General features: G+C 37.3%; 4 protein-coding genes across 4 annotated transcripts; 2 read left to right on the forward strand and 2 right to left on the reverse strand.

The window, feature by feature from the left end:
- Positions 1–37,928: 37,928 nt before the first annotated feature.
- On the forward strand, positions 37,929–40,735 carry LOC145130203 (uncharacterized). Its single transcript, XM_079065040.1, has 4 exons — positions 37,929–38,132; positions 38,243–39,307; positions 39,365–39,440; positions 39,855–40,735. Exons 1-4 carry the CDS (start codon positions 37,929–37,931, stop codon positions 40,733–40,735), a joined length of 2,226 nt encoding a protein of 741 aa, XP_078921166.1.
- A 753-nt stretch (positions 40,736–41,488) lies between these two features.
- Positions 41,489–41,935, reverse strand: LOC145130204 (S-protein homolog 21-like). Its single transcript, XM_079065041.1, has one exon. The coding sequence runs from the start codon at positions 41,933–41,935 to the stop codon at positions 41,489–41,491; it is 447 nt and encodes a 148-aa protein (XP_078921167.1).
- A 6,960-nt stretch (positions 41,936–48,895) lies between these two features.
- Positions 48,896–49,594, forward strand: LOC145128768 (protein EARLY FLOWERING 4-like). The gene has a single exon (XM_079063571.1). The coding sequence runs from the start codon at positions 48,947–48,949 to the stop codon at positions 49,349–49,351; it is 405 nt and encodes a 134-aa protein (XP_078919697.1). The 5' UTR covers positions 48,896–48,946; the 3' UTR covers positions 49,352–49,594.
- Positions 49,595–49,829: 235 nt separating this feature from the next.
- Positions 49,830–51,792, reverse strand: LOC145129123 (peptidyl-prolyl cis-trans isomerase CYP19-4-like). Its single transcript, XM_079063866.1, has 8 exons — positions 51,586–51,792; positions 51,416–51,481; positions 51,080–51,158; positions 50,845–50,892; positions 50,708–50,731; positions 50,360–50,542; positions 50,218–50,293; positions 49,830–50,113 (listed from the first exon to the last, which is right to left on the reverse strand). The coding sequence occupies exons 1-8, from the start codon at positions 51,661–51,663 to the stop codon at positions 49,975–49,977; spliced, it is 693 nt and encodes a 230-aa protein (XP_078919992.1). The 5' UTR covers positions 51,664–51,792; the 3' UTR covers positions 49,830–49,974.
- Positions 51,793–72,089: the final 20,297 nt, after the last annotated feature.

Genomic DNA, 72,089 nt, shown 5'->3' on the forward strand with positions numbered 1-72,089 from the left:
TTGGTGGACAAAGTTGAGCTACAACACTCATGAGTGCTCATAAGTTCTGAGTATTGGATTCAACCCGCGCTCATTTGAATCACTTCATGGATTTTATCACGAGTGATCATGAGACGATAATATCTTATATTCTTCAAACCTAGAGATATGAGTTGTTACTATGAGTTAGTTATACATTGATTGCATGAAAACGCATTGGTAACTCGATGTTATAAAATGTGCCTTTGTGTATGATTCAACAAATAGTAGAACAAGCCATATGAGACGAAGTTTATCCATTCCTTTTACCTTCGGGATAAAAGCGATATATGTGGGCCCCTCGATGATTTAGTGATGAGACATGTGAGTGCTTGGCCAAGCCAGGACTGATTTGATTTGTTCAATCAGTCAGTCATCATGAATCGAAAATCGGGAAACAACAAATGGACAGAGAGAATGATTATAATCCATGTCTCAGTCCATATGATATCTAGAATGGAGGAATATATGATCCCTTATCTAATGGACAAGTCATTGACAAGGTCAGAGTTCGACAGCGGCTTTAAGAGCTACGATTGCCAGTTAGGTTTTGAAGTCATACTCAATAATAGTTTTAGACTTATCCAAGTGGGAGACTGTTGGATTAATGTCTAAGTCCATAACTATATTTGGTATGTACTTGACCCGACCTGGCATGGTCCATTTGGGTTGCACTTCACCGGCACAATTTATATGGATAGTCTTTTGAGAATAGTATATTTATGATTTATATTAATATATTATAAGTTATAATATATTAATATGAAATCATATTATTTAATTAGTATTGATCAAGAATTAATTTAGAATTAATTAAGTGATCAAAAAGAACCAATTAAATATGGACTCTTATATATATGGAATGGGCCAAGTTCATTTAGGTTGGGCTAAGCTTTCATGGATGGTCCATGGAGCTTTTAACCCATGGATCCTATGTAAATGAAAGGTCATGGGTATTAGGGTTTACATGGATGTAACCCTAATCCTCCATAATATATAAAGGGGTCCTTGGCTCACAAAATTGGCACAAGTGTGTGAAAATAAGAGTGGGCCGATTTTAGTGTGCATACATATTCTCTCAAGTTCTTCCAAGGTGTTTTGGTGATTTGTGATTCCATTTGAGGCTTCCACACTATTGGGGCTAAGCTCTTAAAGCTTGAAGACATCAAGCTACATCAAAAGGTATGTCATCTAACTAGAACTTTGTAGTATAGGTGCTTCATAATATGCTAGTTAGGATGAAACCTTGGAATAGTTAATATTTGCATGTATAATAGAGAAAATATAGATCCAAGGTTTATAGGGTTGCATGTACACCATAGGAGTGTTAGAATGCTCAAAACCCAACAACCTTTTCTTTTGATAATGAAGTTGGTAGAATAAATGCTTTCTTTAATAATGTGTTTTATTTTAAAGCATTACCTTGTGATGGTGTGTATGAAGCTGTGTCTGTTGTAGATAACTTAGGAAATAATGTGTTGTGTATTGATTCTACTAATGATAATAACTTGGATAAAGCATCATTATGGAATTGTCGTCTTGGACATGTAAGCAAGAAACGCATAGGCCAACTCCAAAAGGATGGAGTCTTGGAGTCATTTGATCTAAAGTAAGATGATAGTTGTGAATCATGCTTACTTTGAAAAATGAAAAAGTCACCATTTACTAGTTCTTGTGCAAGGGGTGAAGGTTTGTTGGATCTAGTGCACACAGATGTGTGTGGACCCTTCAAAACTACCACAAGGGATGCTAATCGTTATTATGTGACTTTTACTGATGATTATAGTAGATATGGTTATGTCTACTTAATCAAGCATAAGTCAGAAACTTTTGAAAGGTTTAAAGAGTTTAAATAGGAAGTAGAGAATTAATTGGGCAGGAACATTAAGATGCTTCGATCCGATCGAGGTGGTGAGTATCTTAGTACAGAGTTCCTCGACTATCTTAAGGAATGTGGGGTTGTCTCACAATTGACACCTCCCAGGACACCACAGTTGAATGGTGTAGCTGAGCGGCGTAATCAAACCTTATTGGACATGGTTCGTTCCATGATGAGTCGAGCTTCGCTACCAATCTCATTCTGGGGGTATGCCTTAGAGACTGCCGCCCATATCCTGAATCTGGTCCCTACAAAAAAGGTTGCCAAAACACCTCACGAGATGTGGACTGGAAAAGTTCCTAATCTAGCCCACATCAAGATTTGGGGTTGCGAATCTTTTGTGAGACGCGAGACTCACGATAAGCTTGAACCTCGAAGTGAGAGGTGTATTTTCATCGACTACCCATAGAAATCCTTTGGTTACCTCTTCTACAGACCTAGTGAGAATGTGGTCTTTGTAGCAAGGAGGGGTGTCTTTCATGAGAGAGAGTTCATAAGCCAAGGAAACAGTGGGAGGCAAATTGACCTTGAAGAAATTCAAGAGTCAAGTGGTGAAGGAACCTCAAACCCTAGCAATCAACCTGAGGAGGAAACTCCTGTTGATCCAATTGACAAGTCTGTACCTCTGAGGCGTTCCACAAGGGTTTGGAATGCACCTGAGCACTACAATGGTTTCCATATTACTGCGGAAGGTGAGACACTTATCAGTGATGAAACACTGGTAAGTTTGGATGAACCTAACAGCTATGCGGAAGCCATGGCAGGCCCCGAGTCTGCTAAATGGAAAGTGGCAATGGACAGCGAGATACAGTCCATGTATGACAATCAAGTTTGGAACTTGGTTGACAATGTACCAGGTCGTAAGACAGTTAGGTGAAAATGGATCTTCAAGAAGAAGACCGACATGGATGGTAATGTACACACTTATAAGGCGCAACTGGTTGCAAATGGCTTTTCTCAAACTCCGGGAGTTGATTATGATGAGACCTTTTCACCAGTAGCCAAGATTAAGTCTATTAGGGTATTGTTAGCCATAGCTGCATTTCATGACTATGAAATATGGCAAATGGATGTCAAAACCGCTTTCCTAAATGGAAAATTGGCTGAGGATGTTTACATGAGTCAGCCAGAGAGTTTTTTTCAGTACAGAGTACCCTAATAGAGTGTGTAAGCTTGAGAAATCCATCTATGGATTGAAACAAGCACCTCGCAGATGGAATCTTTGCTTCGATGAGAAAGTCAAAGAGTTTGGCTTTTCGAGGAGTGAAGATGAATCTTGTGTATATATCAAGGCTAGTGGGAGTATAGTTAGCTTTTTGGTATTGTATGTGGATGACATATTACTCATAGGAAATGATATCCCAACCTTGCAGGAAGTGAAGTCATGGCTTGGGAAGTGTTTCGCTATGAAGGACCTAGGAGAAGTTGCCTACATTCTAGGGATAAGGATTCTGAGAGACCGGAGTAAAAGACTAATTGGACTTAGTCAGAGTACCTACTTGGATAAGGTGTTGAAGAGGTTCAGCATGCAAGATTCCAAGAAAGGAGAGTTACCCATCCAGAGTAACGCTAGATTGAGTAAGACTCAGAGCCCGAGTACCGAGGTTGAGATAGCAGAAATGAGTCGAGTACCTTATGCTTCTGATGTAGGCTCGATCATGTATGCTATGGCGTGTACTCGTCCTGATGTAGCCTTTGCTTTGAGCATGGTTAGCAGGTATCAAGGGAATTCTGGTAAGGCTCACTGGACAGTGGTAAAGAATATCCTCAAGTACCTGCGGAGGACTAAGGACTGGGTCCTTACCCTCGATAGGAGTGATGACTTGAGAGTTGTAGGGTATAGTGATACTAGCTTCGATACTGATAGGGATAATTTCCGCTCTCAGTCATGCTGGGTCTTTACCTTAAACGGAGGAGCAATTTCTTGGAAAAGTTCCAAGCAGGAGACAGTGGCTGATTCAACTGGCGAATCAGAGTATATAGCGGCAAGTGAGGCAGCAAAGGAGGCGATATGGCTAAAGAACTTCATTGGAGACCTTGGAGTTGTACCAGCTATAAAGGAGCCCATAGAAATTTTATGTGATAGTGAAAGTGCAGTTGCCTTAGCAAAGGAACTAAGGGATCACGGGAGATCCAGACACATTGACAGAAAATACCATTTCATCAGACATCGAATAGAAGAAGGACTCCTCGTGGCAAAGAGGGTATCATCGTATGAGAACCCGGCAGATCCCCTCACGAAGGGACTGAGCAGGGTTAAGCATCTCCAGCATGCAAGGAGCATAGGGCTGAAGGATGATATTAGTTTTAGTAGTTAGGTAAAATTTGAAATTTGTAAAGTGTAATTGACATTTGATGATGAATAAAAGCTATGTTTATTTATGAGTAAAGTGTTGCTATCTTTTGTCAATCGTTTACTATTATTTCTTTTGCATGTTTTGACTTCCAGAATATTTATGTTGTGTTTTACATATTATTCAAATTATCCACAGTCGGTCATATGTTGGAAGTAGATATGAATCAAGACTGTCATGAGTTGGTTGTAGAGGTCTAAGATATTGGACATGGCCTCAACACTCATGAGTGCTCATAAGTTTTGAGTATTGGATTCAACCCACGTTCGTTGGTATCACTTCATGGAATTTATCTCGAGTGATCGCGAGACGGTAATATCATATAAGTCTTCAAACCTAGAGATATGACTTGTTGTCTATGAGTTGGTTATACATTGATCGTGCGAAAACGCATTGGTAACTCGATGTTATAAAACGTGCCTTTGTGTGTGATTTAACAAGTAGTAGAACAAGCATATGAGTCAAAGTTTATCTGTTCCTTCTTGGATTAGAAGCGATATCTGGGCCCCTCGATGATTTTGTTTTGACCTATGTACCGGGCCCGGTCAGAACTAAGTTGATGTGTTTAATTAAGTTCTATGTCAAACAAATCGGAAATCGAGAAACAAACTGCTGGACAATAAGTAAGACATTGTTCCATGTATTTTTCCGGCTAATATCTAGAACAGAGGATTATATGATCACTTATCTTAAATGGCGTATCATCATCTTCTCAGTTCCGAGAGACCTTGAAAAGAGCTACGATTGTTGATCGGTTCCTGAAGTCATACTTGCAGTTATAGTTATTAGACTTATCCAAGTGGGAGACTGTTGGATAAGGTGTCTAAGTCCATAACTATTTCTGGTATGTACTTGACACGACCCGGCATGGTCCATTTGGGTTGCATGGCATCATGTATTTGGATAGACTAAATGAGAGAAATAACACTTGTGGTTTATTAATATATTATAAGTTCTAATATATTAATAGTATTATTTAATTAGTATTGATCAAGAATTAATCTAGAATTAATTAAGTGATCAAAAGGAGACTAATTAAATATATGGGTTGATTGTGTAAATCATCCATACTTATATAGTGGGCTAGATGCTCCATGGATTATCTAGTTGGGCTAAGGTCCATAGGATGCTCCATGGATGCTCCATGGGAGTTACAAACCCATGGGTCATGGAAATGAAGAGCCATGTTACATTAGGGTTTACATGGTGTAACCCTAATGCAACGTACTATATAAGCATACTTAGAGCAACCAAAATCGGCTACACTAGTGAGACAAGAGGGCAAGGCCGATTTCAAGTGTTATATAACCCTCTCAAAGTTTATTCCAAGAGCATTTTGGTGTTGTGTGAAACATTTGAGGCATCACACTTGGGGTGTTAGGCTCTCAAGGTTTTCAAGGAATCAAAACAACTACAAGGTATGTAATCCTAGCCATCTTTTATGATTAAAGTTCCCCATGTATACTAGATAGGATTATGAACCTTGGAAAAAGTATTTTGCATGTATTTTAGACAAACATAGATCCAAGGTTTTCTAGGGTTGCATGTACACTTAGGAGTGTTAGAATTGTTGGAAACATATGCATCAAATACACTCTATAACTAGGCAGCGGAATAATCGAAGCAACAAAACGATTTACCTAAGTGTACATGCACCCTATGGATCTATGGCTTCATACTATTACTTATACCCTAGGAAAACCGAAAATACAAGAAGAATACTAACCTCTTTAGCAGCCAATGATCTTCGAGCTTGACTCCTTGTGCGTGCCACCTTGTTTGGATGATGAGGATCCAAACCAGAATCCCTCTCTTGGTTCACACCCAATAAACTCAAAGGAGTAGAAACAAATATAAACTAGGAGGGATGAACTCACGAAAAGTTCTTCCACAATGAGGGAGAAAGAAGGTGGCGAATACTCAAGCCAAAAAAAAATGAGCAAGGAGGAATGAATCCCCAAGGCCCTATTTATAGCCTTGGATACTTCCTAGGGTTTTATCCTTCCACCCATGTGGGATGGAATATGCTAGGAACGAAATTCCCTTTATCCAAAGGGAATTTTCGTCCAACCCCCTTCATTCTAGGGTTCTGGAATGTTCCCTGATCAATCAACTATTGGTTAATTCACATTCAACCCTTCTATTAATTAAACTGTTAATTAATTCCCAAATTGTTTTCCAATTAGTTTCTAATTAATTATTAAACCATAATAATTAATAAACTGATTACTCCTATTATATATTCTACTCAATCTTGAGTCTTGAGGGCAACCCAAGAGGACCCTGCTATTATTAGAAACATCACCAACTAGTTAATGATCTTGGACACACTTCCAACAGTCTCCCACTTGGACAAGTCATCAACTAGATATGCATGGTTCTATATTTCTCAAATAATCAACAGAGAGAATGCCATCCAATGCATCTGCCGAACTCTGATCTAATCAGTATCAGCCCTCAGATAAGTGATCAACTATTCCTTCATCCTAGTGATATCTGTATGAATTCGAGACATGGATAATGGTCAACCCCAGAATTCAAAATTATGTTTCCCGATATAGATTTGTGACGACTACATCTGACTACTAAATCGAACACATCCATTCTAGTCAGTACCCGGCCAGGTTTTAAGATGTCAGCACCAAATCATCGAGGGGCCCATAGATATCGCTTCTCCTATTAAAGCAGAAGGGACGAATAAACTTCGACTACATAGTCCTTGTCCATTTCATCATGTCACACATGAATGTACCCGTTATAGCCACCAGTTACGAATAGCGTTGAAGTACACCAATGCATAACAGAATCCTAGAGCAAAGCCCCACATGTATCTCGGTTTGAAGAACAGAAGATATTATCATCTTAGAATTACTTGTGACTAAATCCATGAAGTAATCTCTAAGTGCGGGTTGTTCCAATGCTTAAATCTCCATTAAGCACTCACGAGTGTTGACACAATCACTATGTTATGCCAATCAAAATGGTCAATCCACCAACACTCATGACAGTCTTGAATCACTACTTACTTCCAAGAGTATGACTGACTGTGGAGGTTTGAGTACTTAGTACTCGGGAAGTGGTTCTAAACATGCAAAAGTGAAACATAGTAATAAATAAACAGAAATGATAGCAATCCAGCATTTTATTAAGTCTCCACAAAACAAACATCACTTCTATTACAAATTCATACTGCTCAATGTTTCAAGGATTATCAAACTAAACAACTAAACAACTATTCCATATCTTCAGCAAATCTAATGCCTATAGATCTCGTATGACTATCATGCTTGATCCTTGATAGTGGTTTAGTGAACGGATCGGCTGGATTCTCCTCTGACGATACTCTGCTCACAAAAATATCTCCATCCTCGACTCGATGTCTTACATAGTGGAACTTTCTAAGTATATGTATTGAGTTACCATGGTCTTTGGGTTCTTTAGTCAATGCGACTGCACCCTCATTGTCACAGAAGATCTCCAAGGGATCCTTGATGCTCGGAACGACACCAAGATCATCAATGAAATTCTTCAACCATGTAGCTTCTTTTGCAGCTTCACTAGCTGCTATATACTCTGACTCACACGTAGAGTCTGCCACTGTCGACTGCTTGGAACTCTTCCAAGTGACCGCTCCTCCATTAAGCAAGAATACCCATCCCGACTGCGAACATGAGTTGTCCCTATCAGTTTGGAAACTTGCATCTGTATAACCTGTAACTCTCAACTCATCCTTACCCCCATATACCAAGAACATATCCTTTGTTCTTCTTAGGTATTTCAGAATGTTCTTTACTGCCGTCCAATGACTTTCGCCTGGGTTGTCCTGAAAACGACTCACCATACTCAGAGCAAATGAGACGTCAGGACGAGTACACGTCATCGTATACATGATCGATCCTATAGCAGAAGCATACGGGACTCGACTCATTCTTTCTTGTTCATCACTAGACTCAGGACATTGAGTTTTACTCAATTTTGTGCCATGTTGCATAGGTAGATACCCTTTCTTGGAGTCCTGCATCTTGAATTTCTTCAAGATCTTATCCAAGTATGTACTTTGGCTTAGCCCTATTAGACGCTTTGATCTATCTCTATAGATCCTTATACCAAGTATGTATGCAGCCTCTCCTAGATCCTTCATAGCGAAACAACTCCCAAGCCACGTCTTAACACCTTGCAACGTCGGGATATCGTTTCCTATAAGGAGTATATCATCCACATACAATACTAGGAAGACTACATTACTCCCACTAGCTTTTATATATACGCAGGACTCCGCTTCACTTCTTGAAAATCCAAACTCCTTGATCTTCTCATGAAAGCAAAGGTTCCAGCTGCGAGATGCTTGTTTCAGTCCATATATTGACCTTTCAAGCTTACACACTCTATTTGGATATTTTGGATCTATGAAACCTTCAGGTTGTGCCATATACACTTCCTCTGTGAGTTTTCCATTAAGGAAAGCGGTCTTCACATCCATTTGCCATACTTCATAATCATGAAAGGATGTTATGGCAAGTAATATCCTAATAGACTTGATCTTGGCTACTGGTGAAAAGGTTTCCTCATAATCAATTCCTTGAGTCTGGGTGTAACCCTTTGCAACCAACCTAGCCTTGAACGTGTGCACATTCCCATCCATGCCTGTCTTCTTCTTGAAGATCCATTTGCACCCAACAATTTTAGTGCCAGGTGCAGGATCAACTAAATTCCAAACTTGGTTGTCATGCATAGACTGAATCTCGCTCTCCATGCTTTCCTTCCACTTAGCAGCTTCAGTGTCTGCCATCGCTTCCCTATAGTTGGATGGCTCATCCATATCAACCAGTGTACGATCACTGATCAATACGTCTCCTTCTGTACTTACATGGAAACCATAGAATTCAGGAGGAAGACGAACTCTATTGGATCTGCGAAGGGGAGGTGGAGATATATCATTTTGCTCAACAAGTTGCTCAGCCCCGGTTCGAGTTTCCTCAACGGGCTGTTGCATCTCAAGTTGAGTGCTAGTGTCTACTAAAGGTTCTTCTTTATTCGATTCTCGAAGCTCTTCAAGATCTATGCGGCTCCCACTGTCCTCTTTGGAAATGAGATTCCTCTCAAGGAAGAATCCCCTTCGAGCAACAAACACCTTGTTTTCCGAAGGCTTGTAGAATAAGTATCCAAACGATTTTTGCGGATAGCCAATGAAGTAACACTTCTCCGATCGGGGTTCAAGCTTGTCATTCGCCTCACGACGAACAAAAGCTTCGCATCCCCAAACCTTTACATGTGCTAGAGAAGGACGTGTCCCACTCCACATTTCAGAGGGTGTTTTAGCAACCTTCTTAGTAGGTACGAGGTTTAGGATATGGGTGGCTGTCTCCAAGGCATACCCCCAAAAAGATATCGGAAGTGTAGCTCGACTCATCATAGATCGAACCATGTCTAACAATGTTCGATTTCTCCTTTCAGCTACACCATTCAACTGTGGTGTTCTAGGAGGAGACAATTGTGAAACTATACCACAATTCTTAAGATGATCGTAGAATTCAAGACTTAGATATTCTCCACCCCTATCGGATCGGAGCATCTTGATCTTTCTGCCCAATTGGTTTTCTACTTCGTTTTGAAACTCCTTGAACACCTCAAAGGTTTCCGACTTATGCTTGATTAGATAGATATATCCATATCTACTAAAATCGTCGGTAAAAGTCACGAAGTATCTTTCTCCATGTCTTGTGGCGGATTTGAAGGGTCCACAAACATTTGTGTGGATGAGGTCTAACAAATCCTTGCCTCTTTCATAGTGGCCTGTGAATGGCGCCTTTGTCATCTTGCCAAGTAAGCAAGATTCGCATACATCATCCGACTTGAGGTCAAATGATTCCAGGATTCCATCAGATTGGAGCTTGGCAATGCGTTTCTTGTTTATATGGCCAAGTCGACAATGCCACAAACATGATTTATCTAATTCACTATTAGATGAACCAACATTCATAATTAGTTTATCAACATCACCATCGCAAACAATACTTTCATACACACCTTTACAAGGACTAGCTTTGAAAATAAAACAACCATTCTTATAAACCAAAATGTCACCATTATCATTATCAAAAGAAAATCGACAACCATCCTTATAAATTGCATGAAAAGAAATAATGTTTCGTGCCATATCAGGCGAGTAGCAACAATTTAATAAACTAAGATAAACACCACCACTAAGCATTAGCTCATAGTTCCCAATCCTTGTAACAGCTGACTTGTGCCTGTTTCCCATGATTAGGTTGAGCTCACCATGCTTTAACTTCCTACTTTGTCTTAGTCCCCGCATATCAGAGCAAATGTGAGTACCACATCCTGTATCAAGAATCCAAGAGTTAGAAGTAAATGTGCTATGGAGTTCTATCATGAACATACCTGAGGTGCTAGCCACCTTGACTTTGCCTTTCTTAAGGTCCTCGAGGTATTTAGGGCAACTACGCTTCCAGTGTCCCTTTTCCTGGCAGTAAAAACAAATGGCCTCTTTTGGATCTGAAGAAGGAGCTATTTCAGCTTGGGCCCCTTTCTTGGGAGGAGGACCGGACTTTCCGACCTTACCCTTACCCTTTTCTTTGGGTTGATGCGCCCTTTTCCTTTTGGAAGAACCACGGTCAACAGCCAGCACGGGAGCAGTAGGGTTAGAGTTTTTGGGCTTCTTCATGCTCGCTTCAGCAGTTTTGAGCATGCCATGTAACTCCATTAAGGTCTTGTCGAGGCCATTCATATTGAAGTTCATGATGAACTGAGAATACGAACTAGTAAGCGAGTTCAAGACCATGTCAATGGACAACTCCTTAGGCAACTCGACACCTAGATTCCCAAGTCTGTCTATGTACGACTTCATCTTTTGGACGTGCGCACACACAGAAGCTCCCTCTTGTAGCTTACATGCCATGAGGGATTTAACGATCTCGAATCGTTCTTGCCTTGCTTGCTCTTGAAACATTTCCTCGAGCTGCTGGTTGATGTCAAAAGCACCCCATGTCTCAAAGTTCTTTTGGAGACCAGAACCCCTGGTCGCTAACATAAGGCAAGCCACTTTGGTCGATTCATCGTAATGCTTGTTGTAGGCAATAACTTCTTCTGGGGTAGGGTTTTCTCCAAGCACGAGGACATCTTCATCGAGAACATACTCCTTGTTCTCATATCTTAACGTGATCCTCAAGGTTCTGATCCAATCAAGATAGTTGGATCCATCTTCCTTGAGTTTCTCCCTATTAAGAACCGGTATGAGAGAGAAGCTTGAGTTTTGAGTTGGAGGAGGAGGAGGAAGAAGAGGCAAATCGTTGTTGTTGTTGTTTGCTTGGTTCGACATCTACAAAAGATAAGACTCCAATTAGTTTGATATAAGTCCTTAATTAATAATTACCCTAAATGAATTATTGGATTAAGGCTAGGATCCATGTTTGGCTTCATGATGCGTAAAGGGATGCCGTAAACACACCACAAAGTTATTTAGGTAGACAAAGCTCTTTGTCAATTTCAATCACCATGAAATTCCTAGATCTTTGAGATTCATTGACTATCAATGGCATGTTCATCTCGGATTATGTTCATCTCAAATTCAATGACGGGGATGCCGCGGATCATTGAATAGATGGCGAATCACCCATACAAAATTATGTGGTCCCCGGCTCAAGTTACGCTTGAGATTCGCGAGTCTCACATCATTCTCTACTTATACTCTCTAATTGACGTGTCGGTTAACCACACGAGCTCCATCAACAAGTTATAAAGAGAATGTGCAATTTTTATGGACAACATAAGATTCACTTTATTTAAATAAAACCGGATATTGTTTTATACTTGTATTTAAAATACTTCTAGATTGACCATTATCACTATCAAACCCTTTCGGTAACTCCATTCACAAAATGCAATGAGGCGGTGAGGGTGGTAAGCGCGAAGCATATTAAAAACCGACCTCATTAGGAATCATAGAGACCTCCTTAAACCCCTACATTAGAACGGGTGAGCCTAGTCGAGGTAAGACCGACAATGTCAATATTTAAAATACGCGAGGACGCATATTGTAATTTTCTTATACATACAATATATGTATCTTACATATATAAGGGCCAAATTTAAAACTCTTTAAATCTAGTTGTCTATTATTAATTCAAATTAATTACAAGGATGCAATATAATAATTAATAAAACATGAGGGATTAATATTCAAATTCATAAAACTATATTATAAACAATATTAAAATATTAAAATCACCATTTAAATAATATTTATCTATTTTCAGATTTACACAATTGAAATTTGACATTTATCCATATTAAACAAAACTTCAAATTTAAAATGGAATAAAATAAACAAAAATCCCGAATCTGCTGAGCTCACGTCGTGAGCTCATAGCTCTCACGTCGTGAGCTGTGATTAGCGTTTCATACATTTCGAATTTTTCAGATCTAATCCAATTAGGTAATTATCCATGCAAGATAAAGTCTTAATTTGAAAAATAAGCAAGATCAAAACCGATAGTTCTGATATGCCAATGTTCACGTCGTGAACTACTCTTTTCACGTCGTGAACTTAGGGTTTTCAATTAAACTTTCATCATTCAGTTCCAAAGTAATATATTCAGAAAACATGGAGGTAGGGTGATAGTAACTATGAACCAATGGCTCTGATACCACTGTTGTAAACATATGCATCAAATACACTCTATAACTAGGCAGCGGAATAATCGAAACAACAAAACGATTTACCTAAGTGTACATGCACCCTATGGATCTATGGCTTCATACTATTACTTCTACCCTAGGAAAACCGAAAATACAAGAAGAATACTAACCTCTTTAGCAGCCAATGATCTTCGAGCTTGACTCCTTGTGCGTGCCACCTTGTTTGGATGATGAGGATCCAAACCAGAATCCCTCTCTTGGCTCACACCCAATGAACTCAAAGGAGTAGAAACAAATATAAACTAGGAGGGATGAACTCACGAAAAGTTCTTCCACAATGAGGGAGAAAGAAGGTGGCGAATACTCAAGCCAAAAAAAATGAGCAAGGAGGAATGAATCCCCAAGGCCCTATTTACAGCCTTGGATACTTCCTAGGGTTTTATCCTTCCACCCATGTGGGATGGAATATGCTAGGAACGAAATTCCCTTTATCCAAAGGGAATTTTCGTCCAACCCCCTTCATTCTAGGGTTCTGGAATGTTCCCTGATCAATCAACTATTGGTTAATTCACATTCAACCCTTCTATTAATTAAACTGTTAATTAATTCCCAAATTGTTTTCCAATTAGTTTCTAATTAATTATTAAACCATAATAATTAATAAACTGATTACTCCTATTATATATTCTACTCAATCTTGAGTCTTGAGGGCAACCCAAGAGGACCCTGCTATTATTAGAAACATCACCAACTAGTTAATGATCTTGGACACACTCCCAACAAGAATGCTCAAAACCCATCACATATATCAAGGGAATCCTGGTAAAGCTCATTGGACTGCGGTAAAGAATATTCTTAAGTACCTACGCAGGACTAAGGACTGGGTCCTTATTCTTGGTGGGAGTGATGACTTAAGAGTCACAGGGTATAGTGACGCCAGCTTTAAGACCGATAGAGATAATTTCCGCTCTCAGTCGGGCTGGGTATTTACCCTGAATGGAGGAGCAATAACTTGGAAAAGTTCTAAACAGTAAACTGTAGCTGATTCAACGTGCAAATCAGAGTACATAGCAGCAAGAGAAACATCGAAGGAGGCAATATGGCTGAAGAACTTCATCGGAGACCTTGGAGTTGTACCAGCTGTAAAGGAGCCTATGGAGATTTTCTGTGACAGCGAGAGTGTGGTTGCCTTAACCAAGGAACCAAGGGATCATGGCAGATCCAAGCACATCGACAAAAAATATCACTTCATAAGACATCCGATAGAAGAAGGACTCCTCGTAGTAAAGAGGGTATCGTCAGAGGAGAACCCAGAAGATCCCCTCACAAAGGGACTGAGTAGGGTTAAGCATTTGCAGCATGCGAGGAACATTGGGATGAAAGATGATATTAGTTTTAATGATTAGATAGCTATTTTGAAACTTGTAATAGATAAAATGTAATTGACATTTGATGATTAAAAGGTGTTTAATTTATGAGTAAAGTTACTATCTTATGTCAATTGTTTACTATTGTTTCATTTTGCATGTTTTGACTTCCCGAATAATTATATTATCCAAACTCTCCACAGTCGATCATACTTTGATAGTAGGTATTGAGGCAAGACTGTCATGAATTTGGCTTGTAGATTGTCTGAAGTGTTTCAGATATAGCAAGAGATTGCTACAACATTCATGAGTGCTCATAAGGTCTGAGTATTGGATTAAACCCACGCTCACTTGAATCACTTCATGGAATTTATCACGAGTGATCGTGAGACTATAATATCATATAAGTCTTCAAACCAAGATATATGAGTTGTTGACTATGAGTTGGTTGTACATTGATAGTGCGAAAACGCATCAGTAACTTGATGTTATAAAACGCACTGTTATGTATGATTTAACGAATAGTTAGTACAAGCATATAATGTCGAATTTTATTTGTTCCTTTTAATTCTAGGAGGATTAAAAGTGATATCTTGGGCCCCTAGATGATTTTGTTTTGACGTATGTGTCGGGCCCGGTTGGGACTAAATTGATGTGTTCAATTAAGTTCTCTGTTAAACAAATCGGAAATCGAGAAACAAACTGTTGGACAATAAGTATGACACTGTTCCATGTATTTGTCCGGCTGATATCTTGAAGACCAGAGGATTATATGATCCCTTATCTAAAGGACGCGTCACTGACTGGGTCAGAGTTTGACAACGGCTTTTAAGAGCTACGATTGCTAGTCGCTTGTTTAAGTCGTACTTGTAGTTATAGTTATTACACTTATCCAAGTGGGAGACTGTTGGATTAGGTGTCTAACCCATAACTATAATTGGTATGTACTTGACTCGAGAGTAGCATGGTCATTTTGGGTTGTCTTCACCAATGCAATTTGATAGGATTGATTTTTGAGAATAAGGTTATTTGTGATTTGTTAATATATTACAAGTATAATATATTAATATGAAATCATATTATTTAATTAGTACTGATCAAGAATTAATTTGGAATTAATTTAGTGATCAAAAGAGACTAATTAAATATACGGAGACTGATTTGGTAAATCAATGATTCTTATAGTGTGGGCCAATGATCCATGGTTATTTAGGATGAGCTAAACCAACATGGATAGTCCATGGAGGTTTAACCCATGGAGTCTAAGTAATATGAAGAGCCATGACACATTAGGGTTTGCATGGATGTAACACTAGCACTTGCCACACTATAAAAGGAACTCCCTAGAGCTAAAATCGGTTGCCACATACATTCTTGGAGAGTGTAAACCGATTTTTGTGCTAAGCAACTTATTCTCTCAAGCCTCCTTTTTGCACTTGGTGTTTGTGACACATTAGAGGCATCACACTTGAGGTGCTAAAGCTTTTGAAGGCCAAGAACTACAAGTCCTATTAAGAGGTAAGTTATCTAACTAGTTATATTGTTTAATTGTCAAATTGTATGCTAGTTAGGATGTGTGCTTTGGAAAAACAAATTACATGTATAATTAGAGAAAACATAGATCCAAAGCATCTAGGGTTGCATGTGCACCATAAGGTTGTTAGAGTGCTCAAAACCCATCGACATTCTGCTGAGAGATTCAATTAGTATTAAGCCACTAGTTTAATTAGTGTAAGACTTGTAATATTTTGTTATGCTTATGTTTCTGTATTGACGATGACATCCCAATGTTTTAATATAAATAAAAATACATTTATTCGGAAATGCTTTGATAATATGATTATCATGTTTTCTAGGAACAAATTCCGCAATACTATATTTTTCAAAAAGAATACTCTGATTTTTAAATAAGCATAAACAAATCGGTCTTTTCTGACCATAAAATTGGGGATGTCACACAATACCCTACCCCAATAACCATGACAACAATAACATCAAGAACCTCTCATTTATATATAACCTTGGAATCAACCCCATCCTCACCCAAATCAACCCAATTATCAACAACCACAACCACAAAACCAAAACCTCCACTAAAATAATCAACCTCAAAACAATTCTCAAGTTCAACAACAACAAGCACATCAACCACAACAACCCATTTCCAATAACCTCTAATGCACCAATACCCTATATACCCACAACAACAACCTCTATACAACCAAGACCTAACTATCAACCATACCCATCACAAATGTTCAATAACTAACAATACCCATACCAACCATACCAAGAACCTCCCAATTACATGCAACAAAATCCCAATCCACCCAACCCCCATCAAGATTTGACACTTAGACAAATGATGGAAACAAATGTTACTCACACGCCTCTTGGTATCGTTTATCCTGCAATCGTCGAAGGGTTGACTTGAAGTCAAGTTTCATACATCAACGCACCAAGTTCCATGGTCTGGATAGAGAATATCCTTAAAGTAATTTGAAGTCATTTCATATGATATGTGTTAGTATGTTGCCCGAACATGTGATATTGGATGATTTCAAGCTAACAACCTTTCCACTCACCTTGGAAGATAAAGCTAGAGAATGGTTATTCAATTTACCACCGGGATCTATTCACACATGGGAAGAGTTACTTAAAGCCTTCAATATCAAGTTCTATCCCAACTCTCGAATATAAAGTTGAAGGAGTGACACTACTTCAACAATTTTACGAGGGTATGAATGAAAAAGATCGAAGGGTGATTGATGCTTCAAATGGTGGTGACATATTCAACAAGACACCTCAAAAAATAAGATCTCTTTTTGGTACCATTTCTCAAAATCAAAGAAACTTTGGGACTCGAAATGAAATGCAATGGGAGGATATCAAGGACAACCAATACCCATGGGATTTCAAAATACCTACAATTCCAATTGGAGGAATACCCCAAACAACCAACACCCACAAGAAAAAAACTTGTTGGATTAGGTGTCTAAGCCCATAACTATAATTGGTATGTACTTGAATTGATAGTAGCACAGTCCTTTTGGGTTGCCTTCATACTAGCAACTAGACAGAATGACTTTTGGAGAGAGAGGTTGAATTTATTATCTGAATAATAAATTAAAATAAATGATTTATTAATGTATTATGAAAATAATATATTAATTAGAAATCATGTTATTTAATTAATATTTAATCAGAAATTAATTTGAAATTAATTTTGGGATTAAAGGATTTAATTAAAAGTACAAGGGCTATTTAGCAATTAATTAATAGTTATGGTTTTGGGCTCTTGGACAACCCTAAAGAGGGTTGGACGAAAACTCTATGGAGGCCTTAAGGTTTTTCGTCCAAAGCCTTGAGAAGGGGAGTCCATGGGCTGCTTAGGCCTTAAGCTGGAAATTAGGGTTTCCTCCAGCAAACCCTAGCTTTGGGACTAAGCAACCTTAACTATAAAAGGAGCCTCGCCCCTCTAAGTTTCGGCCATCATTTTGAAACGCTAGAAGAGCCGAAACTTTGAAGAAACTCGCCCCTCTCTCCTCTCATCCTCTTGTATAGTGTGTTTGTGATCCATTAGAGGTGTTACACTTGTGACACTTGTTCTCAAAGTTCAAGATCTTCAAGGAATCCATTCTTGTTACAATATAACAATATAGGTATGTGTTCTACTCTTTGTTTTGTTAATTTTGAAAATTGTAAAAGCATGCTAGGGTTTCTTGTTTTGTGTTAAATGCTTGTATGTCTAATAGAGAAAACATAGATCCAAGTATTTAGGGTTGCATGCACATATAGGATTGTTTGTATGCTCAAAACTCATCAGTGGTATCAGAGCTATTGGTTTTTTGTAAAGCAAGTTACAGTTAATACAATCAAGAAATAAGTCAATCAACCAACAAATTTGCAGAGTTTAAACCTTTGTTTCTTTTGCAGACTTCTTGACAACAAACTCTACGTACCCATAAATCAATAAATAATCTTAGCAGGCAAAGGGCCAGCATCAGAATCGCCTAAATCTGTAAAATCTTCAAATGGGGCATGAAAGGGCTGAGATGAATGACACTAACAATAAAATTAGATCAATATAAAATGATTCGATTATATACTTGTATCGTGAGACATATACACAACTTCAAGATTAGTAAAATTAACATATAACAGATCTATATCCAGGGTTTTCTTTAGAACACAGTGAATAGAACCAGATTATTGTTCATTCTATAATAGAAAAGTGTTCCCAAATATGAAGATTAAGGGTTACATTGGTCAATCCAAGTAAACTGAACACATCAAGAATAAAAGCAAGTCGATGCCAAAGCAGAACGCAAAAGAGATAATGGTGGCGATATGACTTACCTGAAAAACAATCGATGTAGTATGGTGTCTGATGAAATACACTATGGCAGTGGAGATGGCGAACACTGTCAAACAGATAATGGTGGGGAAGGGGCAAACCAATGGTGACGATGGAATACGGTCACAAGCGATGCCTATGTCTTCATAGAAAAGCAGGAGATATCAAAATAATATGAAAAGTGACCGTGGGTGCTAGGATTTTTAAAGTGATTCTTGAAGAGATTCGATTCAAAATTTGAATCAAATGAGGGGTGAATGGAGATTAGGGCGGAGATTGTGGGATGATGATGGTAACAGGCGAGATAAGGAGAAGATAAGGGATTTCAACTTTGACTGATTCATCTGTACCGGAAGAGCCGACCAGATCAACTGAAATATAGGCAAAGGCAAGCGATTATATGGGGCTTTATGAGATATAAGCTAATAAAACATCGTTTCTTATTTTGACTTTTTCAAATTTTGACCAAACCAAGAGTAATGCATAAAATGATTGTAAATAGAGCAATAAGGTTTGTACGACTTAAAATTCAGGATTTGACCAAATATGCTTTATAAGGTATAATATATATATATATATATATATATATATATATATATATATATATATATATATATATATATATATATATATATGTGTTTTGACACACTTATTTTTACGATTTACGGAGGATTCGATTGTTTTTTTTCCTATTTTTCTTACTACGAAACTTATATTATATCTTAAATTTCTAGCCCGATTTTACGAGCATTACAGTTTTCCTGGATTTTAACATCTGGAAAGATATCAAATATCAATAATACTAAGATAAATGAGGTAGAACGGGAATGGGGTTCTACAACCAACTATTATACATCTTTCCAAAGATCAAAAAAGTGATCCAAATCAAGAATGAATAGAGGGTTACTAATTGTTGATAGGTTGCAAAAATTGATCAATGATGGTGGCACAATGGGTTATGATATGAGTGGTTGTATCCACACACTTGACAGGTTGATGGAAAGAATGGGTGATTCGGTAAGTTATAGATGAATATCATGTTTATAAACTCACGAGGGATAGGAAAAGGCAAGAAAATAAATGGATTAAAGAGTTATGCTACCAAGATGGCGTTATTTTCCTTCGTGTCCAAGAAACAATTATGACAAGGTTAGATATTTTTAAAATCAAATCAATGTGGGGAAGTTTTAAAATTTAATTATGCATGTGCCACATCACCCATTTTCGCACAACAAACTTCCGACTTCTAAAATCCGTAACTTTCACATACGAGCTCCGTTTTTGACGTTCTTTATATCTACACGTAGGTAAAAATAAGATCTACAACTTTCATTTTGACTCCGTCGGCTAATTCTCGACCGATCTTAAATTTAACAGTACGAGGAGATTATACTGTTAAAAGTCCGCATAAAATTCATAACTTCTACATACGGACTCTGTTTTCGTGTGTCTTTTTAATGTTGAGTTCCTATTAATGAGATCTTCAATTTTCATTTAGGTCGCGTAGTCCAAAAACCGCTCGAACTAAAATTCGAGTTTCGGGCCGTGCACTGCTATGCCAAATCTTAGAAAATTCATAACTTCCTCATACGAAGTCAGATTTGGGCGTTCTTTTTTTGTATGTTCTCCGTTTAACGTATACTACAACTTTTGTTTATATTTCTAAGTCTAAAAAGTCATCCATCGTAAATTTACTATTTACATCTCCCAGTGTCGTGCCGGTTTTGCCGTAAAACTTCGACGGACCATAACTTCTTCGTTATAACTCGGATTTCAACGTTCTTTATATGTACGGAACCCTTGAGACGTATTCTACAACTTGGTTAAGATTATTTATTCTAAATAATCTTTTGTCAAAAAGTCATTTTCGACCCCTATTATCTCTAAATTGACTAGCCCGGATCTACGGGCGTTACAATTATCTCCCCCTTAGGATGATTACGTCCCGGAATCATCAACGAAACAGGGCTCACATGATGACTTCATACGTTATCTCTTCATCCTAAGTAATAACCGTAACTTTGATGTTTCTTCGAACGAATATCTAACTCTAAGACTTCCTGATTGCAGGCGGTGCTCGATCTTGCACTTGCTCCCTATCTCACATTAGACTCCAAATTATGACCTTCAAGTCACAATCTCGATCCTTACTGGAGACTGCTTCTTCTTCTTAACAAACTTAAGATAAGTTATTTTATTACTAAAATGGACCGATGTGTCATATTCTAATGACTTATCATCGTATGTTCCCACGCTTAGACTCAGGTCTCTTAGAGTCTTCCAGAGCAGACTATACATTTCTTCATGTTCTAATCACATCTTAAAAGGTAGCATTTCTAGCTACAAGCAACTATCACGATACCTCTACCGATCGCTTTGATTATCTTTTATTTCAATCTTCCGACTTAAGTCAGATGCTACATCAAACTTGGTTCTCTGAACCACGTAACATACTTATCGTAGCCGGACTCAATTCGATATGACCACTAGGTTCGAAATAACAATCATCCTCTTAGTCATTACCGAAACGATGGTAACGACATATTTGAATAAAACGGTATCAATTACTAGCTTCTTGGTAACCTTGTGACTTTCCCTGATCCAAGCGTGAGTCCTGTGCTTCCGGTAGTATAGGCCTCTACTACCATTCACACCTACTCATACTCGTCCCAAGTATTGTCTCGCAGTTTTCCAAGTTACTATCACAAAAACAATTTTAACACATACAAATGTGTCCAAATAATCATAAAATTTTCCCTAGACTCTACTAGGACTTCTTCCATGCGTATCTTCAATCATCAATTCTGTTTCAACTCGGTTGGTGGTGGAAACGCCACACGATGGGACAACTTCATAAATTACACCAATCGTTCAATCATCCCACCAATCGAAGGTGTACTTTAGACGTACCGTACTCCTCTAAACATATTATTATTTTATCAGACACATTCTAAAGGCAAGTTACCACTCTTACGATACCTTCTGATAGGTGTCATTCACTATCATAAGCCATTTAATTTCCTCCATTTACTCAATTCTCTACGAGCCTTAACCATGATGCTTTGTTCACGGAAGCATGCGTTTAGTGCATCGAGACGAGAATATAGATAGAGAAGGTTTAGACGCGTAATCCTCCTTATTACTCCGAAATGTAACATGCCAGTTCTAATACCGTATTTAAACGTTTAGAAATCTGAACACATAAAATTTCCAGATCCGGTTGGCAACAGACCATAGATCCGATCATACATTTAGCATCATAAATCATTTAGCACATAAAAGCATGTTAGGCATTTTCCGTAAATTAGCTAGTGCTTGTGTCTGTTTAGGTGTATTACCTAAATTTTATTAGACACACTCCTCACGATCATCGCTTAGCATTCTAAGTTTAAGTCTAGAAATAAATCTATATTCCTAGTTCGCTTAAACTAATGCTCTGATACCAACTGTGACATCCCCATTTTCCCGGCCAGAAAAGAATGATTTTGTTTATGCTTTATAAAAATCAGAGTACCTCTTTTAATAAAAATGTTGCGGAATCTGTTCCCAGTAAAACATGATAAATACGTTATCAAAGCATTTCCGAAGAAAAGTATTTTTATTCATTTTAAAACAGTTGGGATGTCATCGTCAATACAAAAACATAAGCATAAACAGAACTTACATTCATTATCACTAGTGATTTATATATCCTTAATCTCTCAGTGTAATGTGACTTCATATCAACACCTGTGATATAAATAAACTGAGTGGGTCAGGTTGGGAAACCTGGTGAGTACATAGGATTTTCAACCCACATTAAATAAGTTTATTAACTTTATCAAACCAAACAAACCCGATTACCCGTTCCCGTTATCCTCACTTTACGTCCCTAAAACATCTAACACAAGGGACCTAGTCTAAGGACTTTCATCGGGGTGACAACACATTCTTCGGGGGTTCCTCAGTAATTCATGTCAAATAAGGCAACCATGTGGGGGATGGAGTACTGCTGGTGAGCACACAGTTCAAATAAACACCTACAGGTTGCGAGCCTGCTAGCGTTCCACTGGACTGTCTAGAATAGTCTGTGGTCGTCATCTATACTCCGCTAGATGACTGGATCATTAATAACATCTATATCGAGGCCTCTCATTATTTTATTTGGTCACACAGCAACTATTACATCTACCCATGTTTTACCCAACACGTTTTGTAGATGTAAAATACATATACAATTTAAATCATTTAAAACGTGTATAAAAATATTTCACCCAGCATAGACAGCAAGTATTCAGACAATATGCACACATAGCACGTAATTTATATTAAATACTTCATATCTATGTGTAAGATGAAAGGGACCATGCACTCACTTGAAAAGGTGGTGATTCTGAACTCAGACAGCGCTTCGCTTCTTAAAAATAATTTTCTTCGACGAAACCTAGTATTATTACCACTAGAGTTTAGTATATTATTCGCCGAGACTAATTAATAGTCTAGCTATTATTACTATTATATAAGCGTTAAAAAATACTTATATAACCCATAATAATAGCCCAAGTACTTATTATAAGTTCTTAATAACGTTACTATAATTAAATAAAAGCTATATTAAAAATAGCGTAGGTGTAGCTCACTTACAGCGGGTTTTATAGAAAACCGGGCTTTGCTTGGAGCAGCGTTTCCGAGCCGAAAATCTCTTCTTCTCGGAGCCGTCGAGCACTCTGGGGCTTCCGCCTCGTGCTAGGGAGGTTCCCTAGGCTTTTCGGGGGGTTTCGGGGCTAGAGAGAGGTTCTAGAGAGAGTAAAGAGAAGAAAGAATGGGAAAGGTGTGAAGAAAATGAGGGTGGGAGAGGTTCTATTTATAGGGCGAAAATGGCTGAACTTGGTGCCACATGTCACCATCTGGTGGCAACACTTGGGGAGAAAGCAATGGCCAAGATTGTGCCACATCACCCATTTTCGCACAACACACTTCCGACTTCTAAAATCCGTAACTTTCACATGCGAGCTCCGTTTTTGACGTTCTTTATATCTACATGTAGGTAAAAATAAGATCTACAACTTTCATTTTGACTCCGTCGGCTAATTCTCGACCGATCTTAAATTTAACAGTACGAGGAGATTATACTGTTAAAAGTCCGTATAAAATTCATAACTTCTACATACGGACTCTGTTTTCGTGTGTCTTTTTAATGTTGAGTTCCTATTAATGAGATCTTCAATTTTCATTTAGGTCGCGTAGTCCAAAAACCGCTCGAACTAAAATTCGAGTTTCGGGCCGTGCACTGCTATGCCAAATCTTAGAAAATTCATAACTTCCTCATACGAAGTCAGATTTGGGCGTTCTTTTTTTGTATGTTCTCCGTTTAACGTATACTACAACTTTTGTTTATATTTCTAAGTCTAAAAAGTCATCCATCGTAAATTTACTATTTACATCTCCCAGTGTCGTGCCGGTTTTGCCGTAAAACTTCGACGGACCATAACTTCTTCGTTATAACTCGGATTTCAACGTTCTTTATATGTACGGAACCCTTGAGACGTATTCTACAACTTGGTTAAGATTATTTATTCTAAATAATCTTTTGTCAAAAAGTCATTTTCGACCCCTATTATCTCTAAATTGACTAGCCCGGATCTACGGGCGTTACAATTATCTCCCCCTTAGGATGATTACGTCCCGGAATCATCAACGAAACAGGGCTCACATGATGACTTCATACGTTATCTCTTCATCCTAAGTAATAACCGTAACTTTGATGTTTCTTCGAACGAATATCTAACTCTAAGACTTCCTGATTGCAGGCGGTGCTCGATCTTGCACTTGCTCCCTATCTCACATTAGACTCCAAATTATGACCTTCAAGTCACAATCTCGATCCTTACTGGAGACTGCTTCTTCTTCTTAACAAACTTAAGATAAGTTATTTTATTACTAAAATGGACCGATGTGTCATATTCTAATGACTTATCATCGTATGTTCCCACGCTTAGACTCAGGTCTCTTAGAGTCTTCCAGAGCAGACTATACATTTCTTCATGTTCTAATCACATCTTAAAAGGTAGCATTTCTAGCTACAAGCAACTATCACGATACCTCTACCGATCGCTTTGATTATCTTTTATTTCAATCTTCCGACTTAAGTCAGATGCTACATCAAACTTGGTTCTCTGAACCACGTAACATACTTATCGTAGCCGGACTCAATTCGATATGACCACTAGGTTTGAAATAACAATCATCCTCTTAGTCATTACCGAAACGATGGTAACGACATATTTGAATAAAACGGTATCAATTACTAGCTTCTTGGTAACCTTGTGACTTTCCCTGATCCAAGCGTGAGTCCTGTGCTTCCGGTAGTATAGGCCTCTACTACCATTCACACCTACTCATACTCGTCCCAAGTATTGTCTCGCAGTTTTCCAAGTTACTATCACAAAAACAATTTTAACACATACAAATGTGTCCAAATAATCATAAAATTTTCCCTAGACTCTACTAGGACTTCTTCCATGCGTATCTTCAATCATCAATTCTGTTTCAACTCGGTTGGTGGTGGAAACGCCACACGATGGGACAACTTCATAAATTACACCAATCGTTCAATCATCCCACCAATCGAAGGTGTACTTTAGACGTACCGTACTCCTCTAAACATATTATTATTTTATCAGACACATTCTAAAGGCAAGTTACCACTCTTACGATACCTTCTGATAGGTGTCATTCACTATCATAAGCCATTTAATTTCCTCCATTTACTCAATTCTCTACGAGCCTTAACCATGATGCTTTGTTCACGGAAGCATGCGTTTAGTGCATCGAGACGAGAATATAGATAGAGAAGGTTTAGACGCGTAATCCTCCTTATTACTCCGAAATATAACATGCCAGTTCTAATACCGTATTTAAACGTTTAGAAATCTGAACACATAAAATTTCCAGATCCGGTCGGCAACAGACCATAGATCCGATCATACATTTAGCATCATAAATCATTTAGCACATAAAAGCATGTTAGGCATTTTCCGTAAATTAGCTAGTGCTTGTGTCTGTTTAGGTGTATTACCTAAATTTTATTAGACACACTCCTCACGATCATCGCTTAGCATTCTAAGTTTAAGTCTAGAAATAAATCTATATTCCTAGTTCGCTTAAACTAATGCTCTGATACCAACTGTGACATCCCCATTTTCCCGGCCAGAAAAGAACGATTTTGTTTATGCTTTATAAAAATCAGAGTACCTCTTTTAATAAAAATGTTGCGGAATCTGTTCCCAGTAAAACATGATAAATACGTTATCAAAGCATTTCCGAAGAAAAGTATTTTTATTCATTTTAAAACAGTTGGGATGTCATCGTCAATACAAAAACATAAGCATAAACAGAACTTACATTCATTATCACTAGTGATTTATATATCCTTAATCTCTCAGTGTAATGTGACTTCATATCAACACCTGTGATATAAATAAACTGAGTGGGTCAGGTTGGGAAACCTGGTGAGTACATAGGATTTTCAACCCACATTAAATAAGTTTATTAACTTTATCAAACCAAACAAACCCGATTACCCGTTCCCGTTATCCTCACTTTACGTCCCTAAAACATCTAACACAAGGGACCTAGTCTAAGGACTTTCATCGGGGTGACAACACATGCTTCGGGGGTTCCTCAGTAATTCATGTCAAATAAGGCAACCATGTGGGGGATGGAGTACTGCTGGTGAGCACACAGTTCAAATAAACACCTACAGGTTGCGAGCCTGCTAGCGTTCCACTGGACTGTCTAGAATAGTCTGTGGTCGTCATCTATACTCCGCTAGATGACTGGATCATTAATAACATCTATATCGAGGCCTCTCATTATTTTATTTGGTCACACAGCAACTATTACATCTACCCATGTTTTACCCAACACGTTTTGTAGATGTAAAATACATATACAATTTAAATCATTTAAAACGTGTATAAAAATATTTCACCCAGCATAGACAGCAAGTATTCAGACAATATGCACACATAGCACGTAATTTATATTAAATACTTCATATCTATGTGTAAGATGAAAGGGACCATGCACTCACTTGAAAAGGTGGTGATTCTGAACTCAGACAGCGCTTCGCTTCTTAAAAATAATTTCCTTCGACGAAACCTAGTATTATTACCACTAGAGTTTAGTATATTATTCGCCGAGACTAATTAATAGTCTAGCTATTATTACTATTATATAAGCGTTAAAAAATACTTATATAACCCATAATAATAGCCCAAGTACTTATTATAAGTTCTTAATAACGTTACTATAATTAAATAAAAGCTATATTAAAAATAGCGTAGGTGTAGCTCACTTACAGCGGGTTTTATAGAAAACCGGGCTTTGCTTGGAGCAGCGTTTCCGAGCCGAAAATCTCTTCTTCTCGGAGCCGTCGAGCACTCTGGGGCTTCCGCCTCGTGCTAGGGAGGTTCCCTAGGCTTTTCGGGGGGTTTCGGGGCTAGAGAGAGGTTCTAGAGAGAGTAAAGAGAAGAAAGAATGGGAAAGGTGTGAAGAAAATGAGGGTGGGAGAGGTTCTATTTATAGGGCGAAAATGGCTGAACTTGGTGCCACATGTCACCATCTGGTGGCAAGACTTGGGGAGAAAGCAATGGCCAAGATTGTGCCACATCACCCATTTTCGCACAACACACTTCCGACTTCTAAAATCCGTAACTTTCACATGCGAGCTCCGTTTTTGACGTTCTTTATATCTACATGTAGGTAAAAATAAGATCTACAACTTTCATTTTGACTCCGTCGGCTAATTCTCGACCGATCTTAAATTTAACAGTACGAGGAGATTATACTGTTAAAAGTCCGTATAAAATTCATAACTTCTACATACGGACTCTGTTTTCGTGTGTCTTTTTAATGTTGAGTTCCTATTAATGAGATCTTCAATTTTCATTTAGGTCGCGTAGTCCAAAAACCGCTCGAACTAAAATTCGAGTTTCGGGCCGTGCACTGCTATGCCAAATCTTAGAAAATTCATAACTTCCTCATACGAAGTCAGATTTGGGCGTTCTTTTTTTGTATGTTCTCCGTTTAACGTATACTACAACTTTTGTTTATATTTCTAAGTCTAAAAAGTCATCCATCGTAAATTTACTATTTACATCTCCCAGTGTCGTGCCGGTTTTGCCGTAAAACTTCGACGGACCATAACTACTTCGTTATAACTCGGATTTCAACGTTCTTTATATGTACGGAACCCTTGAGACGTATTCTACAACTTGGTTAAGATTATTTATTCTAAATAATCTTTTGTCAAAAAGTCATTTTCGACCCCTATTATCTCTAAATTGACTAGCCCGGATCTACGGGCGTTACAATTATCTCCCCCTTAGGATGATTACGTCCCGGAATCATCAACGAAACAGGGCTCACATGATGACTCCATACGTTATCTCTTCATCCTAAGTAATAACCGTAACTTTGATGTTTCTTCGAACGAATATCTAACTCTAAGACTTCCTGATTGCAGGCGGTGCTCGATCTTGCACTTGCTCCCTATCTTACATTAGACTCCAAATTATGACCTTCAAGTCACAATCTCGATCCTTACTGGAGACTGCTTCTTCTTCTTAACAAACTTAAGATAAGTTATTTTATTACTAAAATGGACCCATGTGTCATATTCTAATGACTTATCATTGTATGTTCCCACGCTTAGACTCAGGTCTCTTAGAGTCTTCCAGAACAGACTATACATTTCTTCATGTTCTAATCACATCTTAAAAGGTAGCATTTCTAGCTACAAGCAACTATCACGATACCTCTACCGATCGCTTTGATTATCTTTTATTTCAATCTTCCGACTTAAGTCAGATGCTACATCAAACTTGGTTCTCTGAACCACGTAACATACTTATCGTAGCCGGACTCAATTCGATATGACCACTAGGTTCGAAATAACAATCATCCTCTTAGTCATTACCGAAACGATGGTAACGACATATTTGAATAAAACGGTATCAATTACTAGCTTCTTGGTAACCTTGTGACTTTCCCTGATCCAAGCGTGAGTCCTGTGCTTCCGGTAGTATAGGCCTCTACTACCATTCACACCTACTCATACTCGTCCCAAGTATTGTCTCGCAGTTTTCCAAGTTACTATCACAAAAACAATTTTAACACATACAAATGTGTCCAAATAATCATAAAATTTTCCCTAGACTCTACTAGGACTTCTTCCATGCGTATCTTCAATCATCAATTCTGTTTCAACTCGGTTGGTGGTGGAAACGCCACACGATGGGACAACTTCATAAATTACACCAATCGTTCAATCATCCCACCAATCGAAGGTGTACTTTAGACGTACCGTACTCCTCTAAACATATTATTATTTTATCAGACACATTCTAAAGGCAAGTTACCACTCTTACGATACCTTCTGATAGGTGTCATTCACTATCATAAGCCATTTAATTTCCTCCATTTACTCAATTCTCTACGAGCCTTCACCATGATGCTTTGTTCACGGAAGCATGCGTTTAGTGCATCGAGACGAGAATATAGATAGAGAAGGTTTAGACGCGTAATCCTCCTTATTACTCCGAAATGTAACATGCCAGTTCTAATACCGTATTTAAACGTTTAGAAATCTGAACACATAAAATTTCCAGATCCGGTCGGCAACAGACCATAGATCCGATCATACATTTAGCATCATAAATCATTTAGCACATAAAAGCATGTTAGGCATTTTCCGTAAATTAGCTAGTGCTTGTGTCTGTTTAGGTGTATTACCTAAATTTTATTAGACACACTCCTCACGATCATCGCTTAGCATTCTAAGTTTAAGTCTAGAAATAAATCTATATTCCTAGTTCGCTTAAACTAATGCTCTGATACCAACTGTGACATCCCCATTTTCCCGGCCAGAAAAGACCGATTTTGTTTATGCTTTATAAAAATCAGAGTACCTCTTTTAATAAAAATGTTGCGGAATCTGTTCCCAGTAAAACATGATAAATACGTTATCAAAGCATTTCCGAAGAAAAGTATTTTTATTCATTTTAAAACAGTTGGGATGTCATCGTCAATACAGAAACATAAGCATAAACAGAACTTACATTCATTATCACTAGTGATTTATATATCCTTAATCTCTCAGTGTAATGTGACTTCATATCAACACCTGTGATATAAATAAACTGAGTGGGTCAGGTTGGGAAACCTGGTGAGTACATAGGATTTTCAACCCACATTAAATAAGTTTATTAACTTTATCAAACCAAACAAACCCGATTACCCGTTCCCGTTATCCTCACTTTACGTCCCTAAAACATCTAACACAAGGGACCTAGTCTAAGGACTTTCATCGGGGTGACAACACATGCTTCGGGGGTTCCTCAGTAATTCATGTCAAATAAGGCAACCATGTGGGGGATGGAGTACTGCTGGTGAGCACACAGTTCAAATAAACACCTACAGGTTGCGAGCCTGCTAGCGTTCCACTGGACTGTCTAGAATAGTCTGTGGTCGTCATCTATACTCCGCTAGATGACTGGATCATTAATAACATCTATATCGAGGCCTCTCATTATTTTATTTGGTCACACAGCAACTATTACATCTACCCATGTTTTACCCAACACGTTTTGTAGATGTAAAATACATATACAATTTAAATCATTTAAAACGTGTATAAAAATATTTCACCCAGCATAGACAGCAAGTATTCAGACAATATGCACACATAGCACGTAATTTATATTAAATACTTCATATCTATGTGTAAGATGAAAGGGACCATGCACTCACTTGAAAAGGTGGTGATTCCGAACTCAGACAGCGCTTCGCTTCTCAAAAATAATTTCCTTCGACGAAACCTAGTATTATTACCACTAGAGTTTAGTATATTATTCGCCGAGACTAATTAATAGTCTAGATATTATTACTATTATATAAGCGTTAAAAAATACTTATATAACCCATAATAATATCCCAAGTACTTATTATAAGTTCCTAATAACGTTACTATAATTAAATAAAAGCTATATTAAAAATAGCGTAGGTGTAGCTCACTTACAGCGGGTTTTATAGAAAACCGGGCTTTGCTTGGAGCAGCGTTCCCGAGCCGAAAATCTCTTCTTCTCGGAGCCGTCGAGCACTCCGGGGCTTCCGCCTCGTGCTAGGGAGGTTCCCTAGGCTTTTCGGGGGGTTTCGGGGCTAGAGAGAGGTTCTAGAGAGAGAGAGTAAAGAGAAGAAAGAATGGGAAAGGTGTGAAGAAAATGACGGTGGGAGAGGTTCTATTTATAGGGTGAAAGATGGCTGAACTTGGTGCCACATGTCACCATCTGGTGGCAAGACTTGGGGAGAAAGAAATGGCCAAGATTGTGCCACATCACCCATTTTCGCACAGCACACTTCCGACTTCTAAAATCCGTAACTTTCACATACGAGCTCCGTTTTTGACGTTCTTTATATCCACACGTAGGTAAAAATAAGAGTTGTTAGAATATGGCAGTACCTTGATCATGTTTTGTAGGGGTTCGGTTTTGGAGATAAATGGAGAGGTTGGATTAGAGCATGTTTAAAATCTGCTAGAGCCTCAGTGTTAGTAAATGGAAGCCCCACTAAAGAATTTTCATTGAGTCGAGGCATACGTCAGGGAGACCCATTATCACCTTTTTTATTTATTTTGGAAATGGAGGAGTTACATGTGATGATACAAAACATGGTTGATTCGAATTTAATATGTGGGGTGAGGGTCAGAAACCAACAAATTTAACTTTCTCATTTATTATATGCAGACAATGTGGTATTTGTGTTAGAGATGTCTTACATGGAGATAGATAATATTTCACACGTACTACATAACTTTTATATAGCTTCAAGATTAAAACTTAACATGCAAAAATCTAATTTATGGATTTGGTGTAGTCTAGGAACAGATTCAAGAAGTAGCGACCCGTTTTGGTTGCAATTCAGGTGAATTACTGTGACATCCCCAAAATCACGGCCAGAAAAGACTGATTTGTTTATGCTTTGTTTTATAAAATCAGAGTAATCCTTTGATTAAAAGAGTTGCGGAATTTGTTCCCAAAACAAAATATGATAAAATTTATCATAACATTTCTCAAAGAGAATGTATTTTCATTAAATAATAAAACCTCGGGATGTCATGTTTCGATACAGACCAAAAGCATAAACAGTATAAAATAGACCTTACAACAGTTATTTATAACTACTGATCTATAATCCAAAATCTCTCGTCAAGTCCACCAACTTATACTCTTGTGCCATTACCTGTAATGCAAAGAAAACTGAGTGGGTCAGGCTTGGGAGCCTGGTGAGCGTATAGGGTTTTCAACCCACAATAATATAATTATTATATTTAATCATCAAACAATCAACCCAATTACCCATCCCCATTATCTTCATTTAATCTTCCCTAAAGATATTATCCTAAGGGTCATCTCCTATATCATATTTACTTCTCATCTCCTTACATCTTATTTCCTTATATGTTTGTTCCTAAGAACTTTTCCTAAGGATCATCGCCTACATCGCATAGACAATACTAATTCGGGGATCACTCCCTTAATATGTGTCTAGTAAGGGTTAGGGTATCATTGCATGATTACGCAGCCACAACATCGCCTGGACTCGTAAATCATAATAAGGGTTAGACTATCATCGCATGAATACGCAGCCACAACATCGCCTGGACTCGTAATTCATAATAAGGGTTAGACTATCATCGCATGAATACGCAGCCACAACATCGCCTGGACTCGTAATTCATAATAAGGGTTAGACTATCATCGCATGAATACGCAGCCACAACATCGCCTGGACTCGTAATTCATCACCTATCTATCATCACCTAATTATCATCACCATTATATCCTCACCTATCTCTCATCACATTATTTCATCACACACCAACTATTTCATCTACCCATGTTCTACCCAACATATTTGTAGATATAAATTACATATACAGTTTAAAATTATTTAAAAACTCGTATAAAACATTCATTCAGCATCCATCTCAAGTAAACAAACAATGTATAAACATATAGCACGTATTTCATAGCAAATACTTCATATCTATGTGTTAGAAGAAAGTAACTACACACTCACTTGATTAGACGATTCTCGGACAGCACTACGGCTCGTAAAGTAGTATTCTTCGGTAAAACTGGAAGATCTTCACACACCGGGCTTCTCGCAGGCAGAGCTTCGGCTCGGAAACTCTTTTCTTCTCGGGATCTTCGGGCTTCGGGACTTGCTTCGTGTCTCGGGATGATACCGGGGCTTCGGGGGGTTAAAATAGGGCTTAGAGAGGGTATCGGGAGTGGGAGAGAAGGGATTGAGCAACCAAACTCGGCTGCCCCTTGAATTCTATTTATAGGGTCATTTTTCAGCTCTCACGTCGTGAATTTTAAGTTCTCACGTCGTGAACTTAGTCGTCACTGCATGCGTCATCACAGGTTGCGTCTGACAGGCTCTGAAAGGTCAAATCACTGAGTTCACGTCGTGAACACTGTATTCACGTCGTGAACTCTGACACAGTATCGAGGTTCGCGCCCCGAACTTCAGAAATTCATAACTTTCGCATACGAGCTCCGTTTTCGACATTCTTTATATCGACGCGTAGGTGAGATTATGCTCTACAACTCTCGTCTAGACTTCGTCGGCTAATTTTGACTTTATTTTTATTATATTTTTATTATATTATTTTTAGTAGGCCGGGACAGGAAAACTCCGTTAGAAATTCATAACTCCTTCATCTGAAGTCCGTTTTCGTCTGTCTTTTTACCGTTGGACTACTATCAACTAGATCTTCGATTCTCGTTTAGATTGTTTCGGCTAGAAATCGCTCGATCTCATATTCGAACTTCGGGCTGCATACTGCTAAGCTGAAACTTCGAAAAATCATAACTTCTTCATACGAAGTCAGATTTAGGCGTTCTTTTCATGCACGCTCTCGGTTTAACGTATTCTACGACTTTCGTTTAGATCGCTAAATCAAAATATCGCTCTATCGTAAATTCATGATTTACGTCGCGCTGTGTCGTGCCGCATCTGTCGCGAAACTTCGACAGGTCATAACTTCTTCGTTATAACTCGGATTTCAGCATTCTTTATATTTTCGGAAACCTTGTGACATATACTATGACTTGGTTAAGATTATTTATTCTAAATAATCTTCCATCAAAAAGTCATTTTTGATGCTTATCGTCTCTAAATTGACTAGCCCGGATCTACGGGCGTTACAATTACCATTTGTGTACTTGGGGATTCCGATTGGTGTAAACATGAGCAGAATCTAAAACTGGGATGTAGTAGTGAATAAGTTCAAAGCACGTTTATCGGGTTGGAAAGCCAACTGTATGTCTATAGGTGGGAGAACTACTCTTGTGAAATCAATGTTTGGTAGTATTAGTATATATTTCATGTGCATTTTCAAAGTTTCAGAGAAGGTTTTAAAATTTCTTGAATCTTTGAGGTGCCAGTTTTTTTGGGTGGTGAGGGAGATGTTCAAAAATGGCATGGGTAAAATGGGAGCAATGTTTAGCTAGTTTCAAAAAAGGTGGTCTCGTGTGGGGGTGACGGAGTTGTCGGATCGATTCTGGTGGGATCTAGATTCGAATCATGACTTTTCAATAAATGTAACAAGACAACATTTAGAAGATGTGTCTATGGTGTCTGTTGAGGTCCAAACAAGGTGGTGTAAAATATTTCCTAAGAAGGTAAATATTTTTGTTTGGAGATTCATGTTAGATAAGTTACCGAAACAGTTGAATTTATATAAAAAAAGGTATGAAATTGCAATCCATTGAATGTCCTCTCAGTGGTATAGGATGTGAATTTGTCAATCACGTTTTTTTATCAACTGTGAAGTGGCAGGGAAAATATGGTCATTTGTTGCTCGACAGTGTGGTTTGAGATTCCCTAATTCATCTTCAATTAAAGAATGGTTGTCATGGGCGGATGATCAAAATATTTGTTGTGTTAAGAGGGATCGGTTGGAAGTGATAATAATTACGACGTGTTTGATCATTTGGTGATTCTGCAATTCAATACTTTTTGATGGGGTTCAAATTAGAAAAAATAATTTGTTTGATATTATTGTACAAAAGTCTTTTTATTGGTTAAAATTCTGAGATTCTAAATCCGTTGTTATTTGAAATGTTTGGCTTTTGAATTCTTTGTTCATTGATACGTAATTTATATACTAGTTTTAACCAACTAATTTAACTAACTATTACGCCTAAGGCAGTGTACCTAATCGAGAATTGAATAGCACAAGTAGTCGGGTATCGAACACAAGGAACGGGAATAATGACTAATATTATCTACTAAAGTTAACTAAATTACTATTAATTAAAAGAGGGTTTTTCTCTAGTTTTGCAAAACTAGAAACTTAAAAACTTTCAAAAAAAATAGCAAACACAAGAAAAACTAGGGAAACAAAAGATGATTTTTACCAAGATAATTAAGAGACTTTCGTTTTGATTCGATATACTTGCTATTATGGTAGATTTAATGGAAGTGCAATGGATTAATGTTTCGTTGATTACCAATTCCTAAGGCAACTAGATTAATGTTCACTAACCTAATCCTTTAGCAAATAAGTTCATTCATACGGTGATCAAACGGATAAACTAACAAATTTACTAGCGTTCGGTTCGAGTTATGTGAGACTTATAATGGATTGATCTATTTGGTTAATTAAATCAATACAATATATGATTGGTCTTCATATATTAGTTCCTACATTCATTTACCTACTTTTCTCTTTAACCCTAGGTTTTTGGTCAAAACACTAGTCCTATAATTTTACAAATCACAAGATCATAAGATTCAATTCGATTAAGAATGATATGTCATGCAAACTTAATTAAACTCAACAATAAACTAGAAAAGTAGTTATCATAAACATAAAGAGGTTCTTTAATAAGGTAACATAACAAATTATCAACTTAGCATAATCCAATCCATAAATCAACTCATAAATAAGCAAGCAAGCTAGTCTAAACGAAAGTTAGGGTGTTTAGCCCATAACTTCAACAAACAAACATGTAAAAACAAGATTCACTTTGATAGTCATGATCAAAACAACTAAAAAAGGAGTAATGTTGTCTTAGATCTCTCAAAAATCAAGCTAGTAATCAAATTCTGCACTTATCAGCCTTCATGGTACGTCTTTTGTCTCTAAAGATCGATAATAGATTCTTGCATCTAACCTCCTTCAGAGAAAATTCAGAGAAAAATCGATCTATATATATATATATATATATATATATATATATATATATATATATATATATATATATATATATATATATATATATATATATAGCTTTTGAAAATCGGTGCACCACGGTTATGGCCACCACGCCGTGGTTGGTGGTAAACTTCGCATATCCGGCAAGGCATAATTCTATCGGGAATCTTTATGTGACCACGTCGTAGTGATGGTCACCACACCGTGGTTCTTCAACTTTTCTTCTTCTATTAGCCTTGATCTAAATTCCTAGCTTCCAGCTTCCATTTTGCTTCATTTCTGGTCCTGAGCATGTCTTTTACGGCTATAACACAAAATATAACAATTTAAGTATCTTTTGTCCTAATAATGAACATAAGTAAGGCTAAAATATTAAAATATGATATATATATATATATATATATATATATATATATATATATATATATATATATATGCACATATCATTCATTCTTGCAAATTGTTAGAATTGTGATTATATGATACGGTAGATGTTAAAAAAAATATATGATACAAGTAAGATGGGCAATATCAAAAACTTGTTAAGATGGTTGTTGATTGTATCCCTTGTATGCCTTTAAATTAATACAAGTTATTTCATCTCTTAATCGAATCCATTTTTGTATTTTGAATCCATTATAATCCATATTCTATATACACATTTATTATTCGGTCATAATTCGGTTTTGGCACCAAGGTTAGAAAACCAAAACCAAACCGTACCATATGTCAATTTGGTTCGGTTTTCAGTTTGTACAACATTCTAAACATTCTAAAGTCTGATTTAGATCGGTTCTAATAAATTATATTTTTCATTTGTTATCGTATTCAAGCACTCATCCTTGATACAACTTATATTAAGTTATTAAGCACTTCTTTAACTATATCCTAGATTATATTTTTCAATAATTATCGTATTCCAACAACATTCTGTTGAAAATACACTTGGTAATTTACAAACTGAAATTAATTTGTTAAAGGGTAAATTGTGTGTGGTTGTTATTATTCGTGGGTAGATTGTGTAAGTTTTATACATGTAAGACTGATTCGGGTTTATGCGCGGATCTTTTATGGTTTGTGGGTTGCTCCGTATCCGAAGTATTTAATTTTGAACCTGTTGTCGTTTGAGAGATAACTTCATCAGATCAAAGATATTTTTTTCTCATTTTTCCTCTCGTTTGTGTTAGGGTTTTCTCAGATTAGGGTTTCATAATTTTGTCTGTAATAAGTTTGATCTTGTTCTTATTCTTTTCATCTGAGAGAGAGTGTTATTGTAGTAAGGTTTCTGGTGTAAGTTGATGTATAATCGAACTGGTTTATAGTGAATAAACTGTTCTAGTTGGGAAGTTTTTGTGTTTGTGTTTCTTAAGATGGTATCAGAGCTCTCAGGCTCTGATTTGTTGTTTTAGACGCTCGGTTGTGTTTTCCGTCATCAGATCGTCAATCTCATAATGGTATTTTCTGATTCCCTTTCTTGTGTAGATCATTCATGTTGTTGTTTGATCTAGGGTTCTGTTCTTGTGTAGATCTTTCCGTTTCTATTTTTTGTTGTTTAAGATCCTGGTACTGCGAGATTGTTTGGATTCTTGCAGGAAACAAGTGAAGGTGAAACGAATACTTGGGGTGTTAGGACTTCGCTTATGTCGGTCTTCAAACTTCTATCATATCGATCAATCTCTAGTCTGAAATAACTCTCTAGGGGTCGGGTTTGATCACCGATAAACCCTAGTAGAGAACGGACATAGAGAGTCGATTCTTCGTAATTCCTTCCAACTCTCTGTGAGGACTTTCTTGTTCCCTTCTATTTTTCTCTTTTGATTGTTAATATTGTTCTGATTGGGAGATCCTGGTTGTCTTGCGTACACCAGTTAATTGTTAGTTTCTTGCATTATTATTGTTTTTTTGACACTGTACTGGTTGTCTTGGGCCCTAACATACTTGGTGACCATCTGGACATTAGATTAGTACTGCTGTCAGTTTTTGTTTGTGGTGTTATTTGTTGTTTCTTTTCCTTGTTGTCTAAATGGCTGGTGATCCTGTTTCTACACCAAGTGGAAGTGGAAAGGATGAGTCAATTAACTTTGATGATCCTCTCTATATTCACCCATCTGATAATGCTATTACTTCAATAGTTACTACAAAGTTAACTGGAAATGAAAATTTTAGGTTATGGAAGAGTTCTATTTCTAGAGCTCTCAAAGCTAGGAATAAACTTGGATTATTGATGGTTCTCTTAAGAAAACTAGTGTTGATGAGTCAAAACAATCCAAGTGGGATAGGGCTAATGTTGTTGTGTGTTCTTGGCTTTTATCTTCTATTTCTGACTCTATATACCAGAGTCAAGCTTACTCTGAGGTAGTTGAGGATATTTGGAATAATCTTTTTGAAACATATAATAAGTCAGATGGTTCAGTTGTGTTTAATATACATCAACAGATTAATACTCTTAAACAAAATGGAATTTCTTTGTCTAATTATTTTAATAAACTTGATTCCTTGTGGAAGGAATTTGATGGTCTTACTAGCTTGACTGGGTGCACTTGTGAGGCTTCTATCAAACTAAAAGATCATTCTAATCTCATGAAACTTATGCAGTTTTTGTCTGGACTTGATGAATCCTATAGTCAAGTAAAGAGTCATATTTTACTAATGGAACCTTTACCTAATGTTAAAACTGCATTTTCTATTCTCTCAAGAGAAGAATCTATTCAAAGAAATGGATCCTTATCTTCTCTTCAGTCTTCACAGTCTTTGTCTAAGTCTCAATCTACTGCTTTTAATAGCAGGTTTAATAACAGATATGGTTTTAATAACTCTAATAAAAATAAAACTCAATCTGTTCAGTGTAAAAATTGTGAAATTAAGGGTCATTCAATTGATAAATGTTATAAGCTAATTGGTTATCCTAAGGATTTTAAATCAAGGAATGAGTCTAATAATCAGAATGGCTTCAATAAAAAATTTTCTGCCAATTCCTCTACTACTACCTCAGGGAGTACTATCCCTTCTAGTGCTTCTGATTCTAGTGGGGAATCAGAGTTTCATCAGCTCACTAAGGAGCAATACTTCAAATTCTTACAACTTATTGGTGATAGACAACTTAATGAGGAAGCTTCTGCCAGTGCTAATATGGCAGGTACTTGTTTGTTTCAAGCTTTTAATTCATCTGTTAGTTCTCAAAAATGGATTGTTGACTCTGTAGCTAATCAACATATGATTGCTTCTGAGTCTCTTCTTCATGACACTGTGGATGTGTCTAAACTAGATCTTCTTGTTAGTCATCCTAATGTTACTTCAGCTAAAATTGAAAAAATTGGCAATATGAATTTGTCTAATTCTTTGACTCTTTTTGATGTTTTTGTTGTTCCTGATTTCAATGTTAACTTGTTATTTGTTCATAAGGTTTGTAAAGATAGTAATTGTGAGGTTGTTTTTAATGAACATAGTTGTAAAATTCAGGGTTTACAATCAAAGGAGATGGTGGGGAATGGTAGAGAATCTGGGGGTCTCTATTACATCAATAGTGTACCTTCAGGTAATTCATGTAGTGTTAATCATTCTGTTTCTATGTGTTGTGTGTCCAAATTAACTTGGCATAATAGACTTGGTCATCCATCTGATCAGGCCTTAGGATCTCTAAGAACTAACTAAACTTTGGTAATGAAGTTCTGCCACCTTGTGATGTATGTCATAAAGCTAAGCAAACTAGAGAGTCTTTTCCTGTTAGTCAACATGTTACTACTAAACTTGGTGAGTTAATTCATTTGGATGTTTGGGGGCCCTATAGAGTGACAACCTCAGAAGGGTTTAGGTATTTTTTTGACCATAGTTGATGATTATTCTAGAGCTACATGGGTTTATATGTTGAAATCAAAAGATGAAGTTTATGGTTGTGTTCTTGTTTTCTTTAATATTTTGTTTAATCAATTTGGGGTTAAAATCAAAACAGTTAGGTCAGATAATGGAACTGCGTTTTTGAATTATAAAATGAGACAATTAATGGAATCAAAAGGTATTTTGCATCAAACTTCATGTGTTCACACTCCACAACAAAATGGAGTTGTTGAAAGAAAACATAGACACATTCTTAATGTTGCTAGATCTTTGATTAAAACTGAAATTGAAGTGATTAAAACTGATCAAGGTATTTGTCTAAATCAAAGAAAATATTGTTTGGAATTGTTACAAGAGTTTGGCATGCTAGCTTGCAAACCTGCTAAAACTCCTTTGGAACCTAATCTTGTTATTAAGAGGGAATGTGATCTAGATCCCTCTGATTATGTGGTAAATATTACAGAGTTTCAAAAATTAATTGGTAAATTGATTTATTTAACTATGACACGCCCTGATATTTCATATGCAGTCCAAATTTTGAGTCAATACATGCACAAGCCTAATAAGTCACATGTGAATATTGCATTCAGACTGTTAAGATACTTGAAAGATTGTCCAGGGAAAGGAATTCATATAACAAAAAATGATTCTCTTAGTCTTATTGGATTTGTTGATGCTGATTGGGCCAAGTGTCTTTTCAGTAGAAGGTCTGTTACAGGATATCTTGTTTATTTTGTTGGTTCTCTTGTATCCTGGAAAAGCAAGAAACAGAGTATTGTTTCTCGTTCTTCCACTGAATCTGAATACAGAGCTTTAGGCTCTGTAACTTGTGAAATTGTTTGGATTTTAAAATTACTATGTGATTTAGGAATAACTGGTTTAAATCCAGTTAATATTTTTTGTGATAATGAATCAGCAATTAAACTTGTACTAAATCCAGTTTTTCATGAGAGGTCTAAACATTTTGAAGTAGATCTTCATTTTGTTAGAGAATAAGTTGAAAGTGGTGTTATAAAAGTTAATAAGATTGATTCTTTAAATCAAAATGCTGATGTTTTAACTAAAGCTCTTGGATCTTCTCAACATGAATATATTTCTAGCAGACTTGGTTTAATAAATGTTTTTAAAAATAATAAATCATAAAAATTGAATTAATGTTCAGTTTGTGGGGGGGTGTTTAAAATACACTTGGTAATTTACAAACTGAAATTAATTTGTTAAAGGGTAAATTGTGTGTGGTTGTTATTATTCGTGGGTAGATTGTGTAAGTTTTATACAAGTAAGACTAATTCGGGTTTATGCGCGGATCTTTTATGGTTTGTGGGTTGCTCCGTATCCGAAGTATTTAATGTTGAAGCTGTTGTCGTTTGAGAGATAACTTCATCAGATCAAAGATATTTTTCTCTCATTTTTCCTCTCGTTTGTGTTAGGGTTTTCTTGGATTAGGGTTTCATAATTTTGTTTGTAATAAGTTTGATCTTGTTCTTATTCTTTTCATCTGAGAGAGAGTGTTATTGTAGTAAGGTTTCTGGTGTAAGTTGATGTATAATCGAACTGGTTTATAGTGAATAAACTGTTCAAGTTGGGAAGTTTTTGTGTTTGTGTTTCTTAAGACATTCCTTTAACATTCTCACTACAACTTATATTAAGTTATTAACCACTTCTTTAACTATATCCTAGATTAAGTTTATTATTAAAACTTATAACAATATTAAAAAAAACGAATAAAAATACAAATTAAGGACCAACTTATAAAGGTTTATTATCATCTCTAGAAAAATAAAAACCATCATTCCTTACTAACCAATAACATCTGTTTATAGAGTATTCATCCCCACATAAAATTGACACTTCCATGTCAAAAGCATTAAAAGCGGCATTTTTTAATTCTTTACTATCGGGTGTCATCCAACGAAAACTACAAAAGAAAATTGTTGTTAACATGAAATTTTGACGAAACATCCAATGAAAATATTGATTGGGTGTAAGCTTCTTATCACCAAGGTCGTCATCTTTCGACTTGCAATGAACCATTAAGTTATCAACTTCTGAATCTGTGATGTATACAGCGTAGAGATCCAAGTAGTTGCTTCTCTTGCGATTCTCAACCTTAGGAAAAGCATATGCACCTCCTATCAAGATCAAGAGGTTGAACATAACAATAATAAGAAACCGTTGTTTAATTGTGAAATTCATGATAGGTAATGTAAACTATGATTTTTTTATGGTTCTTTTTAAATATATGAAAGTTTTATTTAAATATTGTATTCATGTAATATGATTTCAAACTGTAATCTTATTTAAAATTTAATTAGCTAGAGGACAAATTCAATTATTTGAATTAATAGCAACTTTTTTAGGATATGTTTGAAAAAAATAGCTGGTAACTAATAATTGGTAGCCAGATAGTTAATAGCTGATAATTGAAAGTTGTTATTTTTATTTCTATAGAAGTGTTACACGATAGTTGATAGTTTTTTTTTATAGATTATAGATTTGAGTGCATCACCAAGCTCTAGTTTGCCCTTCATAAAATCATAAGGCACAAACCATGCTACCTAGTAGTTTGGTCCAACCCACTTCCTTCAAAGCCCATTAAACTTTCAAGATATGTTTTAGGTTAAATTGGTAATATCCTTCGGTCATTTAATTAAAACATTCAATATATTAAACCCATAATAATTCTTCATTTACCACACATTCAACAAAGTTTGCATCTACATTGTGATTCATAAATATTAACAAGTATGTTTTAATCATAGTTGCTTCATTAAAATTATTATTCCCAGTTGTACATAAATTGCCAACCATCTGGAAAAGGTCTATCATCCTTAGCAAAATAAAAACCATCCTCTCTAACCAACCAATAATAATTATTTACATCAAACCTTTCACCACACATAAATGATATTCTCATATCAAAAACGTCAAATGTTTTATTTTTCAAAACATTGTCATTACTTGTCATCCAACGAAAATCACAAATGTATAGTGTTGTGCCCACAAAGTTCATACGGAAAGTCCAATGAAAATACTGAGGGACAATGAGCTTTTTATCACCGATGTCATCTTCTCCTGATTTGCAATGAACCTTCAAGTTATTGATTTGTCCATCTACAATAAACACTGTATATAACTCGAGAAAATTGGGTTTATTATGATTCTCAAACTTAGAAAGAGAATTAAAACTGTATATTGTGATGAATAGGTAGAATATATAAATAAAGAGAGAAAGATGTTTCATTGTGAAACACATTATAGAGATTGTATGCTTTGGTTTTCTTTTTTAGTGTCTTTTTATACAAAGATAATATTAGCTCACATTGAGATTCAAGAAATATGATTTCAATTGAACAGAAAAATATATATTATCATCAGTTATTGAGTGAGTTTGTTTTTTTTTTCATTTGCTTTTTTTTCATGTGCTAATATATCTTAGGATTTTACCATTATTTTACAAAAGATTCATTTAATGGGCATCACCCTAATAAATAAATATCATTTTGTCAAATGTCATCTTCTTATTCAATTTGACACATGTAATTTTGTGATTTTTTTTAATAAATTTAAATTCATATGTCATTTTGTGGTTTTTTTGAATTAAATTCAATTAATATACCACATAATACCAATATTTATATATGTAGCGTATTAAATACATTGAATATGATAATAAATGCAAATAATCTTAGAAAAAATAAGATGACAAAATCCGTCCCATAATTATTGTTGCATTCTCGATGTTATATGTAAATTCATATATATATATATATATATATATATATATATATATATATATATATATATATATATATATATATATATAGAGAGAGAGAGAGGGGAGAGAGAGAGAGAGAGAGAGTTAGGTTCAAATGTTTTTGACAACTATTGTGTGCATGAATGCACCAATCACAAATTAGCAAAAAAATTAAATAATTAATAAATTGTTTAAGGGTATAATAATAATCTATACCATATTTAATTATAGAAAATATTTAAAACATTTAATATCCCTTTAAATTAGGATAATCAATTTTGAAACCCTACAAAATCATCGGCCGACATCACAATTGATCAGCATCATCCATACATACTGTTACTTCGTCTACTTCTTCCTCTTCCCTGGTCACAGTCGCTGCACATGCTTTCATCGCCGGAATACGTTCGCACTTGCCTCCGTACACCGACACCACAACCTTCAGACAACAGATAGTGTGATCTCTTGCAATCTAGATATGATCATCTTCACAATCGGTCACTGTCAAAAGTTTGGCCTTGATGAGTTAATCGGTAATACACAAGATGCCTACTACCGTGAAAATCACTCACATGTTCATTCAGCGAATCTCAAGCTTGAGTTTAATGGTGGATATTTGTAATGGGCTGCTGAAATTTTGTCAGCAACCGATGGAATCATGAATCTTGTTCTTAATTTGAGGTAACAGACTAACATCTCTTTTTTTTTCTTTACCTAGATGATATTGTTATAAACTCAATTCTATCCTGCCTTACATTATTTTAGACATCGAAACTTTCCAAAATCATTATTAATTTTGAAATTTTCGTTTACAAACAATAACATTCTGTCATGGCCTCCATGTGTTCGATAAAATGCCTCAATGAAAAATTAGTTAATAATCTTTAATGTTTTTACTTCGCTTTGTTCCTTATTCTTTTCAGAACTATATAACTTAATTTAGATTGGGTTGGATGCCCTTTTCATAACAACAGGTTGATGCTAGCTGATTTCGATTAAGTTTGGAATTGCATTCGGTTTCTTCAATCCCATTTCATGCTCTTTTATTGTTGGTATGAAATTAGATTAGATAGATTTTTCATTTCTTGTTCCTACATGATTCAATATTGTTTGATTGAGTTTTGAAAAAATGGATTTTGCTTGCAGATTGCAATGGATTTTGCATATGTGTGTTGTTTACTATTTTACTGGAATAAGAAAATAGTGATATGCAATGGATTATGTCAGAATGTATTCTATGTATTCTGCCAGAATATATTATATGTATTCTGCCAGAATGTATTTTATGTATTCTGCAAGAATGTATAAATTGATAGGAATTGCAAGTAACATGCTTTTAACCATTCTTAGTTTTTGTTGCATTTGTGATAGGAATGGTCGGAAGAATGGCTTGAAGACCTGATAAGAATAACTTGAAGAATGAGTCAAAGATTGATCACACTCACAGTTTAAGAATGTTTTTATTTTTTAAGAATTACACTTGTATTTATTCATTAATTGTATATTCAAGAATGCTGATTTTTTATGATAATCTTTTAAATATGTATAAATATATTAAAATGTATAAGGCTATTAGTATGTAAGAATATGTATGAATTTGTATTTAAGTTCGAATGTATATGAAAATATCAAAATGTTGTTATTCTTCAACTGTGAGTTCAAGAATTCTGTTATTCTTCATTAATATTCTAATAGAATAAAACTCTGAAAGAACATCATTCTAACAAAAAAACATTCCGACGGAATAAAATCGGTTATGTTTACAAATTATGTTTAGAATTAAATTGAATTAATTTAAAAAATTCAGATTTTTAAAATTAGGAGTATTAATTATCCCTAGCAATCCGAAAATTTCCTTTTTAAATATAGTTAATTGTCCAAAATACCCTTATGCTGAAATTTGTGTGATTATATAGTACATGTTACCCTATTGTAATATCATAGACTCTCAGATCCTGATCATTGATTATATTCCACCTGTGGTCCAGATCTGTGCATTCTGGTACACAATAGTTAGTAAAAACAAAATAACTTATGCCCATATATATATATATATATATATATATATATATATATATATATATATGGGATAGTTCAAATAAAAACTGTAAATAGTGTGAAAACGTAAAAACACTACTTTTATGTTATTATTCTGCAATGAATTTTGTATGCATAGCTTTATGTCATTATTCAGCAATGAATAAATGAATATTCACAGGTTAAAACTAAAATTAGAATTTACTACAAAAATGCACATACAAAAATTTATAATAGAACTAGACGAATTCCCGTGCGTTGCGCGGTGCGGGTTAAAAATATATTGTTAGAATATAGTTTTCAGACACCTTTTTGTTAATTCGATTCATCAATTTAGGTTCTTTTATTATTATTATATTTAATGTTTTCCTTTTAACTATGTTAAAATATATATATTGAATTTTTTTAAAACATTATTTGATATTTTACTTTAGGTTTTAAATTTTACACTAAATTTTTAAGCTTATTTGATATATTAATGTAGGTTATTTATTTAACTATATATTGAAGTTAACAAATTAAGTATATCATATTGATAAGTCACAAATTCTTCCATTTATGATAATGTTTACAACTAAAAGCATATTTAAGTTAATAAATTAAACATATTGTATGGAAATATGAAAAGTTGGGAGTTTCAAATGAATGTGGTGAAAGAAAAAATGCTTCTTTTATAATATAGTATGATATGATAATAACATTCTAATGAATATATGAATAATCAAACGTTAATATTCATATTATAATTACTTCAACAATACATATATACAACATTCATTGCAGAATAATAACATAAACATAATATTTTTACGTTTTCACACGATTTATTGTTTTTATTTGAACTTACTTCTCTCTCTCTCTCTCTCTCTCTCTCTCTCTCTATATATATATATATATATATATATATATATATATATATATATATATACACGGTTGATAAATTAATATAACATAAATAATAATTGTAACAAAATAAGTGAAATAGGAGATTATTTATAATTGATTACCAAACATTTTGAATTTCAAAATATTTATTAATAATGCTAATATTAAGGGATCTAGAAAAAGATTTAAATTTAAATGTAAAATCATAGAAAAAGACATGTGTCATTTTTAGAGAGTAGGAGAAAAGAAATTATAAATTATAAAAAAAATGACAAGTGATAAATTTAGGATTCTTTTATTAAAGAGAGAGATTTGTGTTTTCTAATGTTACATGTTAAAAGACTAATTATTGGACAAATATAGAAAACACATATTTTGATGCATTTTTTGGTTTATAATTACAAGATCACTATTTTAAGGTTTATATTTTAGAAAACAGTTATTAAGTTTCGGTTTAAAAGTAAAAAGTCGTTTCTTTGGCACATTTATAAGTTAAAAGATCTCATTATTTAAAAATTATCCATCATTTCTTCAGAGTTACTATATTTACTAATCATATGTAATTTTAGCCAACAAATCAATAGTTCAAAATTTATGATTGAATTATTGTAGGAGACATTACACATGTACTTCTATATTTGTAGATCTTTTACCAAATAATGCATAATTAACGTGGCTACATCATTTACATTAATTTTGCCGCCAAAAAATGAATTTTCAGGCTTTTTGACTGTTTATTCGAATGATAAGAAATTAAAGGATCCTATCAATAAGTTTGTGGATCTTTTTAATCCCAACATGTTGTCTCACGTCTTAATGATTGTGCAATGGTTCCAAACATCACAAAATATTATAATTTGGTTCATAATAACCAATAAGGATCATTACGTTTTATTTTCATAATTAGTGTCAATTTTATTTTTTTAAGGTAAAAAAGTTGAATATTTATGTGAATTTGATAATGCAAATAGAACATTTCATAGCTGATGTAAATACGTAAATATAGTTTTCACCATATGAAGATGATATGGGAAATGAAATGACCACTTGCAATTTCATAATTAATAGAGTGATTTAGTTTAAATTATAGCAAACTATGGTTGATGTTTCAACGATTTGTTTTATTAAAGGTACTTATTAATTCCTCATTTCATGATTACTAGAGTGATTTGGTTCTGTGCATCTTATATTGGAGATCCCGAGTTTTTAATCCGGTGTTGGTGAATTCTACTAACTTGGTGATACTAATTTCTCACCACTAAGCAACCGTTAAAAAATAGAGCGATTTGGTTGAAGTTATTGCAAACTATGATTAACGCTTCAATATGCTTTTTAAATACCTACTAAATCTTTATTTCAGTTAAATCCTACTGAAATATATCATTTTAAAATTTGTTAATGTTAAATCCTTAGTTTTTAATATATCTTTTTTTAATCAACTTGTATAATACATGGGGTTTTAACGGAAGTAGACAAGACATTGTGAATTCTTCATTAAGTTATTCCTACATCTGGTCAAAATGCAAAGTTCTAGATTAACGAAAAACATGAGGTTAAGTGTTCAAACATCTGATATTGAAGAAACAACAATATTTGCAAACTAACTATTAGATATAGGAGAAAGAAATGTTGATAATTTAAATGATTGCAAGACAATTATTAATATTCCGGATAATCTTCTCATTAGTGATTCTTTTGATCCTATTGGTTCATTAGTTGAATACGTCTATTTATTTCGAAATTTCACTTTAAAAAATATTTAATATTTACACATTGATATTTAAAATTTTTTTAATCAACCAGTCTATCCCACACCTAGTCTAGTAATACAAAGTCTTAAAATTAATAGTTTGGTAAATGTAAATGGGTCAAACCATTTAATTTTCAAGCTGTATGTTTTGTTTTTTCACATTTAGGTGTTGTTTGTTTTGGAAGTGGTTAAATGTCTTTTGTCTTTTTTCATTTTGCGGAAAAAGACGTGCACTTGAGAAACGTATACCTGCCAGAAGGAAAAAGTGCTCAAAAAGTACTTTTGTAGAAAAACAAACGAGGCCAATGTCGGGTCTTCTCACGTTTTAAATAAAGTATCGATATTTATACTAAATTTATGCGTTGATTCTTGAAAGATTTTTATGATTGGTTTTCTATCTGTTTTGAGTCAAGGGCTCAAGGCCTTCCTATTGACTCCGTTTTTCTCCAGTTAAGTTCAAACGACAAACACATGCTTGGCACATGAGGCCATTATTGTCATTTCACAGATCTAAGATACTGAATAACATTTTTTAGGGTCTAATTATTGTTTTCAACTTCTTTTAAGGGAACTCCAAAAAAGTTCAGTTCGGTTGCTAATTGCCTAATTTTGTGTGGTTTTAATTCAAAAAGATTTGGACTTCTATCACTGAACCGGCATAATGGACCCGGATTCTTTTTTGTTTATCCGTCTGATCCGACCCGAATCATTGCGTTAACGTGGACTAAAACGAACAAAAGAAGAAGCTTGCATCAAATCGGATAAATGATTTGGTTGAATGACAACCCTCGATTCTTCCTCCGCAGCTGAATCGAGCATGGACGAATCATCCAACCTTCAACAACCCCCTTCCGCCACCAACGACGGTCGCGGCTACGCCGGTGGTGTATCCGACGAAGAACAGAACAGCAAAGAATCTGAGGTGGTGTGGAGTAACTTCACCGACAGCTTCCGTGAAGTCCAATCCGTATTGGACCGAAACCGAGCTTTGATTCAACAGGTCAACGAGAATCACCGCTCCAAAATTCACGAGAACATGGTCAAAAACGTTGCTCTAATTCAAGAGATCAACAACAACGTTTCCAAAATCGTGTCTCTCTACTCCGATCTATCTACCAACTTCTCCAGCGCCTTTCATCAACGGATTTCAGAGAATGATGCAGACAACCTGAAGGAGAGTTGATACTTGATCGATTGGCGTTATGCAATTTTTCAGTAATTCCGAAGTCTCCTCTCTCTTTTTTTTCGTCGTAATTTCTGGTCGATTATGATGTGAAATTTGAATTTTCGGAAGTTGACTGGTGTTTGATTTTGTATTTCTTGATTACGGAATATCGTAGGGATTTGTTGTTGAGTAATATGCATATATGTAATTTGTTCTGTTCTTGATCCGATGAGTCGCTGCTAATCTATACGAGTTTATCGATCTGTTGTGTTATGATTGAAAGCAATTTTGGAGTAAATTCATACGATTCTGGAGATGTTGTGACTTGAAACTTGAAACACAATGACAGTGGTGTCCGATTGATGAGGCCCATTTGGTCTAAACAGTTAGAAATGCGAATTGGATTTTTTTACTTCTTTAATGGTAAAAGCTCAAAATTATGTGAGTTCTGATTAAATTGGTTTACGAAATAAGCCACACAAAAGCAAAATCACAATAACTACAATTTGATTTGTCATCTTTTTATCTAACCTCTTAAAATTTTACAATCAACATGTTAAAAGATGCGAATTAAGGTATATGTTCAAAAGGTTTTCCAATCGAATAAAAACTGGTAAAAATGTAAAATAGGACATTAGGAATCACAAGTGTAGTTCACCACTGTCTGCCACAACAACATTGGTTTTTGGAGTACCATTTTGTTTCCCTTCCGCTTCAATCTTATGCACAACATCCATTCCCGACACCACCTTCCCAAACACCACATGTCGTCCATCCAACCTACAAAAACATAACAACCAAATTAAACTTCACAAGATTGAAATAAAACAGGTTTGACCTCAAAAGTCAAACTGTTGTGTAGAAACTAGAAAGTAACATCTCACCAGCTAGTTATAACTGTTGTGATGAAAAACTGAGAGCCATTAGTATCGGGTCCAGCATTTGCCATAGACAGAACTCCTGTTTTTACCAAAATAAAAATTTAAACAATTTTGTTTTTTTAAATTAATAAGGTGTTTTATTTACCAGGATCAGTGTGTTTCAATTTGAAATTCTCATCAGCAAACTTTTCACCATAGATGGACTCCCCACCACGCCCGTCACCACGTGTGAAGTCGCCTCCCTGAATCATAAAGCTTGGTATGATTCTATGGAATGTGCTTCCTTTGTAATGGAGAGGCTTTCCACTTTTCCCAATTCCTTTCTCCCCTAAAATCCAAAAGGGAAAGAAAATTAGCTTAAAAGATTAGTTTAAGTGATTGTAATAATTTCTCTTTGGATAGGCTCATCATGGTTTTTCTCTGCTTTTGGAGTTTTACTATTTATATTAGGGAGGAGAAAACATAGTAAGAGAATTAAAAGTTGATTAGTTACCTGTGCAAAGAGCTCGAAAATTTTCTGCAAATATAATAAGTATTAGTTAAGTTCTTTAATCTTTATACATTAAGAAATCATGAAACATACAAAAATAAGAGCATTATCAGTATGCTTGGCTATTGTTGTATTTGTACCTGCTGTCTTTGGCACTGCCTTCCCAAAAAGGCCCATGATTATGCGTCCTGAAAGCAAGAATTCATGTGTAAGAATTCATGTGTAGATGATCAACATTCTAAATTGTTGCCACGTTTATGAAAGAAAACTTGTTTGGTGAATCCATCAATGCATTTCAGATTATGAAACTGTTAACATTTATGTGTTGAGATTCAAGAAAGTATATATAGAAGAGATGCAGATTATGAAACATACCCATGGGCTTTCCATCAATCTCAACATCAAAATAAACCCTGTGTGTAACTTCATCTAGATCCCCTTCTGGTCCATCTGCCTAATAAGCAATCATCAATGAACATGTATTTCAGATTATTGAGCTATAAGCCCTAATTAATTGCCGATAAATCCATAATCACATCAAATTTATCCTCTTAAATCCCATTCGAGGTTGTAAATTAGATCAAGCGTTAGGTCAATAACCAAAAACAGCAATTAATTAGAAATAAAAGATGAAACCTAAACTAAACAGAATTATACATCACATATAAGAAGAAGAAAGAAGAAGATGTGAAAATGAACCTGATGGCTTACCTTATGATTGTGCTGATTTTTAACAGCTTTTTGTTCTGAAGCAACATCAGTATCAGTAATCCGGTTCTGTAAACAGTAAACACAGATTAGTGGATACAAACTAGAGAAAAGATTATGATTTTCCATATTATAGGTTGTTCGCGATGAATAAATGATGATGTTAAAAGTACCAGAACAAAAACGACTGTTCCAAAGAGAAGTAGACCCCATAGAATGGCGAGGGGAGGAATTTTGGTTCTGTTAGGCATCGTCTTCGTCCCTGGAGAGTGGATGGAGAGATCTGTTAGCTTGGGTTTGTGACTTTGTGTTGTGGGTAGATATGAGTTCCACCGTAATGCAACTCGATACTATTACATGAGATTGTTGATTCATATATGCATCTTGTTGTTTTATTATTTATGTTGTAACTTATTTATCTTAAATTATATTTAAAGTTATATTCTTTGCATTTTTCTAAATAATTTCACATTTATCCTGCTTTATTTGAAAATTTTATAAAGTATATCAAATTTTATATTGGTGTTATGACTAATAAATAAAAACATTATGATCTTAATCTAGATATTTAACAAAGTAGAATAAATTAAATAATCGAAAAACTATAAATATCCGTTGATAATGTCGTATCGATGGTACTTGTTGAAAAACAAAACTCGTTCCTTTACTTTCTCTTCCTTTCTTTAACCCACTCACCACCAAAGAATTGCAGTACTCCTATGTCGTTAAACCACCGCCGTTACTATGAGCTTGATAAAACCAAGAAATTATTGTTTCTGATTATCTTATTCTGATTTTTTATTTGGGTTTGAACAAATTACACGGATGGTCCTTTAGCTTTACAGTTTTTCCCTGATATGGTCCTTACGAAACTTTTTTCCCCTGAAATGGTCCCTACGGAGCAAACATTGCACACAAATGGTCCTTATGACTAACTTTGTTAACAGATTCTGTTAAGTTTTGTTAAATGACAAAACTACCCTTTGTTTTATGCTCACAAATGGTCCCTCTTTCTCTCTCTCACACACACAAAGACACACACACATACCCAGAAGATAGAATCACCATCATCTTCTTCAATATCCTCATCTTCTTCAAAAACCCTCATTTCCTTCGATACCCAACTAACCCATCGGTCACCGTCCCTCCTTCCAACTCACCCATGGGCTTCCTATCTTCCCTTTCTCTCTCCCCGTCTCTCTCAAGATAAAAAAAAGTCCACCCACTCATAATCTTCTTCCCCATCCCTTCTCTCCATTGATGAATAAAAGAACAAGAACCCTTCTAATCCTCGTTCCAGATCTCACAACAAGCTTCTTCCTAATTATCTTCTAAGACAAAGAAAATCAAAGAAATATGACAAACGCGTTTATGATTTAGCGGTCGATTAGAAAGAAGAAAGGGGCCAGGGAGTTCATCGGTGGTTAGGCTGTAATGGGAAAAAGAAAGAAAAGAAATGTCGATGGTTTCAGGAAGCTTAACAGCTCCTAACCCTCGATCTCCCTCTCTATTACTGCTTCCTGATCTTTCTTATCTCACTGAAACTGAATTACATGTTTAATTTTATAGGTTTCATCGAATAATTGCATCTATTCAATCTCGTTTTGTCTGTGGGTTTTCTTGCTTGATTAAGAATTTTGAAAAAAGAAGTGTTGTGATAACTTATCAAGAGAAAACATAAGATTACAAAAAGAATATTAAGAATTGATTTGCAGGTTTCATTATTGTAGGTTTCACCCTCATCCTATACACTTTCTGTGTGAGTGTGTTCTTCATTTCCAAAATCGGACCAAAAGTCCAACTGTATCTCCCTTTTTTGTTCTGAAAATCTGATAAGCTCCACTCCTTAGTCGTTGCAAATGTGGGTTTCATTTGTTCATATGGGGTCCGAGAAGCAAAAGAGGAATGTTTATTTGTTTATCTGGGTTTTTTATTCATCTGAGTTCATCTATGTTTATTTATTTTTCAATGTCTGTATGTATGTATGTGAGATTTTTGAGAGAGAGAGAGAGAGAGAGATGTATGTTGATTTCTAGATTTAAAGTTTTTTTTTTGTATTTTTGTTTTCTTTGGTGTGTATGTATGAAAGATAAGAGATAGGTAGAGATAGAATAAATGGTGGTGGTGATGGCAGAGAGTGGTGTCTGACGGTGGTGGGTCGATATTTGTTTGTGTGAGAAAGAAGAAAGGATGAGAGGAAGAAGATGAGGGTGGAGATTGTGATTGTGTTCATGAAAGAGAGAGGACCATGAGAGAGAGAGAGAGGACGATATGCGTGCATAAAACAGAGGGTATTTTTGTCATTTAACAAAACTTAACACAACTTGTTAACAAAGTTAGTCACAAGGACCATTTGTGTGCAAGGTTTGCTCCGTAGCGACCATTTCAAGGAAAAAAGTTTCGTAAGGACCATATCAGGGAAAAACTATAAAGCTAAAAGAGCATCCGCGTAATTTGTTCTTTGGGTTTTTACTAATATCTTCAATACTCATATCCTGTTGTATATTGGTGCTGTAGGCCGGCATCTCTCTGTATTTTCATTAGAAATAAGGTATTGAGATTACTTAGTTTTAATTGTTGAACACATAATCGACAATTTATTAACTTATTAATGTAGTTTTTTTTTAATCTGAAGGGTGTATATCTTATATGGAATAAAATAGAGTCTTATTAGATTTGGGGTTTTCATTTTTTTTAGTTACAACTTTACTTGTATACGAAATGGATGTATATCTTATCTGTACTACCATTTCTCTTACTAGTGTTTTTTTACACGCGTTTAGTTTTCTTTTACTAACCTTTTTTTTCAATAAGTTAAATGTAATAATTTAGCATTAAGGTTCTTACCACATAGGGCTATATCATTTATTTTTCTCTCATAATTCTCTCCTATCATACCTAATGCACTAGACAAGTAACTTATCTTTTTCAATCCTCCTAAGTAGGGATGAGCAAAGGAACCGGCCCGGAAACCAAACTTGGTGGAAAATAGGAACCGAACCGGACCGTCGGTTCTACCGCGTCCGGTTCCTACCGGTTCTTGTCGTGTCTTCAATATTGGAACCGGTCCTTGAGAAATAGCAACATACGGTTTCGGTTTTTGCCGGTTCCCGATTCCAAAAATCCAAAAGAATATCGTCCCGGTCCCGGCCCGACCGGTTCCATCGGGGTTCCGGTTCCGGTACCGGTTCCGGCCGGTTCCCTGGTCCATATGCTCATCTCTATTCCCAAGTCTCAACCCTCTCAATTTTGATTAAAAAAAATTTAAAAACGCTTAATAAACTACTATATAAATAAACAAAACTGGACTAAAAAACATTTCATTAACAAAACACATAAATACAAATGATAAATGGCTTCTAGCCCAGCGGTATCCGGTGTTGTCCTCCCTCCTTGAGGTTGAGGGTTCAAGTCCCGCCGTGGACATAGGTGAATTTAAGGTGTAGTTTAGGAGTAGGTTAGATTTGTCGTTTCAAAAAAAAAAATAATAAATAAATAAATAAAATAAAATAAATAAAAAATAAAATAAAAAATAAAAATCTTAAATACAAGAATTAAAATCCTAAATACGATAACTAAAATCTAGAAATATTTTTCATCCCCCATCTTCAAATTTGTGCAATTTACTACTTGTGAGCGATCACCACATTCAACTGCACTCTGGTTAAACAGTCGTGTGGCTTAAGGAAAAATTGCAAATCGTTATCAAATTGTTTCCCTTCATCAGGCGTAACTTCTCATCCAATATTTTATCTTTCTTTTATTACTCCTCATCTAAGATGCGTGATTTATCCCTTCAGTAGCGATCCTTGTTTTCCTCTGCCTTGACGGTTATTTTTGTGAGCTGACTGACTTCATCCTCAATGCTTTTGATATTAACCAAGTTTGAGCATGTGCTTGTTGGTTTCTTGCCCATTTGTCGTCACGGTGACGATGTCGACATTGGTGCTTCTACTTGAAACTCTAGACCAACAATATCTTCACCACCCTCGTTTATGTTACTTGAAAACTGGGCATCTTATCCATTTGTGTAGGCGTTGTAATAAGATTTTTTTTCCTTTTGTTGAAGGATGTGGGGGGTTGTCACCCATCAAGCGAACGGTAAGCCATTTAGCAGGGTGTTTCAGGATATCTCATGCCGCCTTATGTGGAAATTCTTTCACAAAGAGATTGTGGTACTCACTACCTTTAACACATCGATGTTTGAACGCCCGCTTGCACGCTTACACGCATGTGACATCTGTTGTTGTAGATACAATTGTACTTGTTAACTTTTTTCCTGCAAATCCTTCCATTGGAGTTCAGGTACCGGTTGGTACCTGTTACGATTGTTACCACACATTCGCATCTTAAAGTCTTCCACCACCGAGTCCCAAAAAGCATTAGATCATTGATAATTGCCTTTTTCATATTCCACCGAAGTACTGATAAATGATTGACTAACACTACTTCCTTTGTTTTGATCCATGCCCTTCGTTTCAACCGTTGGGTAAAATTTCTTGTCGGTTGTGTTCTTTTTTGTTGTGATGGGGCTCGAGTTTCATTAGCTAAAATGTCTTCGTTTGACTCGTCATTTTGGTTTTAAGATGGGGGTTGAGTTTCGTCACTATATTCTTCATTTACAAGCTCACGAAAATACGAAGTGTCGGAAATGTAAATTGAATTTGACTCTAGTTAGTAAGAACTTACTAATTAAAATCTTTGTTGTAGTCTTGAGAACCTAGAAACTAGTTATATGTTTGTTGGGTTTGAAGATGTTGGGATTGAAATTGTTGGGGTTTATATTATTGGGATTGGAATTGATGTTGATAATTTAGCATTGGTGTTTGGGTTTCGGGAATTAAAGTTGGCACTGACATTTAGGTATCGGTTTTGATTCGACAATTTCTTCTCGGAGTAGCATCCATTTTTTGGATTTGCAATGGCTTAAATCCATTGCAATTAATTTGAAAGATTGGAATCGAAACCGAAGAGAGTAGAAAGTAAAGAAGAAATGAGGTATGATTTTTTAGTTGGGTCAAATGCATGTGTATATATAGATGGTAAAAATATGTTTTTAGTTGAGTTAAATGCATGTGTATATTTAGAAGGTGAAAAGTTTTTTTTGTTTTTTTTTTTAAATCTAGACGTTGAGCAATGACTTCAAACCATTCACAAACCCGCTCAACCTGTCCTAAAACCTCCCAACATTTTGCAACTCGAAACCGCACGACCGTCGTGCCCGCCTGCATTGGCGGCTTTTTCGGCCAAATTACATTCATACCGTGCACCCTAAGATCATATGCATATCTCCTCTTCATATGTTGCTTTTATTACTTATATTTGTTTCATTTTATTGGCCTAATTACGATAGTATCTTCCATATCGATGAAATATTTAGTAATCTCAATATGTGCTTCATATATATATATATATATATATATATATATATATATATATATATATATATATATATATATATGTGTGTGTGTGTGTGTGTGTGTGTGTTATACAATATGATCAAATAACAAGATAAATTATAGAGTAAGAAAGACATGAGAGTGAAGAGAACTTTTATTCCAATACTTGTGATGAAATCATCAATTTTCTAATACATATGGCTCACTATTTATACTATCAAAATAAGGTGAAAGATGAGTTATAATATGAATGCACATTATGATTGTGCATTATTACATTCATAAAACACATTGAAATGGTTGTTACTAATGCTAAATAATGATGGGGAGTTATGGGAGAAATGGAGAATCCAATGGTCATTCACAAACTAATATTTTATAACACTCCCCCTTGAGTGACGATTGTATCATGCCTCGTTAAAATCTTAATAGGTAAAGCCTCATGGGAAAAACTCTTTTATTAAGGAAAAAGAGTACATGATTAATAATATATATTGGGAACAATTGCCTCGTTAAAAACTTTGCTAAGAAAACCCAATCGGAAAAACATAGCTAAGGAAAAGAGTACAATATGTTTCTAACTCCTCCTGATCATCACATCACTTGATTTCCTTAAAGCATCGCATTCCAATGTTTCGTACCATGTTTTCAAATTTGGATGTAGGAAACGATTTAGTGAACAAATCTACCAAGTTATTACTTGGTTGAATTTTCTGGATGTTGATGCCACGCTCTTTTTGAAGATCATGAGTGAATTTTTTTGGTGATAAATGCTTGGTTCTGTCTCCTTTGTAAACCCTTCCTTGAATTGGACTATACAAGCCGCATTATCTTCATATAGTATGGTTGGAACGTCCATGTTAGAAGTTGACCACAATTCTCACGAATGTGATGAGTTAAATTTCTTAACCAAATACATTCACAGCTTGCCTCATGAATTAGTATAATCTCTGCATGGTTAGAAGAAGCAGCAACTAAAGTTTGTTTAACATAATGCCAAGAAATTACGGTGCCTCGACAAGTGAATAAATAACCTGTTTGGGATCGAGATATGTGTGGATCAGACAAATATCTAGCATCGGCATAACCAATTAACTCGACATTTGATGAATTTGAATAGTATAAGCACATATCCATTGTACCTCGAAGATATCGAAGAATGTGTTTGACTCCATTCTTGTGTCTTCTTGTTGGGCAAGAACTATATCTTGCTAATAAGTTTACTGCAAAAGATATATCAGGTCTCGTATTATTAGCAAGATACATTAGTGCACCAATAGCACTAAGATATGGTACTTCGGAACCAAGAAGTTTTTCATCTTTTTCACAAGACCGAAATTGGTTCTTTTTGGCAACTAAGTGCCTTACTACCATCAGGTTACTCAATGGATGTGATGTAACACCCAAAATCTAGAAGACCCAGAAAGGAAAGAAAAACCCTAAGTCAAAGGGGTCAATTCGTCGAGTCCAAGGAAGAACTCGACGAGTCGGAGCGTGACCCGTGTCGCGGATTAAGTGACCTACTCGACGAGTCGGGGAGACTGACTCGGCGAGTCTGGTCTGGGTTTGGAAACCCTAATTTCGGGATTTGGTGCCCTATTTAAGCAACATTTCAGGCCTCCACCCCAGCCTCCATCACTCCCCTCACCTACTCTCGAAACCCTAATCAACCTTGTGGAGTATAGAGCTAGTTTCTTGCCTTTGTGAGTGATTTGAAGCTTGGAGAAGGAAGGATACTCTTAGTGGTGCAAGAAGGAGCTATAGATCCAGAGTTGGTGTGGCATTTCAGATCATCTGAAGGTATAAAGCGTATACCTTGACTGTTAATCATCTAGATTCCCTTTCTAGCTTGTATTTTTCCACATTTGGGCCATTTCCAAGGTTAATCCGAGTATTAAGCCCTTGAGGATGTATTGGGCTTCAGATCTGGGCACTCTTGAGCTTTAGAAGCTCATAGTTGCTAGCTTTATCCAGCTATGGCTCCATTTCATGTCCTAGACCTTCATTTTAGCTTGAATTAAGAGTTTTAGCTTCATAGCACCTTGTATGCACGTAAAGTTAGCAACTTTACATGTAATGCTAGCCTGAAGAGTCCAGATCTATGAGTTGGAAGCAAGGAAATGGACTGTAATCGACAGAATTGAGATGTCACAAAGAGGACTCGGCGAGTCGGTTCATGGACTCGGCGAGTCGGGTCGCAAACCCAAATCCCTTCTGGTTATGAGTTAGATCAATGAGTTGAGTTGGTGAAGGACTCGGCCAGTCTGGGTCCATATTGGGCATGAAGATCATAGTACTCGACGAGTTCGAGGAGGAACTCGGCGAGTCCAAGGCAATCTCCTTAGTTATGAAGGTGGACTCGACGAGTTGTTCATACAACTCGGCGAGTCGGTTGAGGATGGTCCAGAATTGTATGGTTGAAGGAGAACCCGTCGAGTTCTTGCTAGACTCGACGAGTTAAGTCAGGGGTTGTAATGGATCGGAGGAGTATGGACTCGACGAGTTGGTAGAACAACTCGGCGAGTCAAGTCAACTGGAAGTTGACTTTGACCAAGTTTGTCCAGGGTTGACTTTCGGAATATTGTGGTCTAAATGTTACCTTGGGTATTGATAGTTCGGGGAGCCGAAGGATCAGCGGTTCAGAAGTTGCCGGTTAGCAGTCAGAAGTGTTCAGCTAGTCTTCAGCAGTGCGAGGTGAGTCTCCTCACTATGTGCATGGGTCTACGGCCACAATGCCGGCCCATTATGTTTATGCTTATGGATATGTGTAGTAGGAAGACCCGGGGGTTAGCCCTAGGCACTTATTGTGACTTGTTATGATTTAGATCCGTTACCGGGGTTAGCCCGATGCAGTTTATATGTTCCGGACTTCGGTCCGAAGCCGGGTGGCACCCGAGGCAGTAGTGGATGTGTAGTTATATTTGTTGTCTTTGTGATACTTGTATGTGCCTAGTAGGGAGGTGAGTCGGGCGAGGTCCCGTATCTCATCACTAGCCGAGTATGGATGGGGTTCCGTATCTCATTAGTAGCAGAGCAGGGGCGAGGCCCGAGTTAGGAGGGAGGTGAGTGTGGGCGGGGGACCGTATCTCACTATCAGCAGGAGTGTGGATGGGGTTCCATGGCTCACCAGTAGCATGATAGGGGTGGGGCCCAAGATAGGCGAGGCCTTACATCAGTAGTACAGTAGAGTATGATTAGCTTTATGATATGTGTTATGTTATATGCTTGTATTTGTTAGTAGCGGGCGAGGCCCAGAGACAGGCGGGGCCTAAGAGAACAGATCTGTATACCGAGCGGGGCTCGATGCCAGGCGGGGCCTGATGCCGGGGCGGGGCCCGATGCAATGGGCGGGGCCCAAGTTAGTCCGGATTTCGGTCTGATGCCGGGCATGGCCCGATGCAGTGGGCAAGGCCCAGTATGTGGTATGTGGTAGGTTGGGGAACTCACTAAGCTTCGTGCTTACGCTTTTCAGTTTTGGTTTCAGGTACTTCCGGTAGCGGAGGGAAGAGCTCGGGGTGATCGCATGGCACACACACACAGCAAAGAAGTTTAGCCTGGGATGTTTACTCTGATAAAATGAACAAGTGTTTTGAAAAGATACTCTGATTTGTTATATAACCCTTTTAGTATGTTTGAAATGATTTGATACTGTGATTTAGTAATGTTTTAAAAAGAAATTTTTGGTCGTGATTTTTGGGATGTTACAAGTTGGTATCAGAGCCTTGGTTTGAGAGATTTGGGCACGCTCTCGGGTGTGTCTGGACTCAAACTGATGAATTGGTATGAAAATTTTCAAAAGGAAAATCATTTTTGGAAAAAGAGCTTTGAGAAAAGAAAGGAATCTCTAGAAAAGGAAAAGAGTTTTGAAAAAGAAGAAAAGAGGTGTGGTACATGCAATCAGCCGAGCTCAAGTAAGTACCCCAAAATACCCATACAAGTTATGTTATGATATGCTTATTAGAACTGCATGCTAGATTAGGACTAAGGAACTAGGAGGATGCCTTATGTGCATGTTATATGTGTATGAGCCTTATGAATTGCATGCTAGTACAAATTCCTGATTAGAGGATAGAACAACTTGATTGTATTATGTGGTTATCTTTCCCAATGCCCGAATGCTACTTGCTTTGTGCTATTAGGAGTTTTAGTTATCTCTAATTAACTAGTAAACGAATATGTTAAGTTACATATCGCAAGGACTAAATAATTTCAGAAGGTTAGGTCTAGCCCTATTTCGCAGCTCTTGTCGGAGTCTAACCGTTGTAGGGTAGGACCTCTCATTCGAAGAATTATCTAGTCTAAACAATATGTAATGGTATTCGCGAGTTAGTTAAGGGGAGATGACAGGGACTTCTTATGCAGCTGATGGCATATAGTGTGTTAGAGGTTACCCTAGAGCAAGCCTATGATGAGAGTAGTGCTGGGAGCAGTGTTAGTAGCAGTGAAAGGGACTTGGTGTAGTCGAGGCAATTCTTGAGGAAAGTACGGATAGATGTGGAAGGTAGTAGGGGCCCATACTACTGAAAGCAGAGGATCTGTACTCGATTCAAGAAGGGTTGAGATGAAACCGGGAAACTTATAGTGTGAGTGTGATCCCTCGGTAGAAAGGTGTATTTTGATGGTAGTTATGATTTGTTGCAGAATGGTGACACTACGGGGTAGACCAGTTGGCGGATCAGGCGCCGGAGAGGGATCGGGCTCGGGTTCAGGGACCGAGCAGCTCGAGGAGCAGATGAGGGGGTTTGTATCAGCCGAGGTTACGTACAGTATTCTAGATCAGACTCATGTGATCTTTGGCACGGTCAAGGAGGGCATACTGGAGATATTGGATGAGAGGCTGGGAGCCTTCCGCGCCGAGATGGTAGCCATGATGGGAGCGCGTACTTTGACATTTCGAGAGTTTAGAGCTTGTGGCGCACCAGATTACCATGGGGCTCGGGACCCCATCACTAGCAGCAGGTGGTTGGCCGATGTTGCCAACGCTTTCCGTACGAGCCGATGTCCCGAGGGGGATAAGGTCCGACTTGCCTCATGTCTTCTGAAGGACAGAGCACAAGATTGGTGGGAGGAGGTTGGACATGCCATTGGAGATGATGCCGCGTTGGACGCGATGACATGGACTGACTTCTCAACCAGGTTCAGGCCGAGTTTGCACCAGTGATCGAGGTGCAGCAGCTAGCACGAGAGTTTCAGGATTTGAAGCATACGACTGAGACTGTGGCGGATATCACCGCCAAGTTCAGAGAGAGAGCCCTTCTCGTGCCGCAGTATGTGGCGGACGAGGAGATGAAGAAGGCTCGGTATCACGAGATGCTGAGATGTGACATCAGGCAGTTTGTGAGCAGGTCCAGCTGCAAGACACTGGAGGATATGATTGCTCGTGCCAGGGAGAGAGAGATTGATTTGGAGTTAGAGAGGAAGAGGAAACCAGATGAGATTCAGGTAGCCACAGGTTCAGGAAAGAGACCCAAGGGGTCAGATTCGAGATCGAGGGATTTCCAGAGCCGCAGCCGCTGTGGCAAGTGTGGCAGGACGCATGAGGGTGCGTGCATGAGCGGTAGTGGTGGTGATTCTGGCTGCTGCAAGTGCGGCCGGACTGGTCATTTTAGTAGAGATTGTACAGCCACCACCACTCAGGGATCAGACCTGATATGTTTTCATTGTAGTCAGAGGGGCCACAAGAAGGCCCAGTGTTCGAGTTTACTTTCAGCAGGACAGGTGATAGCACCTGCCCCTACGACTTTGAGGATCACCGACGGTCGGCAGGGCCGGGCAGAGGCGGCTACGGCACGGAGCAGGGCGTACCAGTTGGTTTCAGATGACATGCGAGTAGCCCCGGATGTGGCAGGTGCGTATCCTTTAGCTTCTTGACAGTTTTATTTATGATTTAATTGCTATGGTACTGCATCGGTATTAGTGATTGTACTATGGATTCTATTTCCTGCTTATGATTGAGCTATATGCCATCTGCATACCATGGGTTTAGAGTAGTAGTCCGTAGTTGTACCCCTTTTAGAGCAGGTCACTCAGGATGCGGTCATTGTAGCAAGCGTGAAATTGGGACTCTAGAAGTATTTCGCCAGCTTTCAAGGGCGGTGGCGTCATGGTATTGGTTAGCTTTGGAGCACTGGCAGCGGTAAACCTCAGTTCTTAGCAGGACGATTATGGAATGGTAAGAAGGATTGGGAATCCTTCCCAGACAGAAAACTGTAAGGAGATAGTTGAGTCAAAGTGGGGGAGAGCCCTCCAAGTATTCAGGATCAGAAGTAAGTAAGGAGTTGGAATGTGTTCGCAACTCTATTGAGCAGGGTAATAGTCTGAGTGGCTGTTCGGATGAGAAACGCGTGAGTTGGGAGTTTGGGAAACTTCCCAGTGTTGAGTGCGTGTAATAGCGATCAGTAGATGATTGGTTTGGGAAACCAGGTTGAAGATTTTCTCGACAGGACGTGATTTTAGCCAGGATGTAAGACTACGGGACAGCCGTAGCATTCACCAGCAGGTAAACAGTACGGAAAGTGTAGTGAGGCTACGGGATGACCATAGTAATCACGTTAGACGATAGCTGGTTCGGAAAACCAGGTTGGAGGATCGCCGGCAGGACTCGAGTGAGGCAAGATGCAGATTGAGTGAATGTCCGGCATGGGATGCTTTCGGATTAGTAGTCAGTGTAGAGACAGCATGGGGAGTGTGGTAAGACTGTGGGATAGCCGCAACATTTGTTAATAGCCAATTAGAGGAGTGTGGGAGAGGGCCCGTATCTCCTAGATAGGGGAGTGTGGGCGAGGGCCCGTATCTCCTAGTTAGCAGAGTGTGGGCGAGGCCCGTATCTCCTAGTTAGTATGGCCAGGATCAGGTAGACATAGTTCGTTGAGATTTAGTGTGGAGGCAGGCCTGCATAGCCCTAGATAGGTTATTGGTGCATGGAAATGCTCCACAAATAATGAGTGTTTATTAGGTTGTATTTTTCTTTTATTGTATTTTAGGTGTAAATACTCTCCCTCCTATATAAAGGGAGAGTTGGTCATTTATTTCTAAAGCTAGCTCATTTTACTTTTCTTAGAGATTACTTTTCTCACAATGTAATCCTAAAGAGAGAGAAAGTTGGTGGGTTCTCCCACCCAGGGAGAGTTTTATTTTTGTGGTCTCCAAAAGGTTGAAGAAATTGTTCCAGGAGTTCTTTTTCTTGGATGTGAAGACACAAAGATTAATGGGCTTATTATTCATGAAGAAAGTGGAGAATTTCTTTTGAAGACTTTTTCCCAGCACTTTTTCTCATCATAAGAGGTATTATCTTCATATCTCTCAATTATAAAATTGTTGATGTGGATCTTTGATTTGAAGAAATTTGGACGTATTATTTGTTTGCAAAAAGTCAATTGTCCTTGTTACTCTTTTGGGTAAAGAGTATTCCACTATTTGCTCCCTCAAAAAGACAAAAACCATGTGACATTGTCATTTCCCATCACCTTTTGTCCCCTAAAAACCCCCTGCACACTCTTCCTTTTGCCTTCCCAAGACCACATGTTGACTTAAAATGCTTTATAAAAAGATTCCCTAATTAAAATATGAATAAATGGCCTTTGCGGTACCATTTTTCATAAAAAAATAGCATTTTTCGTCACCTGTTCAGCCCTTTCCAGACCCCCGAACCGCAGCCAAAAACTGCCTACCGGAGTCCCCTTAGAAGCCTACCCGCAGCCCTTCTCAGCCCCTGATCCGAAGTCCCTACCCGCAGCCTCTTGGTCCGCAACCGAGAGACCGAACCCTATTCCTTACCTGCTGACCGCAGTTGCGGTACCTGCCTGCTGACCGAAGTCCTTCTTCTCGGACCGAGGTCCTCGCACCGCAGGCGCTCCACTGCAGTTCGGTTCGGACCGCAGGCGTCTTTCTCCATCTCGGACCGCAGCTCGCTTCCTCTTGCCTCCTCGCCTACCGCAGTCAGCCTAGCCACTTCGTCCACCGCACTCAAGACCATCCATCCGCAGCCCACCATCCGCACCCAACCCTTCCCACCGCAACCACCTCCCACCTAAGCCACACTCTCTCATCCGCAACCACCCTAGACCCGCAACCAGCCTCCAACTTCGGATCTTCTCCTCTTCAGCCCCTCCTCAACTTCGAATCCCTCTCTTCAGCCCCCCTTCCTCCTTCTTCTTCCTTCATCCCCTCCCTCCTCCTCCTCCCCCCCTCCTTTCCTCCTCCTTTTTCCTCCCCTCCCCTCCTTTTTCCCTTTTTTTTTAAAAAACCCTCTTTATTTAAGATTTTTTCTATTATTCAGTTTTTTTTTCTGCATTATTTTTTTTAATTAATTTTTTTTTCAGCCAATTTTTTATTTAGCCATTTATTTTTTTAACACCAATTATTTATTTTAGCCATTTTTTTATTAAAACCAATTTTTTTATTACACCAATTATTTTTTTTAACACCAATTTTTTTTTAACAACAATTTTTTTTTTCACCAATTATTTTTATTTAGCCATTTTTTATTATTATTAAAACCAATTATTTTTTTTAACACCAATTTTTGCCACAACCGAACCTTGGATTGTCACATTGGTTCACTTCATGCCGGTTATTATTGGAAGAATACTCCTACCGCCGTCGGACTCCATATTATTTTTTTGTGATGCTTGCACCGCAACGGCGATTGATCAACAAAGTTGTTTCGCATTCTTCACTTTATGAGATTTTATGACTTGTCGCTCTTGATTTTTGGTTGACGAATCATGTATCTTGAGCATGTGGACTTTATTCTCTATTGAAGACCACTTCAAGTGTTCCGGCACCGCAGTTTGGATATTTGGATATATTTTTAGCACAACAGATTATTCTCAGCACAGCTTCAACAACTATGTCACCCGCCTCCTCATGACCGCAAGAGTATCTCTTTTACTCTGTCTCGTTTCTTATCGAGACCCTTCATACATCAAGGGAGAGCTTCTCTATTAGCTCTTGGTATCCGACACTCTCCATCCGATGATTTGTTGATTTTTGATATCTGGTCATTGGTTATCAAAAATAGGGAGAGAATATCATCCGGATTTGGTTTTTATGATTGTTTGAGTTTGGATTTTGAAGACTTCTGAAGACGATTATTTATTTAGTGATGCGATGTGGCACTTCCTTTTGGTCTTTACGGATCAAATTTGTGGCATTACTCGATGTTTTCCGATTCAGATTATTTATTATTCGGACTCTACCACAGGATGATTTTGTGTTCGCATCCGGTTCAGATCTTATGGTTTCACGAGTTTGGATTTGTGATATGTTGAAGACGAAGATTATTTTGGCAATGTGACGTGACACTTATTTTTGGTCCTTGGATCAAATTTCCGGCATTGCTGGACCATGTTTTTGGACTCACATTATTTTTATCCGTACTTCATTTTATGGATGCTTCACATTGTTAGCAGGTTATTCTTTGAAGAATTTCGGTGTATTATGATTCGAGAACTCGAGATGTTTTTCAGACTTTTGAAGCCGAAGTGTTTCTTTTATTGGATCTTCTACTTGCTCATGGTGACCTTCTTCTTCCGGTGATTATGACTGGTTTGAAGATTTAGATCTTATTTTTTCTGCTTCATTGGTTGTGCTTTGAAGACGAAGACCTTCATTGTTAGAGATCCATGGCCAGTTTCAGACTTCACAGACACTTCAGAGTTTCAGAGACATTTCAGCACTTGGTTTCATTTTATTACCACACTTGCTAGTCGGATTACTGTATTATAGCCTTGTATCACTTGTTGTATCTCTCATCATTTGTAAGCATTTAGGGAGAGAATGTTGGTGCATGTAAATGCTCCACAAATAATAAGTGTTTATTAGGTTGTATTTTCCCTTATTGTATTTTAGGTGTATTTACTCTCCCTCATATATAAAGGGAGAGGTGGTAACTTTTTATGTAGTATTATAATGCACTTTTCTAGTATGTAATCTCTAGAGAGAGAAAGTTGGTGGGTTCTCCCACCCAGGGAGAGTTTCTCTCCCACCATGTTCTTCATGAATATCAATATTATTCTCTCTTTGTTCTTAGTCTTTTTCATGAATTCATAATATGTTCTTCGTGTTCATACTTACAAAAACACGATTAATCTCGAGATATCTTATTTCCACATTCACCGTTCGTTATAAAAATGGGTCTCTACATAGGTGAGACCTGAGGGATAGGCCGCTCCAAGATACAGTTGGGTGAGACCCGTGGGCGAGGCCCGTATATTAGTAGCAGTACAGGCGAAACTAGAGGGAGAGACCGCTCTAGATCTAGTTTGGGTGAGACCCGTGGGCGAGGCCCGTGAGATTTTAGCAGCGCAGGTGGAACCTGGTAGAGACTTTAGAGACAAGATAGGGGATCGAGGATCCTAGGATTTAGAGAGACAGAGTGGCAAGGTAGACAGAGCAATTTTAGTTAGCCGAAGTTTCCTTCGGAAGTCGCTGAGAGCGACTGAGAGATGGTGTTTGAGTTCAATAACCGGTAGGAGTCCGGTAGTCAAGGTAATGGCAGATTAGTTGGGACCGGGGTGGTCTCGGTTCGTCCGGAAAGCGGATCAGAGACAGCAGAATCTTGGGACAGGCACAACTAGAGGATCCGTGAGTGGAAGTAGTTAGTTGACTGAGGGTTGCTAGGCTACTAAAAGCGGGATTAAATAATCTCAGAGTGAACGATTTGACTCTACTGCGCAGCTCTCGTGTGAGTCTAACCATTGCAGGGATGAGTCTTTTACTCGAAGGATTATCTGATCCATCCGTTGGGAGGGGTTTTCCAACATCAGTATATAGAAAGAGGAAGCACTCAGTATGTATCAGCGAAGTGACCAACACTGGGAGTGGCTGGAAAGGTAGGTTCAACGAAGGGTATGTCCTTCACAGAGGAAGTAAAGGCTGTTGTTTTTGCGAAGTTTGCCTTGGGAAGGCCAGTGAACGCACAAGGGAAAGGGGTGAACCCCTAGGATGCCCAGCATAAGTACTCGAGGAGTACCGAAAGGAGTATCAGTTGGTAAAGAGTCGTGATCTCAGGATTGTTGGTGAGCGGAGTGCTCTCGTGGTTCTTACCCTCAAGGATTAGTTTGGGCGGAATGACTGGGCGGAAGTTCAAGGAAAAGTGATCCCTCGAGGATCGGGTTCAGTAGGAGAAGTATTCTCCGAGCAGAAATGTTGTGAGCAGATTGCAAGATTGTTGGCCATGACGGACTTCGAGGACGAAGTCTAGTTTAAGTGGGGGAGAGTTGTAACACCCAAAATCCAAAAGACCCAGAAAGGAAAGAAAAACCCTAAGTCAAAGGGGTCAACTCGTCGAGTCCAAGGAAGAACTCGACGAGTCGGAGCGTGACCCATGTCGCGGATTAAGTGACCTACTCGACGAGTCGGGGAGACTGACTCGGCGAGTCTGGTCTGGGTTTGGAAACCCTAATTTTGGGACTTGGTGCCCTATTTAAGCAACATTTCAGGCCTCCACCCCAGCCTCCATCACTCCCCTCACCTACTCTCGAAACCCTAATCAACCTTGTGGAGTATAGAGCTAGTTTCTTGCCTTTGTGAGTGATTTGAAGTTTGGGGAAGGAAGGAGACTCTTAGTGGTGCAAGAAGGAGCTATAGATCCAGAGTTGGTGTGGCATTTCAGATCATCTGAAGGTATAAAGCTTATACTTTTACTGTTAATCATCTAGATTCCCTTTCTAGCTTGTATTTTTACACATTTGGGCCATTTCCAAGGTTAATCCGAGTATTAAGCCCTTGAGGATGTATTGGGCTTCAGATCTGGGCACTCTTGAGCTTTAGAAGCTCAGAGTTGCTAGCTTTATCCAGCTATGGTTCCATTTCATGTCCTAGACCTTCATTTTAGCTTGGATTAAGATTTTTAGCTTCATAGCACCTTGCATGCACGTAAAGTTAGCAACTTTACGTGTAATGCTAGCCTGAAGAGTCCAGATCTATGAGTTGGAAGCAAGGAAATGGACTGTAATCGACAGAATTGAGATGTCACAAAGCGGACTCGGCGAGTCGGTGTATGGACTCGCGAGTCGGGTCGCAAACCCAAATCCCTTCTGGTTATGAGTTAGATCAATGAGTTGAGTTGGTGAAGGACTCGGCCTGTCTGGGTCCATATTGGGCATGAAGATCATAGTACTCGACGAGTTCGAGGAGGAACTCGGTGAGTCCAAGGCAATCTCCTTAGTCATGAAGGTGGACTCGACGAGTTGTTCATACAACTCGGCGAGTCGGTTGAGGATGGTCCCGAATTGTATGGTTGAAGGAGAACCCGTCGAGTTCTTGCTAGACTCGACGAGTTAAGTCAGGGGTTGTAATGGATCGGAGGAGTATGGACTCGACGAGTTGGTAGAACAACTCAGCGAGTCAAGTCAACTGGAAGTTGACTTTGACCATTGACTTTGACCAAGTTTGTCCAGGGTTGACATTCGGAATATTGTGGTCTAAATGTTACCTTGGGTATTGATAGTTCGGGGAGCCGGAGGATCAGCGGTTCAGAAGTTGCCGGTTAGCAGTCAGAAGTGTTCAGCTAGTCTTCAGCAGTGCGAGGTGAGTCTCCTCACTGTGTGCATGGGTCTACGGCCACAATGTCGGCCCATTATGTTTATGCTTATGGATATGTGTAGTAGGAAGACTCGGGGGTTAGCCCTAGGCACTTATTGTGATTTGTTCGGATTTAGATCCGTTACCGGGGTTAGCCCGATGCAGTTTATATGTTCCAGACTTCGGTCCGAAGCCGGGTGGCACCCGAGGCAGTAGTGGATGTGTAGTTATACTTGTTGTCTTTGTGATACTTGTATGTGCCTGGTAGGGAGGTGAGTCGGGCGAGGTCCCGTATCTCATCACTAGCCGAGTATGGACGGGGTTCCGTATCTCATTAGTAGCAGAGCAGGGGCGAGGCCCGAGTTAGGAGGGAGGTGAGTGTGGGCGGGGGCCCGTATCTCACTATCAGCAGGAGCGTGGATGGGGTTCCATGGCTCACCAGTAGCAGGATAGGGGCGGGGCCCAAGATAGGCGAGGCCTTACATCAGTAGTACAGTAGAGTATGATTAGCTTTATGACATGTGTTATGTTATATGATTGTATTTGTTAGTAGCGGGCGAGGCCCAGAGACAGGCGGGGCGTAAGAGAACAGATCTATATACCGAGCGGGGCTCGATGCCAGGCGGGGCCCGATGCAGTGGGCGGGGCCCAGGTTAGTCTGGATTTCGGTCCGATGCCGGGAAGGGACCGATGCAGTGGGCAAGGCCCAGTATGTGGTATGTGGTAGGTTGGGGAACTCACTAAGCTTCATGCTTACGCTTTTCAGTTTTGGTTTCAGGTACTTCCGGTAGCGGAGGGAAGAGCTCGGGGTGATCGCATGGCACACACACACAGCAAAGAAGTTTAGCCTGGGATGTTTACTCTGATAAAATGAACAAGTGTTTTGAAAAGATACTCTGATTTGTTATATAACCCTTTTAGTATGTTTGAAATGATTTGATACTGTGATTTAGTAATGTTTTAAAAAGAAATTTTTGGTCGTGATTTTTGGGATGTTACATGTGAGTTATCCATATAAAACCTTTTAAGCACCTTTTCTAGATAACTGGATTGATGTACAAAAACTCCATTTTTGGTGTGCTCAATTTGAAGACCCAAATAAAATTTGTTTTACCAAGATCTTTCATTTCAATTTTTTCTTTCAAACAAGAAGTGGCATTTTCCAATTCTCCAGGAGTTCCAATTATGTTCAAATCATCTATGTAAACAGCAATTATCACAAATTCTTACCCGAATCTTTTTATGAATACACATGGGCTTAATGGATCATTTTTATAGCCCTCTTTCAACATAAATGTACTTAAACAATTGAACCTCATACGACCAAATTGTTTAAATCCATACAAAGATTTATTTTATTTTACCGAATGTACTTCTCGAGAATTAGGAGTTCGTGCTTTTGGCACCTTAAACCCTTCTAGGATTTTCATATAAATATCATTCTCAAGTGAACTATAGAAATAGGCGGTAACTACATCCATCAGACGCATCTCCAATTTTTTATGTGTTGCCAAACTTGTTAGATAACGGAATGTAATTGCATCAACCACAGGAGAGTATGTTTCTTCATAATCAATTTCGGGCCTTTGGGTAAAACCTTGTGCAACAAGTCTTGCTTTATATCTCACAACTTCATTTTTCTTGTTTCTTTTGCGCACAAATACCCATTTGTGTCCCACTGGTCTTACTCCGTTTGGTGTACGGACTACAGGTCCAAAAACTTTTCGTTGAGTAAGAGAATTAAGCTTTTTTTTATTGCATCTTTCCATTTTTTCAATCTTTTCTATTTCTACATTCCTCTGTAGTTTTAGGTTCAAGATCCTCATTTTTCTCCATAATCTCGCGCGCAACATGATATGAAAAATTATCATCGATGTCTATCTTATTTCGGTTCCATCTTATTCCTGTCATGACATAATTTATTGAGATCTCTTCATTTTCTTAATTTTCAGGTATCTCGGTTTCTTTTGTAATGTCATTAGGCTATTCTAGAGCTTCATTAATCTTTTCAAGAGATTCTGTTTTCTTTTTTGGACCATCAATTATATTTGCTCCCTTTCATTTTCGAGGATTTTTATCTTTGGAACCGGCTGGTCTTCCACGCTTCAGGCGTGCGTCAGATTCATTTGTAGTTGTATTTTTTCCTTTTGGGATATCAATTCTAATTGGAGTATTTACAGCTGGTACATGAGACTTTGTTACTCTCTTAGGGTCAGTAAATGTATCCGGCAGTTGATTTGCTACATTTTGTAAATGAACTATCTTTTTCACTTCAAGTTCACATTGACTTGAACGAGGATCTAAAACTGAAAGTGGTAATTCATTCCAAGAGATTTTATTCTCCAGCTTCTTTATTTCTCCCCGTAATATTGAAAAAAACCGATTCATCAAAATGACAATCGTCAAATCTAGTTGTAAATAAATCTCCAGTTGATGGTTCTAAATATTTTACTATAGATGGAGATTCATATCCAACATAAATTCTCATTCTTCTTTGAGGACCCATTTTTGTGCGGTGAGGTGGAGAAATAGGTACATAAATTGCACATCCAAACATCCTTAGATGGGAAATATTTGGTTCCTAACTGCAAATCAGTTGAATAGGGGAAAACTTATGATAACTAGTTGGCATGATGCGTATAAGTGATGTTGCACGTAAAAATGTATGTCCCCATGTCGATGTAGGAAGTTTAGAATGCATTAGTAATGGTCTTGCAATTAATTGAAGGCGTTTGATTAACGACTCGGCT

The sequence above is a fragment of the Lactuca virosa genome, chromosome 8, assembly GCF_052849685.1.
Source record: "Lactuca virosa cultivar CGN04683 chromosome 8, Lactuca_virosa_CGN04683_v6, whole genome shotgun sequence".
In the NCBI taxonomy this organism is placed as follows: domain Eukaryota; kingdom Viridiplantae; phylum Streptophyta; class Magnoliopsida; order Asterales; family Asteraceae; genus Lactuca; species Lactuca virosa.

Bases quoted from the DNA above. Each gene is read 5' to 3' on its own strand.
- LOC145130204 (XM_079065041.1), bottom strand. From the start codon at position 41,935: ATGAATTTCACAATTAAACAACGGTTTCTTATTATTGTTATGTTCAAC.
- LOC145130203 (XM_079065040.1), top strand. From the start codon at position 37,929: ATGGCTGGTGATCCTGTTTCTACACCAAGTGGAAGTGGAAAGGATGAG. The intron at 38,133-38,242 runs GTTCTCTTAAGA...TCTATATACCAG, and splicing joins ATAAACTTGGATTATTGATG to AGTCAAGCTTACTCTGAGGT. The intron at 39,308-39,364 runs GTTTGTAAAGAT...TGTAAAATTCAG, and splicing joins ACTTGTTATTTGTTCATAAG to GGTTTACAATCAAAGGAGAT.
- LOC145129123 (XM_079063866.1), bottom strand. From the start codon at position 51,663: ATGCCTAACAGAACCAAAATTCCTCCCCTCGCCATTCTATGGGGTCTA. The intron at 50,294-50,359 runs GTAAATAAAACA...TGGTAAAAACAG, and splicing joins ATTGAAACACACTGATCCTG to GAGTTCTGTCTATGGCAAAT. The intron at 50,114-50,217 runs GTGAGATGTTAC...ATGTTTTTGTAG, and splicing joins ACAACAGTTATAACTAGCTG to GTTGGATGGACGACATGTGG.
- LOC145128768 (XM_079063571.1), top strand. From the start codon at position 48,947: ATGACAACCCTCGATTCTTCCTCCGCAGCTGAATCGAGCATGGACGAA.